We start from the raw sequence: 72,089 nt of genomic DNA, 5'->3' as shown, positions 1-72,089 counted from the left end.
TTGTTTTATTGTTATTTTTTTACAGAGCTACAATTGACACATAGCATTGTGTAAGTTTAAGGTGTATAACACGTTAATTTGATACATTTATATGTTGCAATATGATTACCACTGTAGTGTTAGGTAAAACTTCTATCACATCATGTAAATATTTCTTTTTTGTGGTGAGAACACTTCAGACCTAGTGTCTTAGCAGCTTTGAAGTATAGAATATTGTTGACTATAATTAGTATGCTGTGCATTAGATCTTCAGGACTCTTTCATCTTCTAACTGAAAGTTTGTAGCATGGGAACTTTTTGATGAGATCAACTTAGTCTATCTCAAAACCTCAGGGAAGATTTTGTTGAGGAACAGGCCTGAGGAGGCATAGATGCATTCAAGACGAAATGGGAAGTAGGGCATGACAGCAGGGGAAATAGCATATGTAAATCATTTGAAATATAAGAAAACATCTCAAAGTCAGGAAGTCACGAGGAGGTACGTGCGATTAAGTACCTAGGAAAGAAGAGGATGCCTGGAGTATCCGGAGTATCACAGGCTCCGGACGCGCAGGCTCAGTGGCCGTGGCTCACGGGCCCAGCCGCTCCGCGGCATGTGGGATCTTCCCGGACCGGGACACGAACCCGTGTCCCCTGCATCGGCAGGTGGACTCTCAACCACTGCGCCACCAGGGAAGCCCCCTTGGTAGGGTTTTAATCATGAAAGGAAACTTCATTTACTCAACAAATATTTGAGTGCTTATTATTTCCAGTCGCTAATCCTATTCATGAATTAGAATAATTTCAGACAGCAATATAGAAGACAGGCCAGAAACGGCAAAGAGTAGAGGCTATTTCAAAACGTTTAGACAAAATTGATGAGACACAATTGAGAGAGAGACTAAACCTATTTCACCTTTGGATTAACTATTGTCAGAGGGTAAAATAATAGGAAAGATGATTTTAGTAGTTTTCTCTTCTCATCTTTATTTCCCCCTACCTGCCACGCCTCCTAATACTTTCAATGCCCCAGAAGACCTCCAAGGCTCCACAAGTTTCCTGTGAATTCAGATACTACTCTCTGACTTGTTTCAGTCACCACTGAATTTCATTACTATGCCCGAGATGCTGTCTCAAGTGGAAGTCAACTTGAGGAACTAAACTTCTGAGACACCTTACCTGTATAACCTTCCCCAGGCTTTTGTCTATAGCTCACGGCTATAAAGCTCTTCTGTTTCACACTGTGAAAACCCTTTCCAAGAAGTTTAAGCCACTCAGGAGCAACGCTGTATGTTTGGCTCAGTTCTCAGTCCTTTTATGTAAAAACTCACTAAGAAGTGGAGAGAATCCTTCTCAACTTCTCCAGGCATCTTATGCTACTAACACTTTAACTCATATCTTTTCTCCTCCCCTTTCTTATTCTCTTCACATTTCAGTTACTGAATGAAACTTTAGAAACATTTATGTAAGAAGAAGTGTAGATATGAGGAGATAGACAAAGTAGTTCAAGTAATTGAGTTTTATCATAAAGTTAGTATACAACTGCAGAGTTGATTTTTTAAAAATCTTAAGTTTTTAAAGGACCCAGGTCTGTGGTTCACAGTAGAAAATAGATTTCGAATTTTCTTATTAGACTTTATTTTTTTAGAGTATTTTTAGGTTCACAGTAAAATTGAGTGGAAGGTCCAGAGATTTCTCATATACCACTTGCCCACACACGTGCATAGCCTCCTGCATTATCAACATCTCACACAGAGTGGTACATTTGTTGCCATGGATGAACCTACATTGATACATCATTTCTTCCAAAGTCTGTAGTTTGCATTAGGATTCACTCTTGGTGTTGTACATTCTATGCATTTGGACAAATGTGTAATGACATTTATCCAAAATTATAGTATCATACAGAGTAGTTTCACTGTCACAAAAATCTGTTGTGTTCAACCTATTCATCTCTCCTGACAATTACTGATCTTTCTACTGTCTTCATAGTTTTGCCTTTTCCAGAGTTGGAGTCATACAGTGTGTAGCATTTTCAGATTGGCTTATTTCACACAGTAATATGCATTTAAGTTTCCCCTATGTCTTCTACTAATTTATTTTTGAGAAGATTTTATTTGGAAGCTTATACAAACACAGTATTTCATATCATCCTTAATATGTTTATTTTATTTTTCTCATTATAATGAGATAGCATTAAAAAGCATTTTTTTCCCACTAAACCCTATATAATTGCCTTCAAATCCCCTTTAATTTATCCCAGTGTGCTGTAAAAATATCATTATTTCTATAGATTTCATAATGTGAAAAAGGGTTGTGAAGCACTCCACAAACTTTACATGAGGATTCTTAACCTGGGGCCCCTTGATGGATTTCGGTGGATGTGTAAAATATGCAAATGCATTTGTTCTGGAGAGATGGTCAGTAGTTTTCATCAGATTCTTCCATGTCCTTTCATGACTTGATAACTCATTTCTTTTTAGCCCAGAATAGTATTCCATTGTCAGGGTGTACTACTGGATGCTGTCTACTTTATCCATTAAAGCCTTTAATATTAATCATAGTTGTTTTAAATTCTTGGTCTGATAATTCCAACATTTCTGCCATATCTGAGTCTGGTTCTGATGCTTGTTCTGCCTTTTAAAACTGCGGAGTTTGTTTGCTTGTGTTGTTTTTTGTTTGTTTGGTTTTTAAATCTGAACTCCCCAGTGAGTTCCAGGAAGGCATTTTATTTTATTTTATTTATTCTATTCTATTCTATTCTATTCTATTCTATTCTATTCTATTCTATTCTACTCTATTCTATGCCATGCCACATAGCTTGTGGGATCTTAGTTCCCCCACCAGGGATCAAACCCGTGCTCCCTGCAATGGAAATGTAGGGTCCTTACTACTGGACCTCCAGGAAATTCCCTAAAACTATGTTTTTTTAATCTTTTGATATGCCTTGTAATTTTTCTCAATAGCTGGATATGATGTGCGAGGTTAAAGAAACTGCAGTGAACCAGACTTTAGTAATGTGATGGGAAAGTGTGAGGAGAGTGGAAATGTTCTATAGTCATATGATTAGGTCTCAGTCTTTTAGTGAGACTATGTACTGGACTGTGAACTTCGTAAGCACTTCTCAGAAGTCACACCCCACCCACCCCTTATGTGTGACAGGATAGCTAGGGTAGACTGGAATTGGGTATTTCCCTTCCCCCAGGTCAGTTACGCCCTTATAAAACCAAAGCAGGTGGGCTCTGGTTAAATAGTTCTTCCGGAGGGCAAACCTTATTAAGAAGAAAAGAATGATGTGCTTTATTTCATGATGGCTCCTTTTTCCCTTACCCCCCCGGCAGCACGAGGAGATTTTTCTCTACTTACTGTGAGAACCTGGTGGAGCTCCAGGAGATAAAACTCACAAGATTGTAGGGGCCCACTGATGATTGGGTCCCTCTGGAGTTTTTATCTCCCAGAATTGTCCACATTAACCTTCCAGCAATTCATCAGTTATAGTCCAGGTTTTCCTACCCTGGAGCACTGATTCCCATGGAGGGTTCTGCTCTGGTAAGTTGTGATTCTTTGTATTTGTTTGTCTGTCTCTCCAGTTTTGGAGTCAGCAGTTTGCTCTGTGGCCTTACTTCTCTTAGGGATCTAAGAAGAGTTGCTGATTTTTCAGTTTATTCAGCTTTTACTTTTTTTATTTTTTTGCAGTACAAGGGCCTCTCACTGTTGTGGCCTCTCCCATTGCGGAGCACAGGCCCAGCGGCCATGGCTCACGGGCCCAGCCGCTTCGCTGCATGTGGGATCCTCCCAGACCGGGGCACGAACCCGTGTCCCCTGCATCGGCAGGCGGAATCCCAACCACTGCGCCACCAGGGAAGCCCTCAGCTTTTACTTGTTAGGATGGAGTGGCAACTTCTAAGCTTCTTACATGCCAGACCAGAAGCAGAAGTATCCTACAACAGATTATTTTTTCTATTAATTTTATTAAGCAGTGTATTAGGAGTAAGTAACTAGAAATATCTGGGTGATTCAGTGTCATTTGGCATTCCTGAGCCCCTTCAAATACCTAATTATCTGAGAGGGGTGAGATCACACCATGAATCATGCCTCTTTTATTGTTGTTACTGACCCCTCCCTTCATATTCTTCCAAAAGATCACATTACTATCTGGCGGCCTTTCCCATGACAATCAAGGACAATGGAAATATAGTGTAGGCTTCTCTTCTTACTGCTGTCTCCATCAGGAAATAGCACCAGAAACTCTGTGGAATTTAGTTTTCTCCACTTTGTTACTCATCTGATATTTTATAGTTTAAGGGCAAGTCTTCATTGTATTATGGACTTAAAAGAAAAAAAATGCAGTGGTGGCACTGTTTTGTAGGATTCCAGAAGCTTTTGGTAAAGTTGTAATTTAAGAAGAGAGTTCCTGGGGCTTCCCTGGTGGCGCAGTGGTTGAGAGTCCGCCTGCCGATGCAGGGGATGCGGGTTCGTGCCCTGGTCAGGGAAGATCCCACATGCCGCGGAGCGGCTGGGCCCGTGAGCCATGGCCGCTGAGCCTGCGCTCCGCAACGGGAGAGGCCACAACAGTGAGAGGCCCGCGTACCGCAAAAAAAAAAAAAAAAAAAAAAAAAAAAGAAGAGAGTTCCTAAACCATTAGAGGCATGCAGGATTTGCAAAAAATATGTTGAAGAATTCCCTTTCTTTCCATACCCATATGTTCATAATCTGTTTAGTGTGGCTCTTGACACTTAGGAATCCTCAAGTGTTAGTGTATACCAAACAACATATTAGGTGCTGGAGAAGAACCTTGAACCAGTCCAGCAAGACTATCTTGTTTATTCTTTTACACTTGTAAAACTGATCCAGAGGGCTATAGGGAGGGTGGGTATCCTGGAGTTCGTACTGGAGAATTCTGTAACACCGGTTTATTAAAAATACTTATTTTCCTATTTGTATAACTCTACAGTTCTGCTTAAGCCATGGACACAGATAGTCCCACAACATAATCTATTTTATAAGGATTATTAACTTGCAGATGGAGGTATGATCTGCAAACACTTCCTCTCAGTCTTTGGTCCAAAAGTCTTAATGCTCCATGTCACATTATCAGACATTTTCCTCTGGATATAGCAATTCAGAGATTTTTCTTTCTCAAGGTCTTAACCTGGGATTCAATGCCAAGTTATACATATTGAAGGCTGATAACCAAGGGACCACTTGCAACAGCTTCAGGGCTGTCTTTATTCAAAGTTGGATTTGAATACATTTGAACAGATTTGAACAGATGTTTCTGGTAACAACAGTATCTTCCTCTTTGGTAATGAAGGCAGAAACATTTATCTGAAAGTATCACAAATCAAAATAATTTGGAGTTAATTTATACCTGAACACATAAGAAAGAAAATAAAAGCTGTTCTCTCTGAAGCAGAACTTGACAGAGGGGAATAGTTCACCATTACCACCACCAACAGCAACAAAATTCTTTCTTACTCCTATTGCTGCCTGTACCGCTCATTTGCTACTTACCAAATGATCTTTTATTATCCCTTAATATCTCAAACATTTGTTTTTTCGACTTTATTGGGAACAAGTGATGAATAAGATTTGCTTGGTATTCTCTCTAGGCGTGCTGAGAAAACTATCACTAAGTGGCTGGAAACGTCAAAACCAAGAAAATAAACGTGCTTCAATCACTTACATATTCAATAAATATAACACATGAATGGAAGCCCAGAGTTCAAACTTTTCCCACCCTTCATGAGGGTGTATACATTAGAGAGGTTTAACCAAACTTCATCGAGCAGTTTCTGGAATTAAAACAACTGGGCTGTCTGCCACACCCCACAGCTTGGAATGTAGGCAATCAGGATTTAGGATGTTTAAGACTCCAACCAAATTAAGTGGATGCAAACCATTGCATTAGATGGTGGAGAAGATCTGCCCTCCTCCTACTTAAAGTGCCTGGGAAACAGGAAATACAAGTTCAATTGAGATGGCCTTTCTCTGGTAGAAAAGTAATTGTCATGTGCCAGAGACAGTGAATGAATATTACTGATGTTTCTATGATCAAAGGACACTTGGCTTTGCTATTGTAACAGCCATTTGACTGCTCCCTTGCAAATCAACACAAGTTAATATGTTCATGATGACTGAATAATTACAGTGAAAAAAAACTTGCTTTCAATCCTTGCTAATGGGGAAAAAAAGGCCAAGACATGTCCGGGTGGAAGTAATTCAGGGTTGTCTCAGAAACATGTACAAGTTAGCAACACGACAGTGAGTTTTACTCAATGTGGGCACTACGCTGGGCAGAAAAGATACCAAAAGTTTTAGTACTCACTTGCATTTTAAGGCTGTCTAGTGTCCTATCTGGGGATGATTTCCCACAATGTGTGATCTTGTTGGTAGACAATGTCTTATTTCCTGCTCTATAGATCAAAGAGAACAGGGTACAGCCTGATTGTCAGTAGTGATAATGGTTTAATCCCTTCAGTTGGATTTTTCATACGTGACCTGGTCTCTGTATTTTGTGATTCAAACAGGATAGAAGCAATTTATTCAGATCATCAGTGCCCACATCTGAGCCAGACGAGTGAGATGCTAAGAGATGCCCTTTCAGAAGAGCCTTCTATCAAGGTAGTTAGCTCCTGATATCATATATTTAGATAGATATAGGTATTCTTAAATATATATATCCTTCAATATATATGTATCCTTAAATACATATGCATTCTTAAATATGTCTCTATCCTTAAATACCTATCAATCAATCAATCTATTGCCTTAAGCTAGCCACTAGATATTTCTGTTACCTATTGTAAAACAATGTCCTAATTGATGAAGAGTGTAGATCAGCACATGCAAAATATCCCAGGGGAAATGTGGAGAAATGGGATTGATAATCTCGTCTAGATGTATGCAGTTAAAAGTCCTATAATATTCTGACATGGGAATTTAGTAATCCACGCAAAAAGTTGTGAAACTGCTAATTCCATCATCCTCTGTGTTCACTTGGGAACAAGCTCTGGGAGACAGCATTGCTGCCACCAAAGTATGGTAGCAGGAATTCAAGGCTGCGTGGTGGCATAGATCTTTTTGATAGAATTAGATGATTTGAAGAAAGGGAATTACAAATTCAAATATCTAAATTTGAGAACTAGAAATAGGATATTTAGGTGTTTTTTCCCCCACCTTCCACTAAGCATCCCTTGCCCTCAGAAACAGATTCCCTCTGCTTTCCTGATTCCCATCAGAATAAGATTATTCTCTTACCATGTCACCTTAGAGATTTCCTTGAAGAGGAAGTACCTCATGTCTCTCCCTATCCCTACCTCATTCAAACCTGCTACTAGAGTTAGGTGTCAGTATAGCAAAGGAGATAAATTACAAATAAAACCTTGTAAGTTAGCTTGGGGTCATATACATGACAAGGAATCAAAGACTTGTCAATTTATATTGGAAAAAATCTGGAGGACGTATAAAAACAGATTTTAGGGTGCTCATATAAGACTGAAACATTTTTAGATCACTTGTACCAGTTGCTAAGATAAAATTCTCTCTTGCCATCCTGTGAACATGGGTTCTTACATAACTTTGTTAAAACTTACTCAGGCATGTTTTGAAGAAGCTAATATAGTTAATCATTATCTCCAAGTGACTATATAAAGAAGCATATTTGAAAAATTACTAGTTTAATGGATTTTGTAATTTTGGACATTTTGTCAACTGTTCTCTTTTCAGTCCCTCCGTCTCCTCCCCTTAGCTGCCTACACTTGGTTTTATTTTCCATCACAACTAAAAGTGATATATTCAGTCTCACTAGGTCATGGGAAAAGATTAAGGAACAGCCTTATATGTACCTTTTAGAATTCTTCCATCCTCTTCTCTGAAACCCAAGTCTTTCCTTCCACCTGGCCACAGCAAGAAGAGAGAGTTGAGAATGAAAATATCAAAACCTGCCTTCATATACCCATTAAACACTTCTCTTCTGACTTCTCCATTCCTAACTCACTTTTCTTTTCCAATAACTTATTTTTGTTCCCTCCCACCACTAAAAGTTGCACTTGCAATGGCCCTAACACTCATATTTTAGATAAACTGCCCTTGATAATAATTCTCTGGGAACCGTTTTAGAGAACAGCAGCATTTCTTTCCACAGATTTTAATAGATGACAATTTAATTTTTTTAAAAATAGAGAAAAGTAATAGTATTAGTTGTTTTCATGAAAGGAAAAAAGAAAAAACACTGACATGAAATCTATAGAGGGCCATAAGATACACAATTACAATTTTAAAATTTACTCAGGGTGGAAAAAATAATTTTAATGTTCTTTAAGAATTAGTATGGAAGCAACAGTAGGATAAGTCTGAGAAAGGAAACCTAGGAGAGGGTCAATAGAACATATTCTCCTGGACAATCTAAAAAAAATTATATATGGTAAATGGGTTGTGGTTCATGGCTACTATTCACTTGTTTTAAAAAATACAAGACACAATATTAAAATATCATTCTAAGAATGCATGTTAGATACATCTGATAAATTTATACAAAGTATTACAAATGACTATGGGAAATTTATTGCATGCACCTTCATTCTATAATTTGGAAGCTGTATTTATCAGAGATGTCCAGAGAAACAGAATCAGTAGGATATATATATATATATATATATAGAGGAAAAGATTTATTTTCAGGAATTGACTCATATGATCGTGGGAGCTAGCAAGTCCGAAATTCATAGGGCGGACTGAAAAGTTGGAAATTCAGCTAAGAGTTGATGTTGCAATCTTGAGTCTAAAGATTGGAAATTCAGGTAGAAGTTCTATATTGCTGTTCAGAGACAGAATTCCTTCTATTTTGGGAAACCTCAGTCTTCTCTTTTAAGGTCTTCAACTAATTGGATGAGGTTCACCCACATTCTGGAGGATAAACTCAAAGTTTACTCAAAGTCTACTGACTCAAATGTTAATTACATTTAAAACGTACCTTCACAGCAACATCTAGACTTCTGCTGGACCAAACAACTGGGCACCATAGTCTAGCCAAGTTGACACTTAAAAGTAATCATCATAGAAGCTTTGGAGGGGAAGAACACTTGTATCTAATCTGGTTATAATTGCTTGCAGTAGTTTCTTTTAGGGCCATTGTTTGCAATTGATTTTACTAAATATTTGAAATGATTTTGAATATCTTAGATAAAGACTCCTGTTTAGTACATTGTACTAGAATGTTCAGCCATGGCAAATTTTACCACTGAACATACTTGGATACATTAGGCCTATTCATTTCTGCAAGTCAGCATCTGGTGACTCATGCTTTGCTTACTCATTTAACACAGCCTCCCACATATAAAACAGTGTAAAGAACAGAGTAGACAAGTGCTAATTAAAATTATACAAATAACAATTGTGTCTTCAAAAATGAAAGAATGAGAACATTTTGTTCTGACATATTGAGAATCAGAAAAATGAATTAAATAGGAAGACATACCAGGATATTTTAAGTAGAGTAGCAGATTATAAGCCTACATACTAACTGTCGTGTGTTACAATCCACTTCTGTTGCTTAGCAGAGCCTACTCTTAGTTATATCTGGAGATTATATGTTAAGAATTTCTGAAAGCATCATTAAGAAAAAACTCCACCAAAACTAATGGCAAAGGCTACCTGTATTGTACCTTCAGAAATTGGGTCTGCTTCTCTCCTATATGACTTGATAATTCGTGTGCCACTCAGAATAATTTTTGTTCTACATCTTGCAATCAATCTCCACGTACAATGAAAAAAAGTCGTCTCAACAGATACCAAGTAAAGAAGATAGCAATAGAAAGCCAAATATACGAATAACCCATGTTTGGGTTCCAATAAAAAAGTTTTACTTTTGTTTGCTTTTGTTTTGATAATGAATAAAGATGCAATATTTTGCTCTGAATTCTTTAGTGTGATAACTAAAATTCCCTTTTGCATCACACATCATTTTATATTTCCTTAGTAGTTTCACGAATGTCTTTTCTCTTTGAGATTCTGTCTATGTCCAGTAGAAGGAACACTCAGCTAAATGAAAATGAAATAGACTTAGAAAACAAAATTTCTAAAATGGTAGTAGCCCGGGGACACATATCTATTTCAGAGATTTAGCTGCTCTGAAGCTGAGCTGTAGTCTGCGGATGGGCAGTTTTACCTGAACTTGACTCCGGATGTAGCTATTAGGGCCCCAAACTAAAGCATGACCCTGGACTCCACCTTCGATGACTTTATGCCTGAGAGGTTGTCAAAAGTGCTGGTCAGGCTCTCAGAAGCTAACGTCTCCAGAGGAAAATCTGTCCCCAAATCTGGGGTCACCTTTCTAGACTTTTATCTTCTCCTGGGTATTGACCTGATAATTCTTCACTATCTTGTGAGCTTTCCAGTGCAATCTAGCTAATGGTTTTTATATTATGTCCAGCTTTTCTCCTTTAGTAGCAATGTGGGTTCAAAATTTGCAGCCCTACTTACCAGAAGTATAGTCCATCCCGTTTCTCAAGTCTTTAGTACTCTTCCTTGTCTCTCTTAAATTCAGATGTGCACAATGACCACCATATGGAAGTCCAAAGCCAAAGTGTACATAATCTAATTTATTTACTGTAATGTGGATAATATTGGTTTTAACTTTATCTAATTTTGCTGAGCCCTAATTGTGCTTGTTTATTGATTGCCTTTGAGCCTCTGGCTGGGGCTTTCTTTCAATTTAAAAAGCCTCCCTACCTCAAGGTTGCCTATTCTTCTCCTCCCTATATGAGAAAGTCCAGCTCAAAATCAATTCCATCCATGCCTTCTTCTACCTCTCCTCTCTCCTCGATCACCTCCTAATTTGAAATACTATTTTACTTATTCTCTGTGTGATACACGTAGGGTTTCTGCTCACGAAGGGTTAGCAAGTTTGCTGGACAAGATGATCTTGTTTGCCACCCTGGATTGCAAACTTTCCAGAGACAGGGTTTAAGCTCTTAGTATCTTCTTCTGAATTTATTTGAGTACTTCAGATACAATAGGGAATCCAGCACTTGTTAGAGAGACACTTTGACTATCTCACTGCAAGTTAGAGATTTTCCATCTCTTTGGGTCTCATAGAAGCTTCTGAACATTACCTTAATTCAGTGTGTCTCGCTGAGAGAATATCAACTGGTATGTGGTATTTTTTCCAGGTTTTATTAGTTATGACTTTTAATGCATATACAAAATAAAACTTGAAGCCTATGATTTCACAAATATGGTGTGGTAATATGGACATCTTAAATAACAGGCATGTTAATGAGCACATAAAGGGAACTTGCAAAATTCCTAAAGATGGTAGGTAAATGTGGTAGGCTGATTGCAAAAATAATTCCCATCTGCTCACAGTGTGACTTGGCAGCTCCTCCCAAGGTGTTCTTTCCCCCATCTTTTGACTCTGGGCTGGCCTTTCAACTTGTTTGGGCCAACAGAACGTGGCAGGGATGACAAGATGCTAGTTCCAAGCCTAGGCTTCAGAAGCCTTGTATACATTGTTGCTCCCTTGCAACCTTGCTGAGCAATTAGAACAAGCAGAGGCTAGTGTGTTAGATGATATGGGAACAAATGAAGCAGAGTTGGGTCTTCACATCTGTGGACCTCCTAAGTCAACCAGCTCCCTGGCATCCCCTAATCAGCTACAAATGCATAAGTGAGCCAGCCAAGATCAGCTGCAACTGGCTCAAATCAACAAAATCATCCAGCTGACCCACAGACTCAGGAGCAGGAAAAAAAAATTATTATCATATGCTATTGAGGTTTTGTTAAGAGGTATTATTGTGACAATGGATAATGAATTCAGAGCATGACCAAAATTTGAGAAACACTGATTTATGTACTTTACAAATTATAGTCTTTGATCTTTTGATATGTATTTCATAATAGAGCATGATTCAGAATCATTTCCAGAACAGTCTGTGGGAGAACAACAGATTGAGACATTCTTTCTTTCCATTGTAATTCAAATAAGTAAACCTCAGAGTCTATTTGTTCTACTTTTTTTCCTTGTGGAATCCTCTTCCAAATACCTTTCCTTACCGTTACTCTAGACTCTAAAGCAGTGGATAGGTAGGGAAGGAAAATGAATGAGGTGTAAAAGAGAGCATCAAAGGGAGGGAAGCATTCCAGTCAAAATTGCCTTAATAAATATTCGCTAACCTCTTTAATTGCTTAAAAGTTTTAAATCCAACTATGATTGGTCAGTAGCCCAATACCTTCTGCTTTTAAAGATTTGAACTATTGTTTCTCTCTTTAACCAGATCAATTTTCTTGAAGGAGGTCCTATATCTATTTTTCAGAATGATGTGGAAAGGGAGGAGGATTGAGTTTGGAGCCAGATGGTTCTGGTTGGTGTCCTGGCTTCACTATTTCCTCTGTGGCCTTAGGTGAGTTACTCTATCTATGAGTCTCAGTTTCTTCCTCTATAAATGAGAATGATATCATTTTTAAAAGAGATTTAAGACATTATACATAAAGTATCTGGTATCAATACTTATACAAAAAATAGTAGTTACTTCCTCCCAGGCAGCTTGTTGCTTCTTAGACACTGAGTACCTGCAGGTACTCATACTCTTGCCTGGTTGACACATTTCTCCAACCATCCTGTCATAGTCCATTTGGGTTGCTGTAACAAAATACCATAGAATGGGTGGCTTATAAACAACAGAAATTTATTTCTCACAGTTCTAGGGACTGGAAGTCTGAGATTAGGTTGCCAGCATGGTCAGGTTCTGCTGAAGTTCCTTTTTCTGATTGCCGACTGTTCTCTTGCTGTGTCCTCACATGGTGGAAAGAGGGCTGGAGAGCTCTCTGGGATCTCCTTTGTAAGAGCACTCATCCCATTCATGAGGGCTCCACCCTCATAATCTACTTACCTCTCAATGCCCACCTCCTAACATCATTACATTGGGGGTTAGGATTTCAACATATGCACTTGGAGGACACAAATAATTCAGTCTATAATATACCCCAAAACACACTGACATTAAACTGATCTGAGCTCTCTTCTTCCGATATCACTTCTTTTTTTTCTTGAATTTTATTTTTTTATTTTATACAGCAGGTTATTAGTTAACTATTTTATACATATTAGTGTATATATATCAATCCCAATCTCCCAATTCATCCCACCACCACCACCATTCCTGCTTTCTCCCTTGGTGTCTATACGTTTGTTTTCTATATCTGTGTCTCTATTTCTGTCTTGCAAACAGGTTCACCTGTACCATTTTTCTAGATTCCACATATATTCGTTAATATTCGATATTTGTTTTCCTCTTTCTGACTTACTTCACTCTGTATGACAGTCTCTAGGTCCATCCACGTCTCTACAAATGACCCAATTTCATTCATTTTTATGGTTGAGTAATATTCCATTGTATACATGTACCGCATCTTTATACATTTGTCTGTCAATGGGCATTTAGGTTGCTTCCATGTCCTGGCTATTGTATATAGTGCTGCAGTGAACATGGTGGTACATGTCTCTTTTTGTGTTATGTTTTTCTCTGGGTATATGCCCAGTAGTGGTATTGCTGGGTCATATGGTAATTATATTTTTAGGTTTTAAAGGAACCTCCATACTGTTCTCCATAGTGGCTGTATCAATTTACATTCCCACCAACAGTGCAAGAGGATTCCCTTTTCTCCACACCCTCTCCAGCATTTGCTTTTTGTAGATTTTCTGATGATGCCCATTCTAACTGGTGTAGGTGATACCTCATTGTAGTTTTGGTTTGCATTTCTGTAATAATTAGTGATGTTGAGCATCTTTTCATGTGCTTCTTGGCCATCTGTATGTCTTCTTTGGAGAAATGTCTATCTAGGTCTTCTGCCCATATTTTGACTGGGTTGTTTGTTTTTTTAATATTGCGCTGCATGAGCTGTTTATATATTTTGGAGATTAATCCTTTGTCTGTTGACGTGTTTGAAAATATTTTCTCCCATTCTGAGGGTTGTCTTTTCATCTTGCTTACGGTTTCCTTTGCTGTGCAAAAGCTTTTGAGTTTCATTAGGTTCCATTTGTTTATTTTTGTTTCTATTTCCTGGGTGGTGGGTCAAAAAAAATCCTACTGTGATTTACGGCAGAGCATTCTTCCTATGTTTTCCTCTAAGCATTTTATAGTGTCTGGTCTTACATTTAGGTCTTTAATCCGTTTTGAGTTTATTTTTGTGTATGGTGTTAAGGAGTGTTCTAATTTCATTCTTTTACATGTAACTGTCCAGTTTTCCTAGCACCACTTATTGAAGAGACTGTCTTTTCTCCATTTTATATTCTTGCCTCTGTTATTAAAAATAAGGTGACCATAGGTGCATGGGTTTATCTCTGGGCTTTCTATCCTGTTCCATTGAACTATATATCTGTTTTTGTGTGAGTACCATGTTGTCTTGATTACTGCAGCTTTGTAGTGTAGTCTGAAGTCAGGGTGTCTGATTCCTCCAGCTCGGTTTTTTTCCCTCAAGATTGCTTTGGCTATTCGGGGTCTTTTGTGTCTCCATACAAATTTTAAGATTTTTTGTTCTAGTTCTGTAAAAAATGCCACTGGTAATTTTATAGGGATTGCATTGTATCTGTAGATTGCTTTGGGTATTATAGTCATTTTCACAATATTGATTCTTTCAATCCAAGAACACGGTATATCTCTCCATCAGTTTGTGTCGTCTTTGATTTCTTTCATCAATGTCTTGTAGCTTTCTAAGTACAGGCCTTTTATCTCCTTAGGTAAGTTTATTCCAAGGTATTTTATTACTTGGTTGCAATGGTGAATGGAATTGTTTCCTTAATTTCTCTTTCTGATCTTCTGCTGTTAGTGTAAAGCAATGCCGGAGATTTCTGTGCATTAATTTTGTATCCTGCAACTTTACTAAATTCATTGATTAGCTCTAGTAATTTTCTGGTGGCATTTTTAGGATTCTCTATGTATAGTATCATGTCATCTGCAAACAGTGACTGTGTTACTTCTTCTTTTCCAATTTGTATTCCTTTTATTTCTTTTTCTTCTCTAATTGCCATGGCTAGGACTTTGAAAACTATGTTGAATAATATTGGTGAAAGTGGGCAACCTCGTCTTGTTCCTGATCTTAGACCAAATGCTTTCAATTTTTCACCATCGATAACGATATCTGCTGTGGGTTTGTCATATATGGCCTTTATTATGTTGAAGTAGGTCCCCTCAGTGCCCACTTTCTGGAGAGTTTTTATCATAAATGGGTGTTGAATTTTGTCAAAACCTTTTTCTGCATCTATTGAGATGATCATATGGTTTTTATTCTTCAGTTTGTTAATATGGTGTATCACATTGATTGATTTGTGTATATTGAAGAATCCTTGCATCCCTGAGATAAATTCCACTTGATCATGGTGTATGATCCTTTCAATGTGTTGTTGAATTCTGTTTGCTAGTATTTTGTTGAAGATTTTTGCATCTATATTCATCAGTGAGTTTGGTCTGTAATTTTCTTTTTTTGTTGTATCTTTGTGTGGTTTTGGTATCAGGGTGATGGTGGCCTCGTAGAATGAGTTTGGGAGTGTTACTCCCTCTGCAATTTTTTGGAAGAGTTTGAGAAGGATGGGTGTTATTTCTTTTCTAAATGTTTGATAGAATTCACCTGTGAAGCCATCTGGTCCTGGACTTTTGTTTGTTAGAAGATTTTTTTTTTTTTTGCGGTACACGGGCCTCTCACTGTTGTGGTCTCTCCTGTTGCAGAGCACAGGCTCTGGACACACAGGCTCAGTGGCCATGGCTCACGGGCCCAGCCACTCCGTGGCATGTGGGATCTTCCTGGACCAGGGCACGAACCCGCGTCCCCTGCATCGGCCGGTGGACTCTCAACAACTGCACCACCAGGGAAGCCCTGTTGGAAGATTTTTAATCACTTTCAGTTTCAGTGCTTATGATTGGTCCGTTCATATTTTCTATTTCTTCCTGGTTCAGTCTTGGAAAGTTATACCTTTCTAAGAATTTGTCCATTTCTTCCAGGTTGTCCATTTTATTGACATAGAGTTACTTGTAGTAATCTCTTATGATGCTTTGAATTTCTGTGGGATCTGTTGTAACTTCCCCTTTTTAATTTCTAATTTTATTGATTTGAATCCTCTCCCTCTTTTTCTTGATGAATCTGGCTAAAGGTTTATCAGTTTTGTTTATTTCTCAGAGAACCAGCTTTTAGTTTTATTGATCTTTGTTATTGTTTTCTTTGTTTCTATTTCATTTATTTCTGCTCTGATCTTTATGATTGCTTTCCTTCTATTAACTTTGGGTTTTGTTTGTTCTTCTTTCTCTAGCTCCTTTAGGTGTAATGTTATATTGTTTATTTGAGATTTTTCTTGTTTCTTGACGTAGGATTTTATTGTTATAAACTTCTATCTTAGAACTGCTTTTGCTGCATCCCATAGGCTTTAGATCATTGTGTTTTCATTGTCATTTTTCTCTAGGTATTTTCTGATTTCCTCTTTGATTTCTTCTGTGATCTCTGGTTATTTAGTAATGTATTGTTTAGTCTCTATGTGTTTGTGTTTTTTACATTTTTTTCCCCTGTAATTGATTTGTAATCTCATAGCACTGTGTTCGGAAAAGATGCTTGATATGATTTCAGTTTTTTTAAATTTACCAAGGCTTGATTTGTGACCCAAATATTATGTATCCTGGAGAATGTTCCATGTGCACATGAGAAGAAAGTGTAATCTTCTGTTTTTGGATGGATTGTCCTATAAATATCAATTAAGTCCATCTTGTTTAATGTGTCATTTAAAGCTTTTCTTTCCTTATTAATTTTCTGTCTGGATGATCTTTCCATTGGTGTAAGTGAGGTGTTAAAGTCCCTCACTATTATTGTGTTACTGTCAATTTCCTCTTTTATAGCTGTTAGTATTTGCCTTATGTATTTAGGTGCTCCTATGTTGGGTGCATATATATTTATAATTGTTATATCTTCTTCTTGGATTGATCCCTTGACCATTAGGTAGTGTCCTTCCTTGTCTCTTGTAACATTCTTTATTTTAAAGTCTATTTTATCTGATATGAGTATTGCTACTCCAGCTTTCCTTTGATTTCCATTTGCATGGAATATCTTTTTCCATCCCCTCAGTTTCAGCCTGTATGTGTCCCTAGGTCTGAAGTGGGTGTCTTGTAGACAGCATATAGATGGGTCTTGTTTTTGTATCCATTCAGCAAGCCTGTGTCTTTTGGTTGAAGAATTTAATCCATTCACATTTAAGGTAATTATCACTATGTGTGTTCCTATTACTATTTTCTTAATTGTTTTGAGTTTGTTTTTGTAGGTCCTTTTCTTCTCTTGTGTTTCCCACTTAGAGAAGTTCCTTTAGCATTTGTTGTAGACCTGGTTTGTTGGCGCTGAATTCCCTTAGCTTTTGCTTGTGTGTAAAGCTTTTGATTGTCTGTAAAGCTTTTGATTTCTCTGTTGAATCTGAATGAGATCCTTGCCAGGTGGAGTAATCTTGGTTGTCGGTTCTTCGCTTTCATCACTTTAAATATATCATGCCACTCCCTTCTGGCTTTTAGAGTTTCTGCTGTGAAATCAGCTGTTAACCTTATGAGAGTTCCCTTGTATGTTATTTGTCATGTTTCCCTTCTTGCTTTTAATAATTTTTCTTTGTGTTTAATTTTTGTCAGTTTGATTGCTATGTGTTTCGGTGTGTTTCTCCTTGGGTTTATCCTGCCTGGGACTCTCTGCGCTTCCTGGACTTGGGTAGCTATTTCCTTTCCCATGTTAAGGAATTTTTCAACTATAATTTCTTCAAATATTTTCTTGGGTCCTTTGTCTCTTTCTTCTCCTTTTGGGACCCCTATAATGTGAATTTTGGTGCATTTAATGTTGTTCCAGAGGTCTCTTAGGCTGTCTTCATTTCTTTTCATTTTATTTCCTTATTCTGTTTCTCAGCTGTGATTTTCACCATTCTGTCTTCCAGGTCACCTATCTGTTCTTCTGCCTTAGTTATTCTGTTATTGATTCCTTCTAGTGTATTTTTCATTTTAGTTATTGTATTATGCATCTCTGTTTGTTTGCTCTTTAATTCTTCTAAATCTTTGTTAAACATTTCTCACATCTTCTTAATCTTTTCCTCCATTCTTCTTCCGAGGTCCTGGATCATCTTCACTATCATTATTCTGAATTATTCTTCTGGAAGGTTGCCTATCTCCACTTCATTTAGTTGTTTTTCTGGGGTTTTATCTTGTTCCTTCAACTGGTACATAGCCCTCTCCCTTTTCATCTTGTCTATCTTTCTGTGAATGTGGTTTTCGTTCCACAGGCTGCAGGATTGTAAATCTTCTTGCTTCTGCTGTCTTCTCTCTGGTGGATGAGGTTATCTAAGAGGCTTGTGCCAACTTCCTGATGGGAGGGACTGATGATGAGTAAAGCTGGGTGTTGTTCTGGTGGGCAGAGCTCAGTAAAATTTTAATCTGCTTGTATCCTGATGGGTGGGGCTGAGTTCCCTCCCTGTTGCTTGTTTGGCCTGAAGCGACCCAGTACTGGAGGCTACAGGCTCTTTGGTGGGGCTAATGGCAGACTCCAGGAGGGCTCATGCCAAGGAGTATTTACCAGAACTTCTGCTGTCAGTGTCCTTGTCCTCACGGTGAGCCACAGCTGTCTCCTACCTCTGTAGGAGACCTTCCAACACTAGCAGGTAAGTCTGATTCAGTCTCCTATGGAGTCAATGCTCCTTCCCTCTGGGTCCTGATGCACACATCACTTTATATGTGTCCTCCAAGAGTGGAGTCTCTGTTTCCCTCAGTCCTGTCAAAGTCCTGCAGTCAAATCCTGCTAGCCTTCAAAGTCTGATTCTCTGGGAATTCCTCCTCCCATTGCTGGACCCCAGGTTTGGAAGCCTGATGTGGGGCTCAGAACCTTCACTCCAGTGGGTGGACTTCTGTGGTATAATTGTTCTCTAGTTTGTGAGTCATCCACCCAGATGTTATGGGATTTGATTTTATTATGATTGCACCCCTCCTACCAACTCATTGTAGCTTCTCCTTTGTCTTTGTATGTGGGGTCCAAAGTCACTTCTATGAAAATAGGGGCAGAGATTTGACTTTGACTACAGCTACATCAATTTACACTTGTTGAGCCAGGTTCAACTGCTCTGTAGTATTCATTTTGTTGAATTTTTCCATTTTGTAAATATTTCCATCAGTGTTGAAACTAGGTTAAACATAGTAACCTTCCCAAGATGGTTATCCTTTTCCTCTTAATTTTTAAAATAATTGCTTCTGTTTTATCTTTTTTTTTCAATTGCAGATATGTCTTTCCAGAACTATCCTGTGTTCCTATTAACTGAAGTTTTCTTAGATGTATGTTGCATTTTGAGACTGCAAATTTGAATATCAATATAAACTAGAACCTCAAGACTGGAAGGGATCTTTAAAAGAAAAATAGTATATTCTTCTCTGGTCAGAATTATTTAGAACCACATCCTTCAAAGATTTGGACCACCTAAGTTCATATTCCTTGTATTCATCAGCATTCTCCAGAGAAACAAAACCAATATAAATGAATGTATTATATGGAATTGGCTCACATGATTCTGGAAGCTGATGAGTCCAAAATCTTCAGAGGTAATGTCCAGTTCAAAGACCATCAGGCAAGAAGAGTCGATGGGCCAATTTGAAGGCTCGTAGGTAGGAGAATTCTCTCTTACTGGGGGAAGGGTCAGCATTTTGTTTTGTTCAGGCTTTCAATTGACTGTATGAGGCCCACCTACTTTATGGAGAGCAATCTACTTTACTCAGTCTGCAAATTTAAATGTTAACCTCATCTAAATCACCCCTACCAAAACACCTAGAATAATGTTTGACAAAGTATTGAGGCCCCTGTGGCCCGTCAAGTTGACACACAAAATTACTCCTCACATTTCTCATTCTTCAAATGAAGATTTGAGATCTGGTGAACTATAGAGTTATTCTAAAGATACAAGTAACCACACATAAAATTGGAACCAGTGATGTGCTGATAAATGTTTACAAATCAGATCTCCAAAAGAGAAAAAAGATAGGAAAAAAAAGTTTGGGTGTAGCACTTACTAATTTCCATGGTGGAAATGAGAATAGTGATGGGAAGGAAAAAAGAATAAAAAGCAAGAGGGGTTTTACAAAAATGAAATGTGCCCTGAACTGAGCAATGTAATCAAAGCAACTTCCTGCACCTAGGGAACAAAAAGAAGAAAAAGGCTATGTCTGAAGTCATTTACTCAGCCTGCATTAAGTGATAAATTACATCACTTTAAGGGGTCTGACATTAAGACCTCAAATCAGAGATAGGAATCCAGCTGGGTAATTCTTACTGTTAGAAGAATTGGGGTCAGTTCAACTTACAGGATACATTAAAGTTTTCTCATTAAACAACTTTTTTTTTAAATAAGAAACAACTTTAGTCTCTGTAAGTGTGACTTAACATATCACTCACCCCAGATTCAATCAGATAGAATCGAGGTTGGTTCATGGGCCCTGGAAATTGGGCCTAAGCAGCTTCTTTAAGGTAGGCAAGTCAGCTGTCATGGCCTCTGAATTTACTACTAGGGAAATAGACACAAAACAGTTTACTTTCAATTATAAATTTTAAGACATTAGAACTAAAAACTGGGAAAAGTATTCCAATTTTAAACATTCTACTTTAAAGTGCCTTTGCTCAAATTCTAAATCATTAGATTTCATACTGAAAGTGAGAATGAATGTTACAGATTTGAGAACCAGTTCTGTTGATGCTTGAAATTTAAATGATTAAATAGCCCACACATGCAAATTTTCATATACAAAATTTATAGTAATCCACATCAAATAAAGAATCACAGAATTTTCTTGATCTATTCTTATTCCTAGAAGTTCTCCTCACATACAAATGTTGCAATCTGGAAATGATTCTGGAAAAGTTTCTTGAGTTAAAAGAGCTAGAAGTCTGATTAAAAAAAAAAAAACAGATAAACAATTTCTTATGTAACTGTTCTAGAATCAGTTGTTCTGTGTTTGTATTCCAAGAAGCATCCTGTGATTTGAACATTTCTTCTCCCAAAGCAGAGTATTATTTCCTTGCCCATATGTGCTTAGAGATGCTAGTGAATTAGTAGATCTGTGGCTCTACCAATATCATTATCAGCAAATTCTTGTTAGATCTGTGAATTTGTGGGCCCACCTAAGACCTACTGAATCAGAAACCAGGGGGTGGGACCCAGCAGTGACTTAAGCCCTTCAGGTGATTTATATGCATGATAAAGTTTGAGAATCACTGCACTAGGTGATACTTTTCCTTTGTAAGACCAATGCCCTAGAGCAACCAGTTTCTCATTCCCCTCTCAAAAGGCAATACTGAGAGCAAAACTGAATTTGTGAGGGAAGAAGAGTTCTGTTTCAGTGAGGAGTCAGGTTATATACCTTCACCTAATCCCTTACCACTTGCTCTTTCTCTCTTCCAACCAAACAAGTCATTCTTAGCACCCCAGACTTGAAGGATGATGAACTACTGTGATGTCATTTCTCCCGAAGGGCTTACAGGATTCAGCAAATAATTGTACTCACAGTTATGATTTATTGCAGTGAAAGGATGCAAAGCACAATCAGCAAAGAGAAAAGGCATCTGGAGCCAAGTATGGAGGAAACCAGGTACAAACTTCCAAAGTCCTCTCCCAGGGGAGCCACCCAGGATGCACTCAATTCTGGTAGCAACTAGTTGCAACAATACAAGTGAAGTGTTGTCAACCAGGGAAGCTCATTAGAGACCCATTGCTCAGGGTTTTTACTGGGGGCTGATCATGTAGGCACCCTCTGTCTAGCATCTACCAAAATTCCAGACTCCCAGAAAGAAATCAGGTGCTCATAATAAACCATTGTTTGTATAAGCAGTTAGGCATGATGGGCCACTCTTATCAGTTTGGGGAATGGTGGGAACACTCCCCCAATTCAAGTTTCAGATGCCAGCTAAGGGCCGACTGTGTAAGCATGCAATTCAAAGGGTAACAGTCAGGCCTGTTATGTCAGCTATTTCCTACACCTCCTTTCTGTTTCCTTTATCTGTAAAATGGTAAAGAGGACCTATTTTATATGGTTGTTATAAAGATTAAATGAGATAATCTATGTAAAACATGTAGAACTCTGACTGACTCAGAATGATCCCTTAATAAATGTTAGCTAAAGTTGATATAATTTGTGTTGAAGAAGACACCCAGACACCAGAACCAGATGTTAGCAGTTGAGAGTGGATCATGGTTAATCCTTTTCTCTTCCCGGTGTTCACTACATTGTCCAGCACACAGAAGGTGCTCTTTAAGTATTTGATGAGGATGGTAGTGATTTCTACCCTCTGTCATCTGAAAGAAATGCACAACCTAAAAGTTGATAGTTATGTTTTATTCAGCAGACAAAACTGAGGACTTAAGCCTGGGACACAGCATCTCAGATAGCTCTGAGAGACTGCTCTGAAGAGACAAGGGAGGGGAGCCAGGATATATAGGAGTTTTTGCAACAAAGACCAGGTAGTCAGAACATCAAAAGATTACTGTTAAAGAAAACCAGACATCTCAAGTTAAGGGATTTAGTGCTTTTCTATGTATGGGAAGATGCAAGAGTCTGGGCTCACTAAAATCATTCCTTTGATATGCACCTCGGCTCTCTGGGGCCAGTAACCTATGCTTTCTCATCCTGAGTCTCCTCAGGGTGCATCATTGGGGGTGACTGCAGAGGCTGCTGGCTTGATGGCAGGCATCCTGTTTCCATCCTGAGTTTCCTCAGGGCTCACGGTCAGGGTGGCTGTAATGTGATGGCTTGATGGCTGCAACATCCTTTGCTTACTGATATGGCAGACAACATTTTTTTCATTGACACCTCCAAACTAATCCCTGTTTTACCTTTCAAGTCCCACCATGTGGACTTTCTTATAATACTTAGTCTTGAGTTAGTCTCTGGAATGCTCCACTATGTAGAAGACTTACTATGCATGGTCACCAACAATGGACTTCTCTCCAAAGTTATACACAAGAATATATATATATATATATATGTATTTGTCTTGAATCTTCTACCTCTCGCTATATTTGACACCTAAAGCCTTTCTGAGATCAGATTCCAGGACAGGATATTGCCTTTCTCTCACCTGAAAATTTCTAAATTCTAAAACTGAGATGATCATCATCATTTCTAAAAGATCCCCTTTTGTTTCTGTTATTCATACCATCATTTACAAGTGTTCAGATTTGCAATTTTGGGGTTGTTTTGAATTCTTGTCTGCGTAAAGTCACCAAGTCTGGCTTACTGCTTACTGTATAGAGCTCTCCTAATTTTCGGTTGTTACTGACTGTCATATTGTAAAACTTCTTCAGGGCAAAACCCTTCAACTGGTAGTTCTGTTGTATAGCATTCTTACATTTTAGCACATCTTGCATACACCATCTTGAATGGGGTGTGTGATCATCACAAAATCCCTTAGTCATTACAGGCATACCTTGTTTTACTGCACTTTGCTTTATTGCACTTCACAGATAATTGCATTTTTACAAATTGAAGGTTTGTGGCAACCCTGTGTCGAGCAAGCCTATTGGTACCATTTTTTGAGCAGCATTTTCTCGCTTTGTGTCTCTGTGTCACATTTTGGTAATTTTAGCAAAAATTCAAACTTTTTCATCATTATGATATTTGTTATGGTGATCTGTGATCATTGATCTTTGCTGTTACTATTGTAATTGTTTTGGGGCTCCATGAACCGTGCCCATGTGAGAGGGCGGACTTCATCGATTGTCAAAATGACAACAAAGGATTTAGAATATTACATAAACTTAGTTGATAAAGCAAAGGCTGCATTTGAGAGGATTGACCCCAACTTTGAAAGAAGTTCTACTGTGGGTAAAATGCTATCAAACAGCGTTGCATGCTACAGAGAAATCATTCCTAAAAGGAAGAGCCAATCAGTGAGGCAAACGTCATTATTGTCTTATTTTAAGAAATCGCCACAGGCCACCCCAGTCTTCAGCAACTACCACCATGATCAGTCAGCAGCATGAACACTGAGGCAAGACCCTCCACCAGCCAAAAGACTGTGACTTGTGGAAGGCTCAGATGATGCTTAGCATTGTTTAATAATAAAGTATTTTTAAATTAAGGTCTGTACATTGTTTTTTAGACATAATGCTATGGCACACTTAATAGATTACAGTATAGTGTAAACATAACTTTTATATGCACTTATAGCCCAAAATTGTGTGACTCATTTTCTTGCCATATTTGCCTTACTGCGGTGGTCTGGAACCAAACCTGCAATCTCTCTGAGGTCTGACTGCACTAAAAATATCTACTGAGGGTCAAAACTGTATATTAAGTAAATTTTAACTCTTTGTCCTATACTTAATATCCACATTATTTTTTTCTAAAAATTCCCTACATTCAGCCAAGAAAAGCCCCTTATGCCATCTGCGAACAAGATATTCTCTCAACCAGTTTAGTCCAATAGTTTCTTCTGGGCCCAACTCCAGTCCCTTTAAGTCTTCTCCAACATCAAGTTTTCAAAGAAAGCTAGTGACTTCGTAGTGTATTTTCCTTAGGAGAGCAGGCTAGCAATTTCAGAGGAAGGACATATAAAGTAAAAGCCAAATCACAAGTTAGGATTTTAGATGCTAGTTATAAGTCATGGATCAGGGAGGAGTAGCCTCTGAAGTGCTTTGTTTAACCAGTTACCAGGGCTCAAGGCAGAGGCTGGCTGGGAGAGCTCAGTGTGGATGATGAGTGGCCGCATCTGACTGGGGGTGTGGCTTCAAAGACCAGCCTATGGCCTGATGAAGGGGCTACAAAAAGCATGCTGTTCTGCTTCTCCATTCGACCTTCTCTCAACAGCCAAGTAAAGCGTGCACTACACTAACACAGTGAGTAGGAAGAGGACTGACAGGGGTCCTTGAAAGACCAACTCACTCAATTTTAGATGCAAGGAACATGAAACACAGAGAGCTCAAGTGATGGCAGCCCTCCCACTGGCCACACTGACTATTTTGTTAGAATTTTAAGATAAGATAAGACCTATCTTATTCAGGATACTTTACTTCCCCTAGCCAGACATTTTCACCACAACTATAGAAATGTATGACAACAGTGCACAGCACAGCATGACCAGCATGGAGTCTGCAACAGCCCTGATCTGCAGAGCTGGGGTGAGAACATGGGCTTTTTTTAGATTCAGACCACTGCACGTGCACCATGATGTCTCCCCATTGTGCTATTGCTGCCCTGGGATGTTTTTAATTGCCCATTTCTGCAAAGTTTTGTAAAAAGCCCTCCAATTGAGTGTAAGTTACTAGTGAAAGGGAATCATTTCTTCCATTTTCCTTGGCTTCCCCGTAGTGGCATTATGCTGTCAGCCCTCAGTAAATGTGTCTTGTGTATATACTGCCTACAATGTTATTAGGCCTCAGAGGCTGTTCGTCAACCATTTGGCAACATTGCCCTCCAGGGCTGTTCCCTTCCTGCATGGTTCTTATTCTTATTAACGGTAGCAGCATTAATGAATGGGTATGTAGTTAACAGAGGAAATGCTCTCAAGCTTCAGCAGATGGTTTGCTTTTGCTTCTCATTTTTTGTCCCTTGTAAGCTGACCATCCTCAGAGTCCATCTCTGTCCAATCATTAGCTGAGTACTGCAGATTCTTTCCACCACGTGTCTGTAAGGCCAAATGACCCGAGGCAGGGGAACGCAATCAGACTCACAGGTTGCATCCACACACCCAGTTCTCAGAATTGACCTGGAGCTCCCACCCACCCAGTTCCAGGAACTGACCTGGGGACTTTCCACCCAGCCCAGCCTTCCCGCCTTTCGAGGGGCAGGACTACCGGTCCCAAGACTGATGCAACCGGCACCAGATATTGCCACGATACCCGAAGAGAATAAGGACTACCCTGCGCCCTCGCGGATTCACCACACCCCTTTCCCTTCTTCCCGTATAAATTCTGCCCAAACCGTCGCCCCGGCGCGACTTCTCTGGCCCCTTTCTCTCGGAGCAGTGAACCTCGCCAGGGAGCGTTCCCAAATAAAGCTTGTTTAAGCTCTCCTCCGTCTTTGGTGCCGTTCCTTACAGTGTCTTTCTCATTGGCTCCTTTAATCCCGTTTTCACTACCGTCACATTTGAAGCCCATTCTTTTTTTCCCCTTAGAAAAGTTCATTCACTGTTGCACTAGTAAATCAAAGTAGATTAGAGAGGGAATCGGAAGACCCAGTCTAAACTTGATTGTGACACTGCTCATGATGTGACTTTCAGCAAGTCATTTACTTACAGTTTCTTTACTATTCAAATGACCTGACTTAAATAATTCTAGGGTCACCCCCAGACCTTTCCGCCTACTGATCTCTGCCTGAAACACATTACTCCATCTTTCTGTCTCTCTCTCTCCCTCTGTCTCTCTCTCTCTCTTTTCTTTCTTTTTTAGTTTGTACACTCCCCTGTTTTCTCATTCCTGTATTTTATCTTGTTTATTTTTAAATTTTATTTGAAGTATAGTTGATTTACAATGTTGTGTTAATTTCTGCTGTACAGCAGAGTAATTCAGTTATACATATGTATTCTTTTCCATTATGGCTTATCACAGGGTATTAAATATGGTTCCCTGTGCTATACAGTAAGAACCTGTTGTTTATCCATTCTGTATACACTAGTTTGCATCTGCTTACCTCAAACTCCCAATCCGTCCCTCCCCCACTCCACCTACCCTTGGCAACCACAAGTCTGTTCTTTACGTCTATCTGTTTCTGTTTCATAGATATGTTCATTTGTGTCATATTTTAGATTCCACATGTAAGTGATATCATATGGTATTTGTCTTTCTTTTTCTGACTCACCTCACTTAGTATGACTCTTGACTACTTACCCCCAATCACAACTTAACCTAGTTTCCTGCTCTAGACAACCTACCGCAACCTCTCAGATTGTGAGTGGGTGTCATGTTACACCTCATACTTACCTCAATTATACTGCTCCATTTATTCATCCAGCAACAATTGGGTCTTTACCATGTGTGAAGCACTCGCTGGCTTCTTGAGATAATTCCTATGAACAAGAAGACTGGATTCCATGCCTGTTCCTCACATTGTGAATGTTGCTTTGTATATTTGTGTTTTTGTTTTCTGAAGTGAACAGTAATTACTTTGAAGGCAAGACTATGCCGTATTTACTGTATGTGTAGCACCTCACCAAATCTTAATAAATGTTTTCTAAATGAGTAATCAAAGCTCCTTCCAATTCATGATTTGAGACAGTTTTGAATCCAAGAGCTCTGGATTTTGCCTTTCATTATGGACAGATGTCTTTGGCACCAGTGGTTTAAATAAACCGATAAATAAAGAAAAAATTGTTTGAACGAACATAGAAACAAACAAAACAAAACAAACAAATAATGAAAAATGAAGAATTCACATTAATCTACATGCAATAAAAAAAATTCAAGAGGCTGTGTTCAATAGTAGCATCTACGCCCTAAGAACCAAAAACCAGTTGGTTTTGCTCTTTGTACACATCAATCACCAAGCCCAGCACTGCATTTACATGGGCAATTTCAACATGGTTTTGCAACATATATGCTAATAAAAATTGTGTTGAACTAAAACATTTACAAAATTTAAAGAGAAATTCCCAATTGCACAAATGTCTTCATTTTCTTTTATTTGCGTTTTAAAACTGTTTAAAGACCTCTAGCACTAACATTTACATCATGACACAGACAGGGTTAGTTTATTCACTTTGAGATGCCTCAGGTCCAGGGTAAATAATAAAATTGAACTTTACTACTCAAATATTTCTTTTCAACTCAGCATTTTATTTTATATTTAAATAATTGCACTGATGATCATTTGCAGCCATGAAGCATTTGCTGTGTGTTTCCCTTAAAGGCCACTGGATGGCAGTGCTATATCATAATATCAGCATCATTTTGTTTGGTTGGGTTGGTTATTCTTTCTGTTTTTATCTTTCCTAAGTGTAGAACAAGCAGTTTTTTGAAGAGCAAAAAGTTAAAGGGACTTTTTAGAATAAAGATCAACAACCAAAATTTTTTAAAAAATATAACTGAGTATAATTAAATCCCATCTACTTGCAATTAAAAAATTACCATATATTTCCTTTCTCAGTTCTAGATTTCTTCATAGTGGTCAAGAATACAAGCTTTATAATTAAACAGATATGAGATTTTTTTTTTCTTTAGAAACAACCAAGAATTTTTATTTTAGGTAAGCTTCTAAGTCTCCTTAAACTTTTGTTTTCAAGTGTAAACATTTATTATAGCACCTATCCTTATCGTGCATTAAGTGAGAGGATGCTTGCCAAGGGTTTAGGCTATATTGTTCTCAATATATGCTAGCTATAATAATGGAATAAGATAATTTATTATTATTATTGGTAATAAATCAACTACACTTTAATATGAATATATAAATAATATTTTATTATTAGGTTCAGGATCTTGGCAGTTTGGAAAGAATTGAAATAAAAAGTCTTCACTTTGAACTTAAGGAGGAAGAGAGAAAGAAAAGTAAGAAAACCAAAGAGAAAAAAGGGACAATCCAATAGGTTTTTGCAATTCTCTTGAAAAATACAGAATACACACACACACACACACACAAATGCTCTTGCAGTGACATACTGTGAAAAAAAAAACATATCATTTTTAGAGTACTCAAGACCAGAGTTGGGATACTGATTCTGCTGTTTCCCAGCTATAAGACTATGCATTCATTACTTTACCTCACTTAGTCTCAGTTTTGTTATTTGTAAATCAGAACTCATAATATAATACTTTTAGGGCTAATATGAGATAAAACAAGCTAATACAGGTAAAGTGCTTGACAGATAATACATATTCAAGTTTGTTATTTCTCTTCTTAGCAGAGTTTTATAAAAACCTACAAAGAAACTGCATATTAAATTTTGATCTTATTATTTTCCTGGGGCTTTAGCTCTGTCAGAAGTCTGTAAAACATACAGATCCAGAAATCCCTTATATGTTTCTTCATGTAAATGTTAATGTTACTGGTTTCTGTAATTTAAAACTTTTATTCAAACCCATAAATTATCTTTGATCTTCAACAGTTTTCTTTAAACTTCTATTCTCTGAGTAAGATGTTAATGAGTATTGGGATGATGAGGCAAGGCAGTATTAGGAATCAGAAAAGACATAGAGGATTAATTCACTAAATGGAAACGCAGTCACTGAATGATCTATGTTGAAAAAGATTATAAGACATGAACTCTTTCAAAGTGATGTCTGACAATTTGTTCCTGGTGGTTAAGAGAATTAAATTATGGACTAAAGAAAGTAGAAAAACAAATTGTGTCAAGACTAGTTGATCAATGTTGTCTAACAGGTGATATGAGTCATGGTAAAGAATACTAATAGTGGCAATATGAAAAATGTTCTGTGTGCCTACCCTTAATACATAAATAAAATTTCCATGGATTCGAGTCTGTGTGTTCACTGAGAGGAAAATAGTGTAGAATACTATTCCCATTTACAGAAGAAGATCTATGCCCAAGAAAAGATAAATCCTGGGATATTTATTTTCAACAACAGCATCTGCTACCTACTCATTGACCATATTTCTCTTCATTTTCAAAGAGAGCCATATATTTCAAAATGTTGGAAAAATTTATGCATCATATTGTCAAACCAATTCTTTTATCAACGAAGAGACTGAGGTCTTGAGAGAGGCCACCAGTTGTTCCTGGCTGCGCAGGTTCTTGGTAGCACAACTCGCCTAATTCCTAATCCAGCGTTTCTCCCATTTTGGCATTCTGCCTCAAGCAAAATTAGATTCCCATTTCATTTATTTATTTACCTTTAACTAATCGAGATGCCTCCCTTTTTATAGCAGACCCTTTGTTTGCTGATGGTAAAAACAAGCAGAACATCAAGTGAAAGCCCACTTTATGAATCCCAATTCAAAGGACACCTTCACTGGACAGTGCTAGAGTTCTGGAGGGATTCCTGGTCCTTTTATTTATTATGTATTCAGGAGACAAGGGTGTCAACAACCTAAAATACCTTAAAAAGGCTATTTTAGCAGCTGCTGATCTTGAAAACCCAACTGAGGGAATAATGGAGTAACAGCCTGATCTAGGGGATAAATTGTGTAGAAAGTCAAACACATAACTGAACTGGTTGTCCTTTCAATCTCGCCTTTCGTTCTCAGGGATGAAAAGGTGTTTGGATAGCTCCATTCTGTTGCTCACTCCTGCTGGCCAAAGAGGCCAGGGCTTCTCATTAATTTAATGGGACTCTGCTAAGTCAGTACCATTCGCACCATGAAATGCACCATGGGCAGCGCTGTCATCCCGACTTATTACTGTCTGATCATTAAGGTGCTGCTCGATTTGGAACATCTCAAAGAATCCACTCTCTTTCAGTAGGCTTTGGATATTGGTATTTCAATATAGGAACAGCACATTTGAAATGTCAAATAATAAACAAAAACACATTAATGAGTTTTTTAAATCATTGCAGTCTTTTTTTAAAAAATTTTATTTATTTATTTTTATATAGCAGGTTCTTATTAGTTACGTATTTTATACATATTAGTGTATATATGTCAATCCCAATTTCCCAATTTCATCCCATCACCACCTGCCACTTTCCCCCTTTGGTGTCCATACATTTGTTCTCTACATCTGTGTCTCTATTTCATTCTTTTTAAAAAAAGGGATTTGTGGGAGGACATAATCCAAATGACATTAGAGTGTGGTTGAGAGACTGTGCTGTCTTCTTTTAAGGTTGTGGGCAACGTCCCTACTTTGCAGTTTACTGATTAAATGCTAATTTAAAAGAAACATAAAATATACCTATTCTCTTAGAAATTCCATTATAAATCAGACGAAAATATCCTGTGGAACTGGATGGTTAACCTTCTTATTTAAAGATGAGGAATGTGAGGCTTAGAGGAGTTGACTAATTGGGCACAGGTTACACGGCCAGTTAGAGTCAGGGGTGGAGGGAACTCAGATCCTGTAATTCCTCAGCTGGCACCAAACTTTTCACTAGACCAAGTGGCTCTTAGTTGGACCTATTTTGAGGTTGGTTCATCTGGGAGATTGAAGGAATAAGAAAAATTGCTTTCAGATTGTACAATTTTTTCGGGGATGGGGCGGGTAGGTGGAGAAAACCTAGTCTGACCCTGTTTTATAAAGAGGATGCCATTTAAAACTGCCATGGGTTGGATACAATGGAAAGGTCTGGAACAGTGGAAAGATCATGAACTCTGATGGGGCTTCTAATAGGCAACCTCAGATTTGTTTGGCGGGGCTGATGGGGGTAAGTGAGGTGGGCCCGTGGTTACTGGGTTGCTTAATATTTAGTTTCCTCAAGTATAAATAGAAACAAAAACATAGGCCTCAGAATGGTTGTTTAAGGGCTAAATTGGGTAGAATACGTAAAGCATCTAGCAGAATGATCCACTCGTATTTGGTGTTTAATAAACATTAAAACGAATTTACCAGCCTTCTAAGGCAATTCACCATTTAAACTTAAATCTGAGATTAAAACCAGGCATGGGGTAAGCAAGAAGTGAGGGAGGTTCTGAGTCTGGTATGTACTACAGTTTGACAAATGAACCACAGAACTTTAAAAATATAAGGAGATGTCAGTGTTCTCATTTAGTTTGTCCAGGAAATAACATGCCTTTTAATAATTTAACATATCATAAGGCCACCTAAGTCCGTGTTTCCTAAACATTCAACCTAACTTTGGTACATCTCAATCTTAGCAGTTACTAGAATGTAATAGGAACAACTAAGGAGGCATGGAAAACAGCCTTCTGAAAGCAGTGCATTGTGACTGACAAAAGTTATCTTATTACAGTATATCTTTTTTCCTTTTGTGCTGTAGTTTGGAGGTGAGACAATTCTCATTTATCCTGTGATTGCATTTTCTGCATATTATTGATCTGAGGCAAATGGCATTCAATGGAGAGAGTGATTTCCTAGGCTTTTGTCCTTTCATGTACCAGTAAAATACATCAAATGAGCAATTTTCAGATCTCTCTGATTGTTATTCTTCCCACAGTTTTGCCATGTGGATGGACACAGAGAGCAAGGGCTCCACTGGTCCTAAGAGAATTGATAGCAATATATTCTCAATTAAATGTAGGCCAGCTTGCCTACCCAGTAGTCATGAAGTTCTTGAGAAATATCACTGAATAAGACATAGGTGTCCTCAGGGGGCTCACAACTTAGTATTTGTTTATTAAGCTGCTACAGCAATTTACAGAGCTGACGTTTTAGGCAAGAAAATGAAAGAGAATCTACAAACCTGTGTTGGTAAAGAAGCAGATTTCCTGCTTTTAAAGAGCAATTCCATATACAAATGCTTGCTGCAATGTAGCCAACAGAAGCCTATTGGAATAGTGAATATTTCAAACCGAAGGAGTTTGAGAAAACAAGAGAAGCAGGAAGGTCATCTGACCTCCCCTAACCCATCATACTCCTGTATGACTGTCTACTCTTGGTAAAACCTAGCATGAAATACTCAGGTCTGTTTCTTTGAGTCTTCTTCTTGTCATGAAGGATCCCATGTGATGTCAAACTTAGGTTACATACATTTGTATCTTTTTCTCCTGTTAATCTGTCTTGGTCAGTTTAATTTTCAGACCCAGCCAGAGACCCTGAGAGGGTGGAGGGACACTTTCTCCTCCCCAACAGTTTCTCCATTTTTCTTTTACAATTTCTTCCTCCCTCCCTCCCTCCCTCCCTCCCTCCCTCCCTTCCTCCCTCCCTTCCTCCCTTCCTTCCTTCCTTCTGTTACTGAACCAAACTTGGGTCATGTCAGCTCACCAGCATGCAGTAAAGCCAATCTGCAGACACCGGGTTGTGATGAAGGAAAGTGCAGCTGTGGCGCCTATAAGGAGTCAGAACAGCTAGTGCTCCAAAAACCCAAACTCCCTGATGGGTTTCAGGAAAACATTTTTAAGGGCAAGGTGAGGGAGTGGGGTCCCAGGGTGTGAGATCAGCTCACACAGTTCTCTGATTGGTTGATGGTGAGGTAACAGGGCAGTGTCAAAGGGGTTAACATGATCAATCCGTAGGCTCCAGTAGGTCTGGGGGCTACTTGCTCTTGGTTTTCAAGTTGTTAATTTCTTCCATTTAGTGGGGGTTTTAGCATCTCTAAAACAACTCAGAAAATGTGCATCAGGTACTATTATCTAGGTACTTCAGAGAGGAGCTAAAGCAGAGGATATGGGGGAGGGGTCTGTCCTGGAAAGTCCCCATAGGTTCCTTCTCGGTTATGCTTCCTTCCTTCCTTCACTGTTCAACAACCCTTAATGATTATTATCCAGGGCCTGAAAAGCACAAATGGATTATACCTGCTTTTGTGTAAGGTGAGAGACGAGATATATGTTAGATGTTTCAAGGGAGCAGCCACTAAGGGCAATAGGGATGTAAAGAAAGAGCGGATGAAAACTTGAGTACTTTACAAATTGGGAACAAAAGTGGACTATTTAACCTTAATACTTTTACTTCTAGAGTCTTAACATAGCTTCACTTTTGAACCTCTATTAGTGGTAATTGTGAACAGATTAAGTATATTCAACTTCCTACTCATGTGTGAAGTGGTGTGCTAGGAACATCAAGAAGAAAGCATTTTGAAGAAGAAGACATGTTTGGGGTGGGCCTTTGTGGGGAGAAAAATCCTTCTTCCACCTTCCTAGGTTCCTGGGGCCCAAAGGAGCAAACTGATTAAACACAGACTAACAAGAAAAAATAGTTTTAAATACCTCTAGGTGCATGAGAATTCACAAAGACAAATTTGGCTCTAGGAGGCTGTCAGATGCTTAAGGCTTATATACCAACTTAGGTTAAACAAAGGAAGAAGGGTTTGGGGCTGCTGGTGAGGGAGGCAAGTTATGAGGAGGGGAGTGGGGGAGATGTCTGGTAAATAAGGGGCCTATTTTTATGCAGATAAGAGTCTCTGGGGTGGTGAGTTTTCTCCTGGAAGTAGCTCTCTTTCTGGTTTGGAGACATCTCTACAAACAGAAATTTCCTTTATAAATGTAAATTTCCTTTACAAAAGGGGAAGTTCATACTTTATTTTTTCTAGAAGTTAGGGGGAGGCAAAGAGCTTTCTCTGTGTCTGCTGGTTCTCAACTGTCTTGAGTTCCAAATAATCCATATGCCAAAGAGACATATTTTGAGATAGAATATAATGGTATTCTTCACCTTGAATAAACTATAGGATTCAGTTAGGTGGAGAAGACTATCAAGGAATTCTCAAGCAGAGATAATATCATAAGCAAAAAAAGAAATGTATGAAAGCATACAGGTCATTTGGAAGAAGAACTCTATTTAACAGTGTAGGACATATTAAACAGATGAAATAAGAGTGAGACCACGTTTCTCTTCAAGAGGATAAGGATGGGATGCGGGCCACACAAGTTACAAAGATGATAATGTGTTTGCATGAAGGAGATTTAATACTCCTTGGTGTTTAAAAAGAAATTACAGTTGAAAGATTTGCTATTACTTAAAAAGGTCAGAGATATTGGGATGAAAAACAAATGGGTGGAAAATGTGGTATCATTGTAACATTTGCAGTAGTATCAAAACAACAGTTGACAAATGTCCCGGCTGCTTAAGTGGTTTCATCAGAAGCACTTCTTCAAAATGTCCTCTGTTTTCTGAGATGGATGGGGTTTGGTGTGGCAGGCAGGGAGTGGCAAACTCAAGTAAGGTTGGAAGGTTAGGCTGGGGTCACAGGCTTTGAAGGTGATTCTCAGGATTTCTAACTTTCTTCTGTAGGTGGATGAATGGGATGATCGATGAGTGTTCTAGAAATGTCATTCAGGCTGAGGTTTGGATTGGACTGAGAAGGAGCCTACTAGCAAGGAGGTCCATGGGTAAGTTATAGAAGCCCCTGAAAAGAGCAATGAAGGCCGGAGTAGCAATCCCAGCAGGGTTAGAGCAGAGCAAGTAGTGGATCCTGAACATATTGCAGAATTAGGGCTGCCAAGTTGGGACATGGGTGTTGAGGCAGTGGAGAGAGTCAAAAGAATTTTCTGGCTCTTGGTACCAATAGCAATAAAAATGGGGGTCATGTTCTAATAGTTTCTTTTCATAAGCAATAACTTCTAAAATGCTTTTCAGAATTGTTTCTAATTTAGTGAATGAAAATAGGAAAGAACAAGGAAGGCGAATTAAAACTCATTGAGGCTACAGGGTCACAAAGCAGAAGGGAAGGAAGTGATGGGAAATAAAAACATCAAAATTTGATTGAAGTAATAGATTATGTAAACATTTTGAGTTTGATCTCATTATATCAGAGATTTGACAATGAAAGGGAATTTTACTAAGTGGAATACAGTAAGATCCTTTAAAACAATGATGTGGGACAAACATTTAGAAGTATTAGGGCATTAGAAGGTTAGTATAAGCAACCAAAGGCTGAAAAATTTGAGGCTTACCTCTGCTTTTTCCACAGAACTATCTCTCAAAATTGCCATTAGTTCCTATTATTTTTACACTTAAGTTTCTATTTTGAAGTTATTTTTAATATTAATGACATATCATTAATAAAGTAGTTATTTTTCTTCAGTTACATGCTTCAGTAGAAATTGTTGATTGTATATTTGTTTGGGAGCTGAATGTTTTCAAATAAAACGATTTCTCCAAATTTTACTGGGAAATAATTTAAGAAGTTCCAATATAAAAATTCACCGTATGGTAGCATTTACAGAACCTATCAGATCCACACGTTGTGAACAGTGTGTTTACTCTACCAGTTGGGTGTCGCCTGGGCCTGCAGTAGTATATGCCAGCATCTAGGTGTGGGAGGGGCAGGAATAATAGCGCTGTAGGATAGGTGAATTTTATCTCTACACTCTTACACTCTTGGGGTTTTTTTGGCTGGTCCCGAGAGTTAAATTGACATAAGATAGATCAACAGGAGAAATGTGTACAAATTTATTTAATGCAAATTTTACATGACGTGGCAGCCTTCATAAGGAATGAAAACACGAAGAAATGGGTGTTTGCTGCTTGCTTTTGTATTAGGTTGCTTTTGTAATAGGTTCAACAAAGAGAGGCAATTGTGGAAAAGTGACTGAATTATGTGGGGAAGCTAAAGGAAGAGAAGTATTTTAACAAAGTCTATTTGTATAGAACTCTCCAGGTCTCAACTTCTTATCCTTGATGATAAGAACATTACTTTCTTTCTGGTACCAGGAGGACATCTTTCACATGGGGATTTCATCTCCTGCTTTTTTTCTTAAAAGTCAGATAATTATTCTTGTATTTGCTGTTTTTTCAAGTGTCTTTAACTCAAAATAATCAACGTGACAAAGCAGCATATTTGCAGGGTCATGTTCTGAACTGCTTCAGTGCCTTGCCCCTGCCCCAGTTTGGTGAATATGCTCTGCTGTCCACCATCAGTCTAGGAGATAAGGGAATTCACAGGGTAATAGAGGATTTTTCATGGGTTCAGCAGACTGCAACGTGGAAGAGAATCATTTGGTGTGTGCATGTGTGTCTGAACAACAGTGGCTTTCTCCATCCAAAAGCACAGTCTCCAGAAAAACCTGTAGATCCCTGGAATGCAATGCCGTCTTGAGGATGCTTGTAGCTCAGGACTGGTATGAATGTATTCACTTTGAACGGTGAAAGTTGAGAAATGTTTGAGCCACTACTAGTAAGTGCTGTCACATTCCTCTCTTCATTGGATCACTGAGATCATCCAAAAATATTTATTAAGTTCCAATGTGTAAAATACCATGCTAGACATACATTGGATTAAAAAAAAAGGAATCAAGACCCAGTTCCTGCCTGAAGAAAGCATTTAAACTAATGTGGGAGAGAAGGACAAGGGAAGAGCTTAGATACGGAGCCTTATAGGAGAAAGATCAAATCCCAAGTGGGAATCAGGAAAGGCGTCAGGATGTTATTGGCCTTTTTCTCTTTACCTCTTAATATTTATTTTTATTGAGGTGTATTTTACATAAAGATAAATAAGAAGAGCTTAAGTGTTACAGTTCAATGTATTTTGACACATGCATGAATCACATTATGTAACCCACACACTTATAGAACGCTGCCGTCACCTAGGAAGTTCTTGGGCTCCTTCCCAGGCCACCTTCGTACCTCCTACCAGAAGAAACTGCTCTTTCAATTTCTTTCACTGTAGATGAGTTTTGTCTGGTCTTGAACTTCACCTGAATGGAATAATACAGCCAATACTCTCTTGTGTCTGTCTTCTTTTGCTCAGCAGAATGTTCTTGAGGTTCATCCACATTGTTGTGTATATCAGTAGTTCATTCCTTTTTATTCCTGAATAGTATTCCATTTTATTAATGTATCACACTTTATTTATCTATTATCTTGTTGATGGACGTTTAACGGTTTCTGATTTTTAACATGAGTGAATCTAGGTGCTGTAAGCATTCTTGTACAAATCCTTTTGTACAATATGCTTTAAAAATTTTTTTTATTGTGGTAAAAGTCACATAATATAAAACATACTATTTTAACCGTATTTAACTGTACAGTTTGGTGGCATTAAATACATTCACATTGTTGTGCAACTCTCACCATCATCCATCCCCTGAATTTTTCACCTTCCTAAACTGAAACTGTCCCCTTTAAACACTAACTCCCCATTCCCCCTCCTCAGCTCCCTGCCCCCTGGCCCCTGACATCTACCAATGTACTTTCTGACTCTATGAATTTGACTATTCTAGCTACCTTGTATAAGTGGAATCAAACAGTATGCTTTCAATTCTTTTGGGTAATACCCGGTGGAACTGTTGGGTCATAGGTCAGATGTGTTAACTTTATCAGAAATTGCCTAATATTTTCCTAAAGTACCATTTTATCCCGCCATCAGCAGTATATAAGGATTCTGGAGGCCCTATATCCTCACCAGTTTTTGGTGTTGCCAGTTTTATTAATTTTAAATATACTAGTTTGTATATTGTATTATTTTACTGTGTTTTAAGTTACATTTTTTTCATGTACTTATCAACTACTGGTGTATCTTCCTTTTCACTGGCTTTTGAGTTTTTGAATGGGATGTTGACAGCTGGTGCTTAGGGGTGGAGGGAAGGTTCCATATACAGGGATCAACACTAGTCAGAAAACAGAGCTTTTGTCCAGGTGGGTAAGTTGGCTAGTGCTACTGATGAAAATGGTCATCAGAAGGCACTCATCAATGTTTTTCAGGAGGTTTAGTGTTACAGATTAATTTTTTGTGTATGCTTTGCCTTCTCTATTTCTTTGTTTTTGGTTATTAAGAAAATGATATATTTTTATATTGAACAGTTAGGAAATATGGAGAATTCACAGAAGAAAATAAAAATCAATGGAAATTCTACTATATAGAGATAACTAATCTTAATATTTCAGTTAGTGTATATCCTTCTGGTCTTCTCTCCACTCTTACTCACATGCCAGACAGAATACAAAAATAAAACCTCACAGTACTTATTATTGGGTAAAATGTTTCATTTTTGATTAACATTATATAATGATCATTTTGCTGTAGATTTAAATACTCTTCTACAGTAACATTAAATGGCTGAACATATTAATTGCATAAATGTATCATAAGTTATAGAACAAATTTTAAAATCTTAGGCACTTTACTTGCTTCCTGTTTTTCATGTGCGAATAGTATTTCAACAAACATTTCTTGTACCTAAATCTTCAAATATTTATCGAAGAATCCTTCTTTTCTCTACTGGAATTGAAAGGTAACTTTTAACATGTATTAAATTTCTATAAATATTTGAGTCTTTTTCTGGGTTTTATGTTGTTTGATCTGCCTGCTCTTCCTGTACTCATTCTACACTATTTAAATTAGTTTTCTATTATCTAATAGAGCAAAGCACACTTCATTTTCAAAACACTCTTGGCTATATAGAGACGAATTATCTGGCCCTAATGTAAACAGTGCCAAAGTTGAGAAAACTTATCTGTAAAATACCCACAGTCTCCTTTGGTGTGTTTCAAATTTAGGTTTTGCCTCTTTTTCTTTCTTTTTCCCCTCCATTTAACTTGTCCAGAACTTTGCTTATCTTGTTGGTCTTTTCAAAGATCTAATGCTTGGATTTATTTATCAATTTTGCATTTTAATATTTTATAATTAATTAAAATAAGGTTCTTCATCTCTATTAATTCTTCTTTCTGCTTCTACTTCCTAGTTTCATTTTGTTCTTTTTTATACTCAAGTGATATTTTTTGTTATGCATAAAATGCTCTGTATTTTCCTATGAGTATACTTTTGACCTGATCCCATAAGATTTTTAAAATATTTTATTGAAGGATAATTATAATACCTGGAGAAATGTGCACATACCATGGGTATAAAGCTCAACGAATTTTTACAAACTGAATATGCTCATATAACCAGCCCTAACTGAGTAAACCTGTGTGACCTGTGCCCAGATCAAGAAATAGAATATTCCATCTTCTCAGAACCCTCCCTTCTAGTCACAACCCTCTCAGGAGGAGCTGGAATCTTAACTCTTAACAGCATAGATTAAGTTTCCTTTCTTGTACTTTATATAAATGGAATATGCAGTTTGTAGTATTTTAGGTGACCTCTTTGGCTCAACATTATTTATGAGCTTCAGCTGTATTGCTATGTGTAGTTATAATTTATTCATTCTTATTGCTATACAGTATTTCATTCTGTGAATACCTCATAATTAGTTTATCCATTCGGGACATTTGGGTCATTTCTAATTATAGGGTATCATAAATAGTGCTGCTATGAACATTCTAGTAGACATGTTTTGGTGAGCATACATGCATGTCTGTTAGGAATATACCTGGAATATATATATTCAGCATTACTAGATACTGCCAGTTATCCAAACGTGTTTTACCAGTTTTACTCTGACCGCAATGGGTGGGATATTTGGTTACTCCATATCTTTGCCTAAATTTGGCATTGATTGTTCTTTTTAATTTTAGCCATTCTGGTAAGGGTGCAGTGGTTTCACATTATAGATTTAATTTGCATTTTTCTGTTGACTAACAAAGTTAGTATTTTTTCATAGATTCTTGGCCATTTAGATACCTTCTTTTGTGAAGTGACTGTCCATTTTTTTGTTTGTATTCTCTTACTGATTTTTAAAAGTTTTTTCTGTATATGAAGTTTTTGTTACATAACAAAAACCTCCCTGTCTGTAGGTTTTGCACAGGCTCCAGACACGCAGGCTCAGCGGCCATGGCTCACGGGCCTAGCCACTCCGCAGCATGTGGGATCTTCCCGGACTGGGGCACGAACCCGTGTCCCCTGCATCGGCAGGCAGACTCTCAACCACTGCGCCACCAGGGAAGCCCTCTCTGTAGGTTTTTATTCACTCTCTCAATGGTATCTTTTTGACGCACACAGTTCTTAATCTGAATATTGTCTAGTCACTTTTTTTCCTTTGAAGAGGTGTTTTTATTTCTTGTTTAAAAATCTTTGCTTATTCTAAAGCCACAAAGATGTTCTTCATTGTTGTATTCTAAAAGTTTTATTGTTTTACCATGATCACTTAGGTTTGATATATAGATATATACTTGGTTATATTCTAGAGAATTTAAAGGTGCACTTCAATTTCTTCTTTTAACTCAGGAGTTAATTAGGAGGGTGTTTTAAAGTTTCTTTGTAGTCTAATTTTTTTTTGCATCTTTACTTTTTACTTGTAAAATTTTTGTGCACATCTATGTAGTTCACACAATTTCTACCTTCAATAATTTACTGAATTTTTGTGGCATATTATATTATTATTTTCTTGTAAATATCCCCAAGGCATTTGAAAAGAAAGAATATTCTCTACAGGTAAAGTTAAAAATTCTGTATATATCATCATTAGTTGTTATTATAGCAGTTAATATTGACTGAGTACTAAATAGGTGCTTATTATGTCTTGAGTATTTCATATGTATAAATTTATTTAATCATCACACAATTATATCCTTCACTTTGTAATGAGAAAACTGAGGCAGAGAGATGGCAAGTATATTGCCCCAAATCCAGCTAGCTAAGTGGGGGAAACACATTTGGTACCCAGGTTGTACAGCTCTTTAGGCAATGTCCTTAACCACTTTCCTTTGTACATAGTTCTATATTACTATATTATTATTTTCATATTTTCACCTACTAAATAAACATATTAACTATATCAATTGTTTTACATACTAAACTTTTGTCTTGAATGACCAAAAACTGAGAAAATGTTAAATGTTTCTTACTGTGATTACTTTTTAATCAATTTTACATTCTTCCATTAGATTTTGCTGTATGTTTTTTGGGTTTTTTTTGGTAGTGCCTTGGTATATAGCACATAAAAGCACACACCTTTCACAAATTCATTATGGATTTTACCTGTAAAAACAAATATAAAGTATTTGGCACATGGTAACCACTCTGAAATCACTGTTTCTGATTATTATCTTCTTCTGTCTTCTCTCTTCTCAGCTTTCTGATCTTGATTTTGTCTCCATGAGCTGTCACTTTCTTTTTGTAATTTTTCTGGAAGTCTACATAGGTATTCTGCTTTGTATTTTCTTCTCTCTTGTACATGTATCAGCTTGATTGGATATGGAATTCTTGGATCATAGAATGATTTTCTGAAACTCTGAAGACATTGCTCCATGAACCTCTGACATTTAGTATTGCAGAAAAGCTTGAAGCCAACTTGAAAGTTTACATTTTCCTTTTGTAAATTACTTATCTGCACCCCGCCCCTGGCATCCGCCCCCCCTGCACCATGTTGATGCATGTAAAATTTTTTCTCTAGTCCTGCAATTTAAATGTTTCACCAGGATATATCAGGTTTAAATATGTTTTAATTAAATATGTCCTTTATATTTGGAATTACATGATTTTCTTTGGACGCATAACATTATATTGGTTTCAGGTGTACAACATAATGATTTGATATACAAATATATTGCAGAATGACCACCACAATAAGTCTACATAACATACTTTCTAATTTTTTTCTTGTGATGAGAACTTTTAAGATCCACTCTCTTGTACATGTATCAGCTTGTAAGAACTTTTAAGATCCACTCTCTTGGCAACTTTCAAATATACAGTAGAGTATTATTTACTGTAGTCACCATGCTGTACATTACATCCCCCAAATTTACTTATTTTATAAGTGGAAGTTTGTTTTGACCAACCTTCACCCATCATTTTTTCCCTTTTCTTTTTGCTGTTCCATCTGCTGGAAGAAATCCTTCCAGAACTTCTAGACTTCTTATAAAACTTATTTTAGATTTACTGGATTTGTCTTACAAAATTTTAAATTGCTTTGGCAACATTGTCTATTTTCTCTAGAAGTTCTGGAAGGATTTCTCTAGCTTATTTTTCTAATCTATTGATTCTAATTCTACAGAATCTCATCTTCTCTTTATGAATTCCATTGCATTAGAACATTTAATGGTCATATTTTTCATCTTAAAGCAACTTTTCCTGCTCTCATATTATATCTTTTATATGACTTCATGCTTTTATACTTAATAGACAGAGTATCCTCTTGAATCTTTTAGGAAATACATATTAGAGATTTTCTATAGTTTTTCCTGGCTTTTATTAATAAAGCCATTTTAAGGGAATATTTTTTTCTGCCTGTTCAGCTTAATTCCCTTTTTTTGAACTACTGAATTTTTATAATTTTCTCTTTGCTTATTCTGACAAGTAAGCATACATGGGAGGGATGGAGAATGAGACAGTGATTGGATAAATAATTGGTGATAGAAACTGTAAGCTTGTCCATATTTGGAGTTTTATGTGATTTTGTTTTTGAAAGGTTGTTTTGATTTTAACCAAAATGGAAGGGAGAACAAGGAAGAGAGGAGAGAGGGAAAAAGAAAAAGAGAGAGAGAAAAAGGAAGGAAAGAAGAAGAAAAAAATGAAGGTAGGATTAGCTCTACTGTGGTTTTACATTGTCAAATTATAGGGGCATTACCACTGAAGAGTAGGGTGTGAATTAAAGCCAAGGGCAGCCACACCAGGTAGTTTTGCCCCTATGCCAAAGATAGTCTATTCCCTCTTTGTTTGCTGGGATAACGTCCCTATTCTCTAACTGGTAAGGCCTTTTTCCTTAGAGGCCAGCTGTGGCACTGCCCCCATTCTACTTGGCTTGCTCTATATTTCAAGTGTAAACTGGGAGCAAATTATGCCGAGTCATCTCACTCTTGTTACCTCTAGATTTGCAACCTCCTCCCCAAGCCTCCTACCACTGTCATAATGTCCATTTTCACTTCAGGCCCTGCTGCTCTGTACTTAGGGTCAGTTTATGAATTGTGAGTTGGCCAGCAATTCTCCCAATAGGGTCCCAATACAGCAATATATTCTGCAGAAATTTCTTGACTTTTCCCCCAATAGTTAGGTTTCCTTCCCTGATTTTCAGAGCTGATTCAGATTTTCCACAATTTCTGAATTCCTTTGGACATTTCATTAGGAATTTGGGAGAATGAGATGTTAAATACAAGGATTCAGACCAAAAGACTGTCTTTTTAGTTTTTAGTTAAAGTAGCTTATTTTCAAGAATTATATCACAATTAACACTCTAGCAAATCCATGAGAGGTTGACATAGCTCCTAATTTTTGTGATTCTAAACTCTGGTCTACAGACTAGCTGCATTGGAAATACCTGGGGATTGCTTTATGAATGGAAATTCTCAAATTCCATTCTCAATTTGAATTCTCAAATTCAAATTCCACCTAGGAGATTCTAACAGAGTACATTTTAGTCTTTTTTTTTAATGAGAGCAAATGTAAATTAATTTTTCTTTTAGAATTTCATGACAGTTGTTAAGATAACTGGAGACCCCCTGGTGTGTGGCAACAAGAAATTATTGCTCTAACTGTAGGGTGATTGCAGCTACATCTGAATAGGGCACTATTTGAAAATGAGATAGTAATCCCCTACAAATTCCTTGCTGGAGCTTTTAGATCTGGAGAAGTAATTTCATCATGTATTGGTGATTATTTAGGAAAATCCTATTGTATGTTTTTAAGATGATAGTTGGAATTGATGGGAGAAAAACGAAGAGGAACAGCTGGGCTTTGCAAGTACTTTCATGAGCAGAGTGTTCCATGCCAGGAGGGAAGGCATTTTATAAGAATTTAAAAATAAAAAATGTTCTACTTCATGAATACATTTTTATTGGTGTTACTTAGAAATTTCAATACTGGCTTTATTCTCTAGAGTAACAAGCATAGATACACCTATTACTAAAGATCTAGTTGACACTTTCTGGTTTTATTTGGAGAAAGGGTTGGCTATTTAGATTAATTCATAAGTCAGATCCACTGATATCAATTAGAAATGTTTATGCTTAGAAAGGCATATGAAAATACAAGAAAATAGAACTTATTATAAAACTTTTTTAACCTAGGAACTCTGCCGTCCGGCACTTAATCATTTGGTTCCCCTTCTCTTGCCAGCCAAAACTAACAGTCAGAGCACCTTAAGAAGAGGGATTAGATGTGACATCCTGATAAATCCCATTCAATTTGAGCTCTGTACCAAGAACAGAAGGACATTTATTGTCCATCTGTCTTTGTATGAAATGGGAGACTTTGGTGATAGCACTACAAGCAATGTAATACAGAGTTCTGAGTCTATCTTGTGGTGTATTTTTATTCAAACTGCAATCTCATGATACAGATATATACCACTCTGTGCTCTGAAATCACCCAAATAAAATTGCTAAGGCTTCTATATAATTCTGGGCTAACTAAACAATAACACCCATATCTCAATGGTCTGTGTGATTACACACACAAACTGCAGGTTTTCTATTCAGTTTACTACTCCCCTAGGAACTTTAAATCTCACTGTAGCCAGCCTCTAATTTCTTCTCCTTCTTATTCTGTTTATAAGTGCAACTTGGGATTCAAAGCAGAAAAGCATTTGTGGGGTTTAGGGGTTTAGAACTCCACCTATGAGTACAAAAGACATTAAATGCAAATCCTTTGTGTAGTTCATTGCATTAAGACAAGAACAGAAAACATTTATTAAATTTAATTATAGAAGGTGTGCATATAGAATAGGTAGGAAAAGAGCAATTTAGACATAAAACTAAAGTCAAGGATAACTGCACAAAAGGCATATAGAACAACAGCAAGAATACATGTGAGGATCTGCCCAATGTTTCAAAGCCATTGCGCTCTCCTAGGGCACACAGTATGCACACACACACACACACACTGTGACCTTTGGCCCTGTGTTAGTTTTCTGTTGCCACATAAAAAATTGCATAGATTGAGCAGCTTACCACAAAATTGATTTATTATCTCACAGTTCCAATGGGTCAGGAATCTGGCATGTTTTAGTTTGGTTCTTTGCTCAGTGCCTCACATGGGTGAAATCAAGGTCTTGCTGGCTGCATTGTCATCTGGAGACTCGACTGGGAAAATCCACTTCCAAGCTCCTTTAAGTTTTCGGTAGAATCCATTCTTGCAGCTGTATAACTGAGATCCCCATTCTCTTTCAAGCTGTTGGCCAGGGTCACTCTCAGCAACTAAAGGCTGCTTTCCATTGCCCAATGGCTCCTTCTATAGGCTTCCACAACACAGCAGCTTACTTCTTCAAGGCCAGCCTTAAGGCTTCACTTGATTAGGTCAGGCCCAACCATGATAATTTCCCTGTTAATTAACTCAAAGCCAACTGATTAGGGACTTTAATTATATCTGTAAAATCCATTCACCTTTGCCATACAATGGAACCTAATCACGAGATTGATATGTCGTCCTGATTACAGATTCTGACTGCACTCCAGGAGAAAATTATACAAGGCATGTAAACCAGAGTATAGGGATTTGGGGTAACGATCTTAGAAAGCTGCCAACCACAGGCACCCTAGTATTTATAGCCTTAGTCTGCCTTAATCCACATACCCTGACCCACTTTGCATTCTAACCACAACTTATTTTTGATTTTTACAAAGTCAAAACCCGTATTTTATTTATGCTTTCACTATACTCCTAATCCTTGGCCTTAAGCTCCTTTGTCACCACTTGAGATTCCTCAAGGCCTGGGCTGCTCTTGGCTGCTTTGGTTGGAGACTTTACTTGGCCGCTTGTACTTGGCCAATTTCCCCACTAGAATAATCTCAAGCCAGGGAATTCACCTGGAGTCAAGATGCTCTCTTATTGTTGAGTACTTGCCTGATGAATATCTTAGATATGTGCAAGATCTGTGATCCCAGGCAAAAGGGAGAAGAAAGAGAAATGGAAATCCCTCCAGAATCAGATGTGCACGTATAAACTCCCACATAAATGCTTGATGGGTAGCCAGAGCCTGTTAGATTGTGAAGAAAATGAGAAAAGAAGAGCTCCCTTCTACCTAGTCAGCCTTGAAATTCCAGGATTGGTAGAGTCCCATGTTAGATGTTAAATGTCCTTTGAAGCTGCTGGATGAGATAGGGAGGGTGAGCCTTCCTGGTCAGGTGGCCCCAGGTGCCGTGTGTGACCAGGAAAATGCATTTTCCTAGAACACAAATTTTAACTCATAATACATTTCTCCCTAGAAACAAGGTTTCAGGTAATGTTTTGGTTACTAAGTCACCTTACAAACTCTTTAACAAAAACATCATAATGCAGAATAAACACATTTATATTTAAAATGTAAATGAATTTATATTTGGTATAAATGCAGAATAGTTCAAAATGTTGGCGTGTCTGCCTTACATGTCTACCATCTCTCCTCTATGGAGACTTGACTTAGGTACTCAACCAAACTGAGCAGGGATATCCTGTTTTGGAGTGAGAAATGTTATCCTACTTTCTAAAATTATTTTTCAGGTAAGAGTTAACTGATGTGGAAATCAGTTTGGCTGTTCCTCGTATGACTCAGCAATTCCACTCTTAGGCATATACCCAAAAGAATTGCAAACAGGTGCTCAAATAAAAACTTGTACATGAATGTTTATAGCGGCATTATTCACCATAGCCAAAAGATGGAAATGACTCAAATGGTTATGAACTGATGAACAGAAAAACAAAATGTGTCTTGTTTATACAATGGAATATTATTCCACCTTAGAAAGGAATGAATGAAACTCTGATATAAGCTACCACACGGATGAATCTTAAAAATATTGTATTTTCATAATTTCATAAGTGAAAGAAGCCAGATACAAAAGACTACAGGCTACATAATTCCATTTACATGAAATTTCCAGAATAGGCAAATCTATAGAGACAGAAATGGATTACTGAAATATAAAACAGAAAAATGTCATTTAGCGTTAAGGGAATTGGGGATAGGGAGCTGATAACTAAGTGGTATGGGATTTCTCTCTGTGGTGATAAAATGTTCTAAAATTGCTGGGGTGGTTGTTGCCTGTCTCTGTGAATATACTAAAAATGGGTGAATTGTATGGTATGTGAATTATATCCCAGTAAAGCTGTTAATAAATAGAACTAATTACTGCTAAAAGGAAATCATGTTGGGTAAATAGAGGTAAAGCATGAACATAAGACCCTTTTCTCAAAGCCCAAGTAAGACATGGAGCCTCATTTATGACAAAGTGACTTGCCCCTGGTGAAATCTTTTTCATTCACTGAAAAAATACATTTTTCTTTAGTTTTTGATCTAAAGAGCTTTAGTGAGTCTATGCTGTCTCTTAGTCAGATTTAGGGAGCTCTCTGGGAGGTGTACGTGTGAGCTTTGATCTTGGACTCCAGAGACGACAGTAACTCATCTTTGCTGTTTGAGGTTATTTACTTATCTCTCTTCCTGCAAAGGACCTTCATGTGGAGGGTTGGGAAGAGGGTGAAGGTGGATGTTTACAGTCAGTTTCTGAGGGATCCTTAAGCAGCTTGACAATAGCTATAAAGTCAAACTTCAGGTTTCTTGGCCATGAGAGAAAAAGAAATTGTGTTCTGGAGTTTTTTTGAGCTAAACTGGACCAAGAACTTTGAGGGAGAAAGGAAAGAATAGGAAATCAATAGCAATGGGCAGCTTTGAAGGGAGGCATGTCACAGGTGTTCTCATTATGAAGTAAGTGTTCTCCATGTTAAATAATTGCCACAGCTACTTAGCGGATGAGACGATGTCATTTGCATTTTAGGGATGAGAAGAGGAAGGCCTGGAGAGAGGGTCAGAGTTAGCAATGGTGGAGATGTAACTTGATTACAGGTCCTTTTGATTCTTCAAGTCTTCATCCTTCCTCCTCTTCTCTTTTCACTCTACATCAGTGATTCTCAATGGGAGGCAATTTGGAGCCATGTCTGGAGACATTTTTGGTTATGGCAACTGGATGGAGGAAAACTACTGGCATCTAGTTGCGTAGAGGCCATGGATGCAGCTAGATATTCTGTAAGGCAGAGCATAGCCTTCCACAACAAAGAATTCTCTGACCTCAAATCTCAACAGTGCCAAAAATGAGAAACTCTACTCTATACATAACCTAATATCTCATTAACTTCCATGTGTCCAGCGAAAACACACAGATGATTCCAATTCCCACATTTATGTTTTTAGTCCAGATGTCTAATAAGAGCTTTGGACTTACGGATGCAACTGCTCCCTAGAAATATCGTCTCATCTATCCCCAAACTCAAAATGTTTAGTCGTCACATATTTGGTCAATATTTAGATTTGCAACTCTGGCATTAATAACACAACTTTGGTTTACAGTTTATTTCTTTGAATCAGGATATAAATAAAATCTACACATTGTGACTGGTAGGTATGTTGCTGAACATACTTCCAGTCTACTGTCTTCTTCTATTTCTTTTTTAATGTAGGTTGATTTTGCTGATTGTAACCTGTGTTGTTCTAAACATCTTATACATTAGTAATTGTTCTGAAGGTTTGATTAGAGGTTTAATTAGATTCAAATTCAATCTTTTTTAGCAAAATTAATTCACAGGGCATGTTCTGTTCTTCTATCAAGAGGCACCTAAAGGTTTTTTGTTTTTCTTTGTGGTTTTAGCAGCTATTGCTGATCAATACCTACCTCCATTAACTCAAATGGTGAGGTACTAATTAAATAATTTCTTCCTCATTTATTAGCTGGTTTATTTCTATAAAGATAAACTTTTTCTCATTTAGTATTGGTTACCTCTTGGTACAGTTCATATAGGAAAGGCAAGAAAAATGCTTTACTCTTTCTCGTTATTTAACAGTTTTCAAAATAATTTACAGTTACTCTAAAGTGGCAACCAATTAGTTTATTAAAATATCATTATAGACTTATAGACTGAAACTTATTTGATGTGTTTTATTCCTTTTAGTTGTTGTCATTATTGACACTCCAATTGTCCCCTCCTTGGTGAATGAGAACCTTTTGAACTTGGCTCCTTAGTCTCTCCAGATGTTGGGGGTTCATATATTGGACAGTGGTTTCTTTGTCTGTCTGATCCTGTTTGATTTTTGCAGATCGTCCATATTTATGTTTTGTAGATGGAAGTCCTTATTTTTCCTGAGGCTGTTACTTATTTGGTCTTTAAAACAATATCCTTTTGTCCTAGGGGGAAAAGAGGTATCAGAGAAAAGAGTCAAGAAATGCGAGTTTGCTCTCTTAATCTAATTTCTCTCTTTTTTTCCTTAAAATTTCAGTTGATTTAGGTATAATTGACAAACAACATTGCAAGATATTTAAAGTGTGCATTGTGGAGATTTAATTAATATCTAAACATTGTGAAGGGATTTTCCTCATCTAGTTAATTAACACATCTATCACCTCACATATTCGTCTTTTTTTTTTTTTTTGGTGAGAACCTTTCAATATTACTCTCTTAGCAGATTTTAATTATAGAATACAGTGTTATAAGCTATAGTCACCATGTCTTTTTTTTTTTTTTACATCTTTATTGAAGTATAATTGCTTTACAATGGTGTGTTGGTTTCTGCTTTATAACAAAGTGAATCAGTTATACATATACATATGTTCCCATATCTCTTCCCTCTTGCATCTCTCTCCCTCCCACCCTCCCTATCCCACCCCTCTAGGTGGTCACAAAGCACAGAGCTGATCTCCCTGTGCTATGCAGCTGCTTCCCACTAGCTATCTATTTTACGTTTGGTAGTGTATATATGTCCATGTCACTCTCTCACTTTGTCACAGCTTACCCTTCCCCCTCCCCATATCCTCAAGTCCATTCTCTAGTAGGTCTGTGTCTTTATTCCTGTCTTACCCCTAGGTTCTTCATGACATTTTTTTTTCTTAGATTCCATATATATATGTTAGCATACGGTATTTGTCTTTCTCTTTCTGACTTACTTCACTCTGTATGACAGACTCTAGGTCCATCCACCTCATTACAAATAGCTCAATTTTGTTTCTTTTTATGGCCGAGTAATATTCCATTGATCTAATTTCTGAAAGACGTTTCTAAAATGTAAACAAAATTATGTCATTTCCATGACTGAAACTTGTAATGGTCCATATCTCCCATCAGAACCAACTCTAAACTCCTTAAAGGGCTACTTTATCTTCTGAATCCTGCTTACCTTGCTCTTGCTAAACTTCAGCCACATAGAATCTTGTAGTTCCTCAAACTTGCCACTGTTCCTCCAGCTTATTGTTTTTTGCTCATTATACTGTTTCTGCCTGATCACCTGGAGTACTGCCCACCTCTCACCTTTGTCTCCTTGACTTCTGTTCCTCCTTAGGTCTTACCCTAGATATTATTTTCTCTACAGGGTCTTCTCTGAACAGGGTACCTATGTCTCCTAGTTTCCCTGGGACAGTTCTAGAATATGCCTGATGAAGATCTGTCAATTAATGTCTATTTTTAATGCCTCCTTTCACTCTCACAAAGGTCCCATTTTGGATGATACATTGTTTTTTTTTTTTTTTTTTTTTTTTTTTTTTTTTTTTTTTTTATGCGTTACGCGGGCCTCTCACTGTTGTGGCCTCTCCCGTTGCGGAGGACAGGCTCCGGACGCGCAGGCTCAGCGGCCATGGCTCACGGGCCCAGCCGCTCCGCGGCATGTGGGATCCTCCCAGACCGGGGCACGAACCCGCGTCCCCTGCATCGGCAGGCGGACTCCCAACCACTGCGCCACCAGGGAAGCCCGATGATACATTGTTTAATCTCGTATCTCTGAACCCACAATTCCAGAACTGTGTTATACCTCTCTTGTGGCTTTCTATGGCATTCTGTGACTGCACCTAACATTTTCACATGCAATTACAGTATCCCATTTACTTGTTTATCTTTGTTATGGATTGACTAATGTTCCTCCCAAATTCATATATTGAAGCCCTAAATCCCAATGTGACTGTATCTGGGGATAGGGCCTTTAAAGAGGTAATTAAGGTTAACAAGGTCATAAGGGTGGGGCCCTAATCTAATAGGACTGGTGCCCTTATGATAAGAGGAGGACACACTCGAGATGCATGCACACAAAGGAAAGACCAGGTGAAGCCACAGCAAGAAGGCAGCCATCCACAAGCCAAGGAGAGAAGCCTCAGGAGAAACTAAACCTGCTGTCATCTTGATCTTGGATTTCTAACCTCTAGAACTGTGAGAAAACAAATTTCTGTTGTTTAAGCCACTTAGTCTGTGATATTTTGCTATGGTAGCCCTAACAAACAGTCTTCTTCACCACAATGACTCATTCATTTTTGAAATCCCTGCTACCAGTTGTAGTGGTGTTCATGGTGGGCACTGTATCATCAGGGTTCAGTCAGAGAAACAGACCCACTAGGAATGATATATCACAAGGAATTTATTGTAGGGAGTTGACCTTATATGATTGTGGGAGCTTGTTAAAGAGCCTATCAAAGTCTGTTGTCTTTATATCTGAGTTAGGAAGGGAGGCACCAGGGAAGAAAAGATGAAGAGCAAGGAGGGACTAGAACCCCTGTGGATGAGACTGGAACTCATAAGAATGGACTAGAACCCCTATTGGTCTGTCCACATCTCCAATTTCAATATTGCAGGTGACCTGTAATGGAAGCTTGAGTCCTTTGTCACAGAACTAAGCATTCACCTGTCCCAGGAGTTGGAGAAGCTGAGAGGGGGAGCAGGGGGAGCAGTGGACAGGGATCTGCCCTCCACCAACAAGGTGAGCCAGCAGGGGGCACCATGTGTGTGAGTTGCAATAGTGCCTAGCAGAGAACCTGCACAGGTCTTCCAAGTATTAAAGAAAAAACAAGGCTGCTATTTCACTTCCACCTCTCAGGTATTATGCAGATATCACTTGTGGCCCACAATAACTTGGAATTACACAGTGAAGAGAATTCTTGGAAATGTGGTTCCATCTTAACTCAACTGACACAATATGAATCCACTACAGGCACTCAACATGGTTTGCTGAATAAGTGATACCAAAGCTAGTAACATCATCACAGTGTCATGATCCTTCTCCTAGAATGGAAAGGACCCAAAGAACCCACTTAGCATCTAGTCTAGGAGCTTCATGTATCAGTATTCCCTGGTGGACTTTGAGGGCATTAAAATTTTATCATGAGGTTGGTATTTATAACTAAAATAATAGGGATGAATCAAACATATGAGATATAATGCTTCAAAAAGAAGATTGAATCATGAGCACTAGCTATAGGGTTAATTTATAATGCAGCTAAAATATAGAAGATTGACAAAGAAGAATATCAAGTAGTGGTGGTCTTTGTTTCACATTCATCCTGAAATTAATGTGATTACAGATTACCTGGTTTGTGAAATTAGCCAGTTCACTTTTTTTGGTTTTGATTTTGCCTCTTCCATCTACTGATTGCTTTTTCACTCATTCAACATGAACTGAAGAGAGAGTAGTGGGAATTTCTGAAACACCTAATATACTGTGACATTGAGACATTGTGTTCTCTCAATTTCCCAGGGACCAGTAGTTTGAAGTGGAACAAAACCCACCATTGCTGTTGATTACTATATTGAAGGACAATATATGTTTCAACACATTAACTCTCAAAAATGATTTATTGGGCTTCCCTGGTGGTGCAGTGGTTGGGAGTCCGCCTGCCGATGCAGGGGACACGAGTTTGTGCCCCGGTCCGGGAGGATCCCACGTGCCGCGGAGCGGCGGGGCCCATGAGCCATGGCCGCTGGGCCTGTGCGTCCAGAGCCTGTGCTTTGCAACGGGAGAGGCCACAGCAGTGAGAGGCCCGCGTACCGAAAAAAAAAAAAGATTTATTGCCTTAGCATCTAAACAATGCTCTGTAACCAGTGACAGTAGTTTTTAGATAAGTGATCATTGGCATGAGTACCGCTCAGTCCCTTAATCTCTGGGACACAAAGTCCCCATGAACATGGGATATTTTTCTTTTTTACTTGCCAGGGTCACTTCAGGAACCGACCCCAGGATGGTGGATGTGTCTTTCATTCTTATATCTTCCACTTGATCACTGTTGGAGGGGAGGTATAGTTGCAGGAGACAGAAGTGCACACTCAAGGTAAACCAAGTGACCAGACCATTCAAAGGCTGAATACCAAGCATGTGAATTACTTTGGCAAAATGTCCACAGTAGAATAATTGGGTAAAATATTATTGTAAGATAGTAAGATTTTATTGATCCAATTAAATCTCAGGCATTGTTTTTGTAATGTGCAGGTTACTAGCACTTCTCTTTTAAATGGTTTTGACTATGGAGAATGATTTTTTAAAAAATCTTTCTAACTGCTTCACTAGAACTGAAGGGAGAAAAAAATGACCCCATGGCCCTCCCCTCTCTTTCTAATGAGGTAAAAGTCACAAAACCGGAAATGCACATGGATTTTCTTGACTATTTATTTTAATACAAACATAAGAATGATAAGCAACTCTTTGTCCTCAACTAATTCCATATAGAGTTATGCACGGGATGCAGTATATGGGCTTGGCAGTTATATGAGAGGAATTTACATCTTCTAAAAGCGAAGCAGATAGGAGAGAAATGAGCTGAAATAACAGAAATGAGAAAATGGTAATAAATCACAAATGATAATCAGAAAGATAAAATCAGTGGCAAGGATCTAACAAGTCTCCAAAGGTCCATAAAACTCCTTGCTTGCTGGCAACATAGCAAAGAAAGATATCCCATCAAATCATGCTTCTTTGGGTCTCCTAACTAACGTTGCAGCTCACCTCTCTTCTCCCAGCTCATCAACTCTCATCTCTCTTAGAAATTAAATGAGCTCTCTCTCCCTGTTCTCATTTGGTCACTGAAAAGTAGAGGCTCACTTGAACCACTAGAGGGATCTCTCTTCTTTGGAAAGGAAAACAGTTATCTAAATTGTATAATAAACTGTGAACTTGAAATGACACAGGAAAGAGGCAAGCAGGACTGCAAATTAACTATTGCAGTTTTCAAAGATGTTTCAGTGTCTGCAGAAGGGTCCTGCCCCTGGGGAGTCCGACCTTTCCAAGGTCCTGAGAGAGATATGGCAGAGATGGACTCTGTCACATAAATATGCTTTGAACTGCTTGAGGGGACTTCAATGAAATCTTGAAGAAAGAAAGCTACAGGCTGAAGAAAGGACAGCGATAGTTCAGATCATGAAGGCCAATTGCCACAAGCTCCTGTGGAATTTGTAACTCTTATTTTATGGTAGTTTTGAAGAACTTCACATTTTGACATTTCAACACTTTAGACATTTGAAAAGAATGAGAGCGAGGTGACACACACACATAGACACAGACACACACTCATATACACAGACACACACATCATCACTTAATTCTCACAATTTATGAAGGAGATATTTGTATTCTCATTTTACATACATAGAATCAGACTTGGGGAAGTTAAGTCATTTCTTCAACTACTAAGTAAAAAAGCCAAAATTTTAACTCAGTTCAGATTTTTCTTTTACTTAAGTTTCCTGTGTTAAAAAACAGAATTTTGGAAGAAAGTGTCCTATGTTAAGTATCTGATAGCTCAGAAATATAACACAGAAGATAGTCATATAATATAAACTTCTGAAAAACAGATGTAAGGAAGTTCAGAGAAAAAATTAATAGTTTTATATGTAGAGATTTAAAAGTCTAGAAGAATCACAGAAGTGAAATTTTGACAAAGTAGTCACGAAATTGCAATGAGGGAAAAAAGAGAGACACACTGAAAGGGATCATTGTAGTGATATAAAAAGCTCTCTGAAATAACTAACTGTGGAAATGCCTCCTTGGGTCTTCTTGTCATGCAGACCGTATTTTCCTTATTTGTTCCAGTCATCTTTTTTTAAAAAATAAATTAAATTAATTAATCTATTTATATGGCTGCGTAGGGTCTTAGTTGCGGCATACAGGATCTTTCGTGGCAGCACATTGGCTCTTTATTGCGGTGCACAGGCTTCTGTAGTTGTGGTGTGCAGGTTTCTCTCTAGTTGTGGTGTTAGGGCTCCAGAGCATGGGGATCAGTAGTTGTGGTGTGCATGCTCTCTTGTTGTGGCATGCAGGCTTAGTTGCCCCATGGCATGTGAGATCTTAGTTCCCCAACCAGGGATAGAATCTGTGTCTCCGGCATTGGAAGGCAGATTCTTAACCACTGGACCATCAGGGAATTCCCTCCAGTCATCTTTCGAGTCTTCTCTTCCTTGCTGTCAAAAACATCCTAACTGATACTCAAGTGATCATTTTATTTTAAAAAGAAAAGTCCTGTACAAAATGAGAAAGACGTGACTTAAAGTTGTTATAGAAATACTTAGTGTTTTAACAAAGAGTAAAGCAAACTAGGGTCAATAGAAGTAAACAAAATTGTTTGGACATTAGAGAAACTAACGCTATCAGCCTGTGATCTCAGAATCAGGAATAGTGCTCAGACACTGGAGACACTGATGCATCTGTCCTGGTTAGACTCTATGAAATAGGAATATATTTACTAGTACTTCCAGAGTAACTTGGATATGTGTCCTCAACAGTTCATCTGTACCTATTCACAAAGTGGCTAACATCCCAGCAAGGACCTTCTGATACTGCCTGCATGCATCCTGAGGTCTGATTAGTCCTACCTCCTTGTGTCCTTCCAATTATCAACATGATCATTTTTGCCTCTTGCTTTTTCTTACATTGTCCTTCAATCGGGAGTGTCCTCTTCCCTTGGTTTTTCTCCTGTCTCTTCTGCTTAACCAATTTATACAATTCCTCAATGTCTATCTCTTGTCTTGCTCTACCTTTAGTCTCAATGCTTCCTCTTGTTTATGAATTCCAAAATATTCACTGGTAGTATTATATCACTGATTATGTAATTTTTAAACATGTGTTAGTATTATCTCTCCAATATAATTATTTCTGTGACTACCATATTGTTTTGCAGAGTGCTTGTTCAACAAAGACTTGTTGAGATTGGAAGAAACAAGACCAACTGGGTAATTTGCAGCCTTCCAAATATAAAGTGATGGGAAATGAGTGATGGTAATAAGGATGGCAAAGACATCATAAAGAAAGTGAATAAGATTTGGTAGTGGATGAGTATTACGTGAGAAGGAGGACAGCTTTGGTGGATTACAAGATCTTTGGTTTTTGTGTCTGGAGATACTCTTAGTGCTACCGATGGAAAGGGATAATTGTAAAAGGAAGCTTCGTGGTGGAAAACTAAGAGTTATTACTGGAATTTGGACCAGCCCAATGTGTTGACCACATGGTCAACCGTTATATGGTACAATTTAAAGGTACTGAAATAATTGTTTCTGCAAATTATCTCCCTCACTAGTCTTCCAGAATGCCTGCCCTGTCTGATTTCAATTCCACATTTGTACATCTGCCTTACCAATCTGGGGCTAAGATACAGCAAACTGTATTTCCCAGACTTGTTTGCCAGCTGGCTTCCTGTTAGGTTCTGCCAAGAAGCACTAGAGTGACGGGAACACAAGAAGGAGACAAGGACTTCCTTATTCCTATTTGCTGTTCCAGCTGCTATCACCTTAGCATGACAATTCATGCAGCAGTGACATTTCACCCCAGTAGGAACAGTCTGTCTTAACAATGGCATCTGGTTTCAATTTCCGGCTTCTTTGAATTCTAAAGCTAGTTGATTGCTCTCCTTCATAAGTACCAAGTGCAACCAGGCATTGCCCCCTCCTTAGAGGTCTGAGTCCCAGATCTGCAAGGCCCCTGCTTTGGGATCCTAAATTCTAATAATTTAACCTCCTCCTTTTTATTCCCCAAGCTTTATGTGTAGTAGCTTGCATGTTATCTCTGGGTAATCTTCAGTGTTTTCTGTTGCTCTGTCAGCCCTCAAACCTGTATAACCAGCTTCTATACTAAATCTTTTTGCTGCAATACTTATTGTTTTCTGAAGCGTCTGACTGACACCGTTAGGAGACTCTAGCAGTTAAAGGTTTATGCAAATAGAGTTGAGGTCTCCAATAATTCTTTTGGAAAGATCAAGGAAGGAGTTATGCTTAAAAGTAGCACTTGTAAATGACCTTGAATATGGCTTTAGAAGTGTAAAGATGGGATGGAAAAAGCTTTTCAAGGCATGAAAGCACTATAAAAATACTCGTTAACAGGAAACACAAAATATTAAAATGTTGGAAACCATGATGTGTAAAAGTTAGTATTTGGTAATGAATTTGCAAAGGTAGCATTGTATCAGATATTAGTGGAGGGATCTTTAAAGCCAGGCTCAGAATTGCTGAATCTTTAAAGGCTTTTGAGTAGCTGGGTTGAAATGTTAGGAAGTTAGAGGAAGAAAGAAGGGAAACATATTATTGAACATCTATACTTTGGAAGATAATGTAGTAACTATGAGTAAGTTCTGTGAGAAAATAGAGATAATAGGGATGTCATATTCTTCTATTTTTCTAGCTAAACTTAACCTTTTCTGTGTTTCCAACCATCTGACTGGCAGGACATCCAGTATCAGTCATTATTAGAACTTATTCTTTACTTTCATCTAAGAAGCTGGGGCTCACATTATTCTGTGAAAATGGAAGAGGTCCCTGGTCTTTAGTGCATGATGGCCACCATTGTTTTGTTCATTTTAATGCTGGGCAAGTCTATTGAGAGCTGCAGAGATGCTCTGGTTGGGTTCCAAAGATGCCTTTTCATATGGTCTTCTTTGACACAAGAAATTTGTAGTTGCTCTCAGGGCCACAGTGTGTTTTTCAGCCTCTTTGTATCTCTACAGTCATCCTCATTAGAAGTTCTGCCACTTCCTGAGCTTTGCTTGGAGTAGAATACAGGTTTTGCACATGCCCTGTGAGAGGCAGAATAATCGTCCCACAAAGATGTTAATCCTAGTTCCCAGAATTTATGACTGTTACATTATATGGAAAAGGGGAATTAAGGTTGCAGAAATGATTGTTTCTAATCAACTGACTTTAGGATTTTCTGAGTGGGCCCAGTGTTATCATAAGCATCTTTAAAAGTGGAAAAGGGAGGCAGAAAAGAAGATTGGAGTGATCTGATGTGAGAAAGACTCAACCTGCTGTTCTTGGTTTTGAAGATGGAGTAAGAGGACCATGAACCATGGCATGTGGGCAGCTTCTAGAAGCTGGTGAAGGCAAGGAAATGGACTTTCCCCTAGAGTCTCCTGAAAGAGCGTATTCCTGCTGACATCTTGATTTTAATCCAGTGAGACCTCTGTTGGGCTTCTAACCTACAGAACTGTAAGATAATATATTTGTAGGTTTAAACCATAAGCTCATGGTCATTTCCTACAGCAGCAACAGGAACCTGATGTACTCCTGGAGCTGCCACATCTCTTTCCCCTGGACGTGGGTTGCTTCACTCACACCTGCATGCCTGACACAGTTTGCCTTCCTCCTATCTCAGTTTCAACATATTCACCCTTCCCTCTTTCAGGGCACTTCCAGAAGCACAGGGATATTTCTGTACAGACCCTGAAATACAGAAATATTTTCATTTTCCCCAAGAAAAGCTTAGACCTTGTAAGAGTCAGCAAACCTTAGTCCACAGGCCAAATCTGGCTGATGGTTGTTTTTGAAAATAAAGTTTTATTGGAACACATTCATTTGCATATTGTTTATGGCTGCTTTCATACTATAAAGGCAAAGTTAAATAGTTGCAGCAGAGACCACATGGCCCGCAAATCCTTAAATATTTACTATCTGAGACTTTGCAAAGAAAGTGTGATGACCTCTACCTTAGAAACAAAATATGGCTAAATCTGAGGGCGGGGATGGGGATTAATATGGGGAGAGCAGAATTTCCTTTTCAATTGTTATTCTACAGCAGCCGTAAGTAAGACAGAAATTACTTCAGTTGATTAACTCATGGTTGGTGTAATGGGCTGAATGGCAGGTTTTATCTCTTGAACCTATAAATGTTACATTGTTTGGAAAAAGGGTCTTTGCCGATGTGAATAAGCTGAGAATAATTAAGATGAAGAGCTAATTCTGGATTATCCTGATGGGCCCTAAATACTGTCATGAGTGGCCTTATACAAAAGAGGTAGAGGGGGATTTGATATACACACAGAGGAGAAGGCAATGTGGAGACAGAGGCGACATTGGAGTGAAAGAACCCACAATGAAGGAACGCCAAGGAATATCAGCTGCCACCAGAAGATAGAAGAGGCAAGGGATGGATTCTCTCCAAGAGCCTCAGCAGGAAGCACAGCTCCGCTGACACCTCGATTTTGGACTTTGGCTTTCAGAACTCTGAGAACATAAATTTCTGTTGTTTTAAGCCACTGAAGTTGTGGTGATCCTGTCACAACAGCAATGAGAAGTTAGTACAGATGGGAAGACCATACTGAGAAGATTGCAAACTTTTAACTGGCCCACATGATTGAAGCCAGTAAAAATTTTATCAGCTTATGAATTCCAGACTCATTATTTCACATAATATCTGGCTTTGGTGGAAGAAATGCAGAGAAATGTGAAGGAACAAGCTTTGGGACTTATAGACTTGGTGAGTATTCAAATCATTTAATAGTGTATAAATGATTTCACAGTAATACAGTCAAAGTTCTTAGAGTAAATCATTTTGATTCCCACTTCTGTCTGGCACAGAGAAATAATCAGCATTTCAAAATGAGCGCTTGGCTGTTCTATCATTGCCTCAATAATGCTTATGGAGCATACGGTATGCCAGCTTACATTCCCTTCAAAATCAATATATGTACACATGTTATATTGTATTGTATATATAAAAAATGCTCTCTCACCCTCGTGAGCATATTTAATATGTTAAATATGCTAAATATTTAGGCCTGCTTCACTGAAAACCATTTACAACTGGCTTATTCTTATAGATTGGTACATATTTGAACTCTTAACATCTATAATATACTCCTCTAACTTTAAGATGTATTATTCTTTCCTAAGAAAGCTGCATATCTTGGTAAAACTGGAAATAATAAGATGATCTATTTGGGGTTTTGATGGTTTAATGCCAAAACTTTTAAAAGTAATCATATTATTCATTTCACTCTACCAATTCAAAGTCAAGTTTTAAAACTCCTCTAGCAGTGGGAATAATCCCTTTTCCTGGTAGTGCATACCTCTTGTGCACCATACAGAATTCTCTTTGTCCAGTCACAGATGAGGAACTGTTTCTACACAGGCTGGACTTCTCATAGGGATACCCTAACAGGGCGTGGGCTCGGGTAATGCACGTGTGTTGCTGTTCCCCTTCTGCCCTGGGGTCTCCCTGAGGCTGAGAGCGTCTGCTCCTGAGGTTTATTCCATTAGGCTCTCTCAAAGTCCCTCCATTTGAGCAACCTCTTGTGGTGGCCAACTCAACAATGAACCTTTGTCAGGACCCTCCCTTCTTCCCTGTTTACCATCCCCACCCCATCGCATTTCTGAATGGTCCATTCATGCAGCAGCTTTTATTTTAGGCTTTGTTTTTTGGGGAAAACCCAAGCTAAGGCATTAGAATACACATTAGAATACTGCAGTCAAAAGAAAACACCAGTAGATACTAATTTTTAAAACCTTTCCACTGAGGATATTTACAAGTAACAAAAGTAGAGAGAGGAGTAAAATGGAACGCCTTGAACCCTTCACCCCATATGCCTTTCCCCAGAGTATTTTTGAAATAGATGCTTAGACAAGGTTTTTATTGGAGGGTGACCTAAAGGTAAATACATATGTAATTTTGCTAGTTAATACTAAATTTCCCTCATCAGGATTATATCTTTGTAGATCCTTCTTACCAACAAAATATAAGAGATCCCATTTCCCTATAACCACCCAAACAAAGTATGTTGTCAAACTTTTGGTTTTATGCCAATCTCATCTGTGTAGTTTTAATTACATTCTGTTATGTGAGCAATTTTTTGTGTTTATTTGTGAATTCTTTCCTCATATCTTTTGTCTACTTTCCTATAGGGCTGTGGGTCTTTTGCTTTTCATTTTTCAGAAGGTCTTTCATATGAGGGAAATTAACACTTTGTCTGTGATATAATTTGAAAATATATTTTTTCAGTTTTTGTCATTTTATTTTGTTTTCGTGTTCTCATGCATTTCTTCTGACCATATCTTTATAAAATAAAGACCCTACAAAGTAATTATTGGAGAAGGGATTTGTATGAGAGATTATATTAAATAAGTATTGAGTGAATTAACCTTTCCTATATACTTTACGAAAGATTTACTATAAAATGTTCAAGTTTGCAAATTATCTCACATCATTCCAACACTGAGTAGTTATCGTTTTGTCTAATTGTCTATGTCCTTTTTTTATTCTTTGTCACACTTTCCTCCCTTTTTCTCTCCTCTGAGTTTTTCAATTTCTCCCTCCCGTCCTCTCTTTCTTTCTTCCTTCCTTCCTTTCTTTCTTCCCTCCTTCCTTCCTCCCTCCCTTCCTTCTCTCTCCCTTCTTTCCTTCCTTCCCTCCCTCCCTCTCTCCCTTCCTTCCTCCCTCCCTCCCTTTCTTCCTCCCTCCCTCCCTCCCTTCTCTCCTTCCTTCCTTCTTCCCTCTCTCCCTCTCTCCCTCCCTCCCTTCTCTCTCTCTCCTTCTTTCTTCCTTTCCTCCTTCCTCCCTCCTTCCCTTCTTTCATTTGACTTCCTTCTTTCATTTGATATATTATGATGAGCAAACAGGAGAGTCTAACAGGAGAACAAACATTAATCAATACAAACACCAGTAAAACTGCAACTCTGACATGTGCTAGAAGGAGAGGCACACGATGCTATGTGAGGCTGTAACTGTTGGGTTTTCACCTAGCGAAGGGAGATCAGAGAATATGTCTTTGCAGAGCTAACAATTAATGAAACGCTGCAGGATGAGTAAGAACCAGAATAGAAGCAGAGGGGCTAGACTTTTTGCCAAAGGGAACAGCATCTGCAAAGGTCTTGTGAAGAGAGCAAGTGTGGAAGTAGAAGAGACTGAGAGTGAGGCCATTGTGAGTGGAGCAGAGAGTGATGAGAGGCTGGAGTAAGGGCAAAGGTAAGGTGATTGATGTAAGGGTAAAGGTAATGGGTAAGGGGTAGAACTTGTGGGGCCACGATAAGGATCTGTGTCTTTATCCTAAGACCATTTCGCAGCCATGAAAGTGTTTAAAGAGAAGGGAGTGGGTATGATCAGATCTGTATTTTGAAAAGGTCATTATGACTCCTGTATGAAGAAGTGCAGATAGGAATCAGGCACTGTGGTTTGAGAGAGGACAGCGGGTGATTAGGGCGGGTGTCAGCAGGGGTAGACCTAGTGCATTTAACGCTGGAATGTCTCATTTTAAAAATATCTCCCCAAGTGACAAAATTATTTTCAGAAATAATCATCAAATGAAACAGGCAGCTTATAATGATAATGGCTAGAAAAGAAATACAGGCAAGGAAGACTTTCTTTCACTGAACTTTGTGTCACACCAATAAAAAATAATTGAAAGATAAAATAATGTTGCACCAAAATGGATAAATGCACAGCTACTCATTCAGTTGTTTTTATATCTATTTAACAGTTTAAACTTTAATCATCTGATTATAATTCTATAATAATATCTTATATAAATAATTTCCTGACAATTAGTAAGGGAATTTTCTTAAAACCAAAATGTAGGCAGCAACTCAGTGACAAAACTGATGGAACATTTTGTTTTCTTGATCCATTTTTGAGTTTTAAAATGATTACTAATTTAAAAAGAATAAATTTCAATTTCAATGATGCTATTCAATATGTATAAATTAAAAATTGTACTTAGGAAATGGAATGTTGTACCTCATGGTTCACCTTCTATTTCACTTTTTTAATGTTTTTAACACAAATGTAGACTCTAAATGGTCACACAGAATGACAGAATTGAAGTAACTCAAGTTCTGCTTCTTTATCTTTTACAGTCAATGTGCTTTCATCATATATTTTGAATCTACTGTTTAAATGAAAGAATACCTACAGCATCCAAAGGAGCTCAACTGATTTCTGAACCGTTACAAAGTTGTTTTTCAATGAAAGCTTATCATATGCTGAATCCACAAGTGTTAAAAGCTGAGCTTACAACTGGGAATTCTCCAAATTAGCTTCCCTGTAAAAATACAATATTTATTGAAGGATAAGTAGTAAAAGTGTGCTAACTTGTAGCTTATGTATAGTATTGTTAAAACTTAACAGTAGCCAGAGAAATTACTTAGAATTTAGATCCACGAAAGATTCCAGGGAGGAGGAATACTTTTGTCACTGACATTATTAAGAATGGCAATAATGAAAAGCAAAGGTTTTAAAATTCTCAGTAGATACTATATACCCCTTAAATGACTGCACCTGAGGAAGACCTCACCAACCACTTGGTCCACCCCTGGGTGACAGTGAATGTGGAGAAAAATGGGTAAATTCACAGGAGAAGTAGTTCAAAAAGGAACCCCACTTAGTGCCTGCTCTTAGAAAGTTTGTGCTGTGAGAAATGGGGAGGGGAGACATGTAACTGTAATGACCTCCTCCTGCCTTTCCAGTGGAGAGGGTGTCTGGTGAGAGTGAATAGCTGAGGATGTTTTTTGGCATAAGACTGACAAAAATGTTCTCCTTGGCCAAACTCGAGCCAGGCTCCTATGAGCACTCTTCTGGATTAAGCCTAACCTTGGCCTATAAAGACTTGAATAAAACATTAACACAGTTTTGAAGAGCAATGACCCTAGTCCCTCTCCCACCCACCCCCAACACCCCCACCCTTAAAGTGCCTGCAGGAGAGAACTCAAGGCTGCCCTAAGACTTTACTATTTGTCTCAACCAACACCTGAAGACAGGGCCTCTGCCTCCCATCCTCTGTGGGTGTGTGGCACCTGACTTCTCCATAAGCACCGGTTAATAAACCCAGATGGGTTTCACATGCACCAACCTCTTTTTCCTAATTTTTGTAAATTTTCTCTTCCCTGACTCTGTTGAGCCCCTGCTCACGCCTCTCCCTACCCCCTCATTCTTCCTCTAAAATGTCCAGTCACCGCTGTACTAATCAGAGCTGAGTTCGGTTTACTCCAGACTCATTTCCCTATTGCAGTAGCATATTACCAATTAAGTTCTGTCCTTTACACTTTAGTGTCCAGATTTGTTTAACTTTGACAAGACTTACAAATCATCCTAAACACATATTTGAACAGAAGTAGCCACGTGAAACAGAGGCACCACAGAGATAAGATCCACAGGAAAATTCTACTATAGAAAGTCCTTCAGATGAGATATATTTGACTCTGTTGAAAGTGGTTAGAAATAGAAGTTGGACCAGGCAGAAGACTGGTGGAAATTGAAACAGTTGGTCCATTGGCAGGGACTAGCAATAGAGATGAAGATTTTAACTAAAGGCTTTGGAGTTGCCAGAGCTAGATGGAGAGAGAAACTTGTAGAATATACTAGGTTAATGGTAATTGCTAAAACACAGATTTGTAAATAATGTGGAGAGTTTTAAACAACAAGGGTCATTAGATCAAGCAAAACTTTCAGTTTTCCAGCAAGTTGTATGAGATGGAATCAAAGATCTAAGGTACTAATGGGAATTTTTAAAAAGTCAAGCAATATAACACTTGTATATACTATTTTGCCAAGTTATAGCTCCACTATATCAATAAATGTGACTATTTGACAGCAAGTTATATATACACAAAGAGGCACAGGTTTTCTGCTTATTAAATGCTGACATTACATTTGCTAATCAATCATTCACTTATTCGGTAAAATATTTGATAATTATGGAATGCCAGACTCTGAGCTATGCAGTGGTGCCTGTCCTCTGAGAGCTTATAGACCAGATTTAATGAAGGTGAAAGTGCCCCAGGAGTCTTTTACTCACCTCTTCTTATATCTATCCCTAGCCTTTCTCAGCTCTGCTCTGTATCTGAGGAGATCTGAACTTTTGGGCTGCATTTCCCAGGCTAAGCTGGAATATGGCTGGGTTTGGTCAAAGAGAGGCACTGAAGAGAGGATGGAAGGTGGCAGAATTGGAGAAGCCAAAGTGCTAGTAAAGCCATCTTTCTGAGTCATTGCTCAATCTCTAGAGGTGGTAGTTGGCTTTCTGTTGTTATTCTTTTTTTTTTTTAATTTTTTTTAAACATCTTTATTGGAGTATAATTGCTTTACAATGGTGTGTTAGTTTCTGCTTTATAACAAAGTGGATCAGCCATATGTATACATATATCCCCATATCTCCTCCCTCTTGCGTCTCCCTCCCACCCTCCCTATCCCACCCCTCCAGGTGGTCACAAAGCACCAAGCTGATCTCCCTGTGCTACGCAGCAGCTTCCCACTAGCTATCTATTTTACATTTGGTAGTGTATATACGTCAGTGCTACTCTCTCACTTTGTCCCAGCTTACCCTACCCCCTCCCCGTGTCCTCAGTTACCTCAACTCCTCAGTTCTTTCTCTGTGTAATTAATTCCTTGTGTTAAATCCCCTCTCCTGTAATATCTGCTGTAATTTCTGTTTTTCTGATGGGATCCTGACTGATATAGTAGGGCACCTAACCTGGACTTGGGTTCTCAGGGACAGATTCTCAGGAGAAATGTAATATTCCTATTTTTAAAAGATAAACAGAACTTGGCAATAGGATGAGAGGATAAAGAAAAGGCATGATTCAGCATCATGTCCAGATTTTTGGTTTGGGAATGTAGGTGGATAAAGTTGCCATTTGTTAAGAAAGGAAGCAGAAACAGATGAACAAGTTTGGGGATGGGATGGAAATGCTGAGTTTGAGTCGCTCGTGGGATACCCGAGGATAGATGTGCAGTAGGATCTGACAGAATCTGAACACAGAAGGGATATCGTCTCCTGAAACCCTCCTTCTCTTTCTGATCCCTCAGTTGCCTCGTTCGGTGGATTACTACGTCTCTCTTCTGTACCTTCAAACTATTATCCCAGGTTTCATTTGCATCTGCTCAGTTCGCCTTTATCTTAAAAAAAAAATCAAAAAATCGTTTCTTAAAGTCCAGGTTTCTACCAGCTTTTTGGGGCTATGTCTCTATTTTTCCTATTATGAATAATTTTGTTTCCATGGCAGTTATTTCTATTTCCTTCTCGCCCACTCTTCCTTAATCCACTGAAACCTGTCTTCCATCCCCACTGAAACTGATTCAGAAACTGATCTTGGCAAAGACAACAGTGACTTGCTTATTGCTAAATCTAGTGGGCTCTCAGCTCTGAGCTGGCCAGAGGTGCTAAATTCTGGTTAGTGGCCAGTAAACAGCAAATAGTCAGTAAACAGAAGTTATTATTATGCTTGGGCTGAATTAATTTTTTAATTGTTACTGCTAAATTTTTTTTCCAAGATGAATTATCTCAATGAATCCTCAGTTTGTCTGACCATTTCTTTTCTTCATGAATTTGTGTCTCTGATTACCTACCATCAAAACAATTAGTGAATTCAGCAGGAAAAAAAATCATTCACATACATCACTTAGCATCTTATGGAAAGAATAAAAATATAAACCCTATAAAAATTGTTTGACTAAAATTTTCACCTTTCAACTAGCTGTTTGTTTAATTACAGAGAGAGCTTCAAAACAATGCAAGCTGCCTTAGGGGAATGATAGGCGAAAACATTTCCCCCAAAACCTATGTTTTCTTGTAGTAGCCACAAATAGCTAGTAATCTTTACTAAGAAACAGAAATGAGGAATAAGGGTCATTTACTAAGTGGCATGTTTGAGTTATAGTCTAGTAGTTGCAAAGAATTAGCAGTGTATTTATTTTTCAATAGCTCACAGGATGAAAGGCATGGCTATAGTGATGAACAAACTCTGAAATCATATCTTTGCCTCAGTGTAAAAGGGAATATGCTTTAATAGAACAGCGTGACCTCATCTTTCAGTGTCTTTCAGAGGAAGGAACACAATCTACAAATGAGATGTGATACCTTAATTTTTTGTTTTTTCAGTTTGCACTTAAAAGAGCAGTTCTTTATTTGTAGACACTTTGAATTGTGAAAGCCAAGATTTGCCATGTGTGCATTTGTAATCATATGTGCTCAGATTTATGCTGATTCACAACTGATAAACCTCATGCTCTGAAGCAGAAAAACCACAAAGCGATCTTGAAATTTTTAGTAAACTGGTATTCTCCGTAATGTAACACCAGTGGTTGGACTGTGTGAACATATTCAGGGATCATTTATAGATAAACTTAACACAGTTTTTTAAATTAGAAGATTATAGTGACTACAATGATCAGTCTCATTTAGATCCCACATAAAACCTTAAAGATGATAAAATCCCATGATAGGACTACAGGTATGATTTTTTTTTTTTTTTTTTTTTTTTTTTTTTTTTGCGGTGTGTGGGCCTCTCGCTGTTGCGGCCTCTCCCATTGCGGAGCACAGGCTCTCGACGCGCAGGCTCAGCGGCCATGGCTCACGGGCCCAGCCGCTCCGTGGCATGTGGGATCTTCCCGGACCGGGGCACGAACCCGTGTCCCCTGCATCGGCAGGAGGGCTCTCAACCACTGCGCCACCAGGGAAGCCCTGATTTCATATTTTTTTAATAAAAATAAATGGTCTATTCTTTTAATGACTAAAGAGATAGAAGGACACCAATACCATGTCTCTCTGAAATGCTTACTCATAATCTCTCTTCCATCACATAGAGAAGCTCTAAAGAGAATAAAATGCAGTGCATAATGTAAGCTGTCATGATACATTGACGTGCTGAGTAAGAAAGTTCAGAAGGAGGAAGCATTTTAATTTAACATGAAACATCTGTTTTTATAACATTTTCTCTTGTATTGTTCTAGTTCCTTTGTGCTTTTAAAAAATATAATTTGCCTTACATTCACTCAATTAGGTTACACCTAACTGCAGGATTAAAAACAGCAAATGGCTAATCAAATAAGCAAACGAAAGAAAGAAAGAAAGAAAGAAAAAGAAAGAAAGAAAGAAAAGAAAGATAGAAAGAAAGAAAGAAAAGAAAGATAGAAAGAAAGAAAGAAAGATAGGAAGAAAGAAGTTAGTACATAAAAATAAACATACACAGAAAACCATATAGATTGCTTTGATGACCCCTTGGAAAGCGTCCATGCTTTGTTGCCCAATATTGAGCTTAATTTGATTATTTCTCCTCTTTAAAAGACAAATGGAGTTCATTACATGGCACTTTTCTGACACATGGCACTATTTCTCTAGGTCAAGAACATACATACATTCTTATATGAAATTTATATGATTTAAGCAAAGAATAGAGCTTCACTCAAGTCACAGTGTATCACAGGGTTTGTGTTTGGATACATGCATAGAAGTCCAGAAAAAGCTGAATACTCTGGCCAAGGAATTTTAGGGACTCTGGAAGAGCTAGCTGAGCACCATAGGACAGGAGCTAATATCTTCCTTTTCTTTCATTCTATTTCAAATAACTTGCAATTTTGCATTTTCCTTGCCTCCCACTGACACTCTCCTTAACAGAGATAACAATTTGATGTGTATAATTTTAGTTCTTTGTCTAAATATCTGCATGCAATTGTGTATCAAATACACACACACACAAACACATCCATATATAAACTGATATATATATACATGCATATACACTTATTCTTTACATAAAAGGGACCATATCATTTGTATTTTTTGGCAACATTAATATACCTTAGATATCTTTCCATGTTAAAATGCATAATTCCACCACATACCTTTTAATTAATTAATTAATCTAACATATTTATTCATTACAAGATATTGTTCTAGACACTAGTGATTTGATAGTAACAAACAGATAAATTATTTGCCCACAGATGTTTGGGTTCTAGTGAAGGAGATGGATAATTAATATGTAGCTCAGTGTTTAATGTCAGGAGCTAGTACATTTTATGAAGAAAAATAAAGAGGGATAAAATGTAGAGAAGGATGATACAGGGTGACATTCAAGCAGAGCTTTTGAAGAGGATGATACAGGGTGACATTCAAGCAGAGCTTTTGAAGAGGATGAACCAGCCAAGAGAATGTCTGGAGAAAGAATAATACAAGTAGAGGAATATGAAAGTGCAAATGCCCATATGATTTTGAAACAGGGCAAGTGATGAGGGAAGAGGGAGGAGATGAGTTCACAGAGGCAGAGGCCAGATTACACAGGACTGTGGGTCTTGGTAAGGACATTGAATTGGATTTGATTAACTTTACTGAATCCCTGCCTCTTTTACTACAGTATGGATGTAACATAGCTTACTTAACTCTTCTTTTCTAACGAAGGGAATGTTTTAAGTGTTTCTTATAAAAGATTATAAAGACCACCCTTTGCTCATCTCCGTGCACAAGGGAATATTTCTGCAAGTTGTATTCCTGGAGCAGAATAACTACATCAAAAGATGAGCACAATGTAAATGTTGATAGATGCTGCCTTCCAAAATTTGCCTTCAAATTTTCTTCCAAAAAGGCTAAATTTACATTGCCACCCATGGTGTATGGAAGTGACCATTTCTCTTTATTCTTTTCAACACAGGACATTGTCTTCTTATTTTAAATAATCCAGTGGTAATGAAATCATGTCTCTGTTTTGTTTTAGTGTGCATTTTCATGATTATTAATAAAGCTGAGAACCATTTCCTATGTTTATAACCATTGGATTTTTTTGCTCTTGTGAATAGCCTATTAATCAAGTTTTCATTCCAGATCATGTCTGTGGTCAGTCTTTGGACTGGCTGTCTTTGGGTCAACTGTCCACCCTTAGTACAGTCAGCTGTGTCTGGAGGATTGAGGTTATATATTACAAAACATAGCTTGCTAAGGCCGTTCTTCAGCATGGGCTATAAGTAGTGCTTGATTACCTATAAACTATATGAGTGAAGCAGTTATTCTGATTAATGCCCAGTGCAATTTGATGGCGAGTGAAATTAGGAATGAAACACAATATTTATTGAGCACACGCTAAATGCCAAGCTCTATTTTAGATGTTATGTGGGACAGAAAGTTACACATGGTGGTGTCACTGTCCTCAAGATACTTTTAATCTTATAAAGAGAGATGACAAGTACAAAACTAATTATAATTCAGAATGGAATACAAGGTCCCCAAGAATGACATAAACTGAATGATAAAGTAATTCTGAGCTAAAGAGAAATAACATTCAACTGAGAACTCTGCTAAGGTTTAGTGCCTTAGATTTTGAATAAGTGTAGGAGTTTTTAAAGTACAAAAAAGCACAAAGACAGAAGTAGAAATCAGCTACAGTCCCACCACTGAGAGAAAAACATGTTTTTTTTTAACTAATGACTCAATATTTTTAAGGATATCCTGCCTGATATTTGTGTATGTGTATGTATATATATGTGCATGTGTCCATATGAGTATATGCAAAGTTTTACACAAATGGGGGCTTTTTATGGGCAAGGACCTTGTCAGTGTTTGGTTTATTGGCCAATTCAGGTACTCAGGATTTTTTTTTTTTTTTTTTTTTCTTTTGGTTTAGACATTTTTTTTTTTTTAGTCAGACAAAAAGAAAAGTAAACAACTACATTAAAAAAAATTATAGTAATTAGAGCCTATATAACCAAAACTGCTACCTGGAATTTTTCAACATTTTCACTTTAGCAGAATTAGACAAATGACACCTGATAGTACAATTTTTTTTTTCCTCCAAAAGTAATACTGAGTATGTCCTGGAGACACTACAAACTAAGAAATATACTATGTATTATAAAGACAACTAATAGTAATGATGGCGACAAAAGTCTGATTCTTTAAAGAAAGGTTCAATAATCTTTCATACACTAGTTTTACTGTTGCTGGAGAGTAGAGTGAAATACGCTAAACTATGAGCTCCTTAAAGGCAGAAACCAGACTAGACGTGGCATCTATTCTAGCACATAGGCAGCCTTTAATAGGTGGTGAATGAAACATAAATACTTGATATTCAATTAGGTGAAACTTTCTCTATCCCAGAAAAACTGATTGAGTTTTCTGAGGTTTCACTGCATTAAAAAATACATATTTATTTATTCCCTAAGACTCCCATTACTGAATTCCTTGCCTGAACTTGCTTCAGATTTTAGTTCAACAAACTAAACAGATACAAGAAGAGAAATGGTGTTAATTCATCTTATATGAAAGTACTGAAAAACAGCCCCACCACTGACTGAGGCGTCTCTCACTCTGCTTATCGGGCCTAAGGAAGAATGGATACAGAAGGCAGAACTCCCCCTCCCCCTGCCCTTTTGGTAAAAGCTTTCCATTTTCTAACTTCAGCACAAAAACATATTTAAAACAGTCTGACTATGGGAAAATCTTCCTCTTTTCCATCCTTACTAGAAACACAAGTCTTTCACTCCTTGTCACTTCTATTTTTGCTTATTCAAGGTTTTCAGATCTTGAAACTGAGTATTTTCATGTTGTGCCCTCCTTGTGGGGATGAGACTTTATGTATACTTTATATAATTTTTGATATAAGTATACTCAGGTGTTGAATGAATGAATATTTTATAACTTGTTCTTTCTATGTTTATAAAACTATACCTTTTTAGCTAGTCATATTTATAGATTGCATAGTATTTCATTACTTGTATAATTTACTCAACCATTCTCCTATGGATAAATGTTTAGGCTTATTTTCAGTTCTATGTTATTTTAAACAACACTGATAAGAACAATGTTGGGCTAAATCTATTTTATACGCATGTGATTATCTCCTTGGAGTAAATTTTTAGAAATGAGTTTTCTGTCAAAAAGAATAAAGCGTATTTTAGAGGAATGTGATGCATAATAGTCAAACTGTCCCCCTGCATAGAAATGTGAATGAAATTCTCACCAACAGGATACAGCAACATAAATTTTCACACACTGACCAGATCCAGGTTTGATTTTTTGACGTAGGCAGAAGTGAGAAATTCTAGTAGTTATTTAGTTTATTTTCGGTCTGGGGAGAGGGTTGGGAGTGAGTACAT

The sequence above is a fragment of the Phocoena sinus genome, chromosome 4 (assembly GCF_008692025.1).
Source record: "Phocoena sinus isolate mPhoSin1 chromosome 4, mPhoSin1.pri, whole genome shotgun sequence".
NCBI lineage: Eukaryota > Metazoa > Chordata > Mammalia > Artiodactyla > Phocoenidae > Phocoena > Phocoena sinus.
Note: the sequence above shows the minus strand (reverse complement) of the source record.